General features: G+C 36.9%; 9 protein-coding genes and 1 long non-coding RNA gene across 19 annotated transcripts in view; 8 read left to right on the forward strand and 2 right to left on the reverse strand.

The window, feature by feature from the left end:
- The first annotated feature begins 4,973 nt into the window (after positions 1-4,973).
- On the forward strand, positions 4,974-6,050 carry LOC113776016 (CLAVATA3/ESR (CLE)-related protein TDIF). Its single transcript, XM_027321084.1, has one exon. It carries the CDS (start codon positions 5,164-5,166, stop codon positions 5,554-5,556), a length of 393 nt encoding a protein of 130 aa, XP_027176885.1. The 5' UTR covers positions 4,974-5,163; the 3' UTR covers positions 5,557-6,050.
- A 2,709-nt stretch (positions 6,051-8,759) lies between these two features.
- Positions 8,760-16,847, forward strand: LOC113779217. 2 transcript variants are annotated; one of them, XM_027324752.1, is made up of 17 exons: positions 8,760-8,982; positions 9,085-9,214; positions 9,502-9,600; positions 10,344-10,503; positions 10,612-10,750; positions 11,538-11,631; positions 12,519-12,659; positions 13,296-13,396; positions 13,585-13,698; positions 13,892-14,115; positions 14,780-14,838; positions 14,914-15,099; positions 15,175-15,298; positions 15,373-15,431; positions 15,694-15,839; positions 15,986-16,150; positions 16,355-16,847. In XM_027324752.1, the coding sequence occupies exons 2-17, from the start codon at positions 9,172-9,174 to the stop codon at positions 16,646-16,648; spliced, it is 2,148 nt and encodes a 715-aa protein (XP_027180553.1). In that variant the 5' UTR covers positions 8,760-8,982; positions 9,085-9,171; the 3' UTR covers positions 16,649-16,847. The 2 variants fall into 2 exon arrangements, with proteins under 2 accessions (XP_027180553.1, XP_027180544.1); XM_027324743.1 differs by having other exon boundaries at positions 9,512-9,600.
- Positions 16,848-17,530: 683 nt separating this feature from the next.
- Positions 17,531-19,913, forward strand: LOC113783180 (pentatricopeptide repeat-containing protein At4g15720-like). Its single transcript, XM_027329281.1, has 2 exons — positions 17,531-18,147; positions 18,253-19,913. Exons 1-2 carry the CDS (start codon positions 17,623-17,625, stop codon positions 19,714-19,716), a joined length of 1,989 nt encoding a protein of 662 aa, XP_027185082.1. The 5' UTR covers positions 17,531-17,622; the 3' UTR covers positions 19,717-19,913.
- A 3,685-nt stretch (positions 19,914-23,598) lies between these two features.
- On the forward strand, positions 23,599-26,885 carry LOC113774125 (probable serine/threonine-protein kinase PBL25). The gene is made up of 5 exons (XM_027318691.1): positions 23,599-23,688; positions 23,812-24,159; positions 24,244-24,433; positions 25,312-25,703; positions 26,514-26,885. Exons 1-5 carry the CDS (start codon positions 23,599-23,601, stop codon positions 26,883-26,885), a joined length of 1,392 nt encoding a protein of 463 aa, XP_027174492.1.
- Positions 26,886-28,492: 1,607 nt separating this feature from the next.
- On the forward strand, positions 28,493-32,271 carry LOC113750510 (thiamine-repressible mitochondrial transport protein THI74). Of its 3 annotated transcripts, XM_027294488.1 has the most exons (5): positions 28,493-28,708; positions 28,869-28,998; positions 29,079-29,739; positions 29,892-30,315; positions 31,640-32,271. In XM_027294488.1, exons 3-5 carry the CDS (start codon positions 29,224-29,226, stop codon positions 31,930-31,932), a joined length of 1,233 nt encoding a protein of 410 aa, XP_027150289.1. In that variant the 5' UTR covers positions 28,493-28,708; positions 28,869-28,998; positions 29,079-29,223; the 3' UTR covers positions 31,933-32,271. The 3 variants fall into 3 exon arrangements, with proteins under 3 accessions (XP_027150289.1, XP_027150285.1, XP_027150280.1); XM_027294484.1 differs by having other exon boundaries at positions 28,869-29,739; XM_027294479.1 differs by lacking the exon at positions 28,869-28,998.
- A 439-nt stretch (positions 32,272-32,710) lies between these two features.
- On the reverse strand, positions 32,711-35,827 carry LOC113750526 (desumoylating isopeptidase 1). Its single transcript, XM_027294494.1, has 5 exons — positions 35,721-35,827; positions 35,031-35,099; positions 34,805-34,902; positions 33,970-34,286; positions 32,711-33,360 (listed from the first exon to the last, which is right to left on the reverse strand). The coding sequence occupies exons 2-5, from the start codon at positions 35,037-35,039 to the stop codon at positions 32,948-32,950; spliced, it is 837 nt and encodes a 278-aa protein (XP_027150295.1). The 5' UTR covers positions 35,040-35,099; positions 35,721-35,827; the 3' UTR covers positions 32,711-32,947.
- A 5,154-nt stretch (positions 35,828-40,981) lies between these two features.
- LOC113750189 lies at positions 40,982-43,674 on the reverse strand. Its single transcript, XR_003464643.1, has 3 exons — positions 43,514-43,674; positions 42,962-43,197; positions 40,982-41,288 (listed from the first exon to the last, which is right to left on the reverse strand). It is a non-coding gene; the product is annotated as an uncharacterized LOC113750189 (long non-coding RNA).
- Positions 43,675-44,607: 933 nt separating this feature from the next.
- Positions 44,608-52,266, forward strand: LOC113753904 (transcriptional corepressor LEUNIG_HOMOLOG). 6 transcript variants are annotated; one of them, XR_003465152.1, is made up of 19 exons: positions 44,608-45,252; positions 45,357-45,461; positions 45,942-46,039; positions 46,254-46,363; positions 46,484-46,779; positions 46,887-46,962; positions 47,051-47,162; positions 47,477-47,526; positions 47,625-47,873; positions 48,485-48,565; positions 48,705-48,923; positions 49,144-49,282; positions 49,365-49,471; positions 49,644-49,793; positions 49,997-50,152; positions 50,261-50,380; positions 50,521-50,718; positions 51,725-51,979; positions 52,070-52,266. XR_003465152.1 is itself a non-coding variant. In XM_027298287.1 (19 exons), the coding sequence occupies exons 3-19, from the start codon at positions 45,430-45,432 to the stop codon at positions 51,866-51,868; spliced, it is 2,337 nt and encodes a 778-aa protein (XP_027154088.1). In that variant the 5' UTR covers positions 44,608-45,055; positions 45,163-45,252; positions 45,357-45,429; the 3' UTR covers positions 51,869-52,266. The 6 variants fall into 6 exon arrangements, 5 of the variants coding, with proteins under 5 accessions (XP_027154088.1, XP_027154165.1, XP_027154013.1 ...); XM_027298287.1 differs by having other exon boundaries at positions 44,608-45,055; positions 45,163-45,252; positions 51,725-52,266; XM_027298364.1 differs by having other exon boundaries at positions 44,608-45,055; positions 45,173-45,252; positions 51,725-52,266.
- Positions 52,267-55,105: 2,839 nt separating this feature from the next.
- Positions 55,106-59,270, forward strand: LOC113780408 (E3 ubiquitin-protein ligase PRT1). Its single transcript, XM_027326213.1, has 7 exons — positions 55,106-55,377; positions 56,161-56,189; positions 56,263-56,442; positions 56,533-56,913; positions 57,074-57,277; positions 57,903-58,018; positions 58,481-59,270. The coding sequence occupies exons 1-7, from the start codon at positions 55,274-55,276 to the stop codon at positions 58,832-58,834; spliced, it is 1,368 nt and encodes a 455-aa protein (XP_027182014.1). The 5' UTR covers positions 55,106-55,273; the 3' UTR covers positions 58,835-59,270.
- A 7,438-nt stretch (positions 59,271-66,708) lies between these two features.
- Positions 66,709-67,775, forward strand: part of LOC113779262 (cyclin-dependent kinase inhibitor 3-like) — a 2,611-nt gene continuing 1,544 nt past the window's right edge. For both annotated transcript variants that reach the window (XM_027324803.1, XM_027324810.1), the window contains exon 1: positions 66,709-67,316. In XM_027324803.1, coding sequence (XP_027180604.1) covers positions 66,856-67,316 — 461 coding nt within the window. In that variant the 5' untranslated portion in view covers positions 66,709-66,855. The remainder of the gene's footprint in view (positions 67,317-67,775) is intronic.

The raw sequence follows: 67,775 nt of genomic DNA on the forward strand, positions 1-67,775 counted from the left end.
TGGGCGTGGGAGGTTGGATATAAATTGGATTAGCCACAAAAATAAAAGCAATAATTAAGAATTACGAAATGGGCAAAGTTGCAGGCAGGACTGAGCTGACGGGGCTGTTGCAGAAAATGGAAACAATATTCATCCCCTAGCCCATGCGTGCATAAACCGCCAATATTGAACATCATCATATGATCATATATAGCTGTGTGTGTGTGTGACTTTCTTGCTCTCCATTACGTGCATGGCTTGAATTATGTCAGCAAAGATGTTGCCTGTCTTCGCATTTTTTTAATTTCATCTTGTTTTGTATATTAAATTAAGGTTGTCATTAATACTTTATTCGCGCTTGATATCTCAAGGAAGCGCCCCCACCTCTGGTGCGGGTTGAGTGGAAAAAGAAGAAAAACAAGAAGGGGTGGAAGAATTACTAATGTCTGAAATATTTGCAATTCACGCAGGCAGCAGTAAAAACTGGATTGGACTCATTAATCTGTGCATTAATCAGCAATCAATTGATGATCAGTGGTTGGCTGCTGCTGATCAGTTGCAGGAAAAAACCTGTTTACTTTTTTGGTATGTGAAGTTGTGAACACGTGCGGTCATGAGTGCTCTTATCAAGTAGGAATGAATTGAGGAATCAAGAATATGACGAATGAAGAGGACAAGTAATGGCAATACTCTTTCCAAAAACTGCTTTGTCTGCGGTTCTTTTGTGGCCTGTAAATGGGGGGAACAAGGCCTTCTTTTATCGGTTCTAAAGATAAGACGATGAAGGGAGGTTTCCTGGGTTGATATGTTCAACGTGAAAGGGGACATCATTTGTTTGACTAATTATATACGTACTGTCTGGCTCAAGCTGTTACTTCTATAAGCTAAACCACTCGCAATCTGCTGCTCGAATTGCGTTGCCATTGAATTCCTCTATAGGCATGAATTGATTGAGCTGGTGAAACACACAGTTCAAAGTGGAATTTCACATTGAATCATGATCAGCTGCATATATATATATATATATATATATATATAAAACTTTGGGTAAATCCTTTATATACTATCTATCTATGAATGTGTATACATCAAATCAAAGGGTTTAGATGCATACCATATTATATCAGTTTAAACGCTCATAAACTGATGGTATAGAAAAGATTAATTCTAAAAATTTACTGCAACATAATTTATGCATCAATATTTAAATCGATTTTCTTAGTGGGATGGCTATACATCCATCCTTCTTTTAAGTTTTAACTGCAGCACTTTCTATCATTTTCTTCGTCAAGCTTGTACCTAAGCATCATAATTAGAGGTAGATTAGCTATAAAAGGTGAACCATAGTCCACAGAGGCTGGACATGGACTATATATGGTACGTAATGGCTAATGGCAGTGAGAGCGATCGAGGTGATTTGCTTATCTAAATTCGTTGACATTTTGGGTCGAAACAGTCAGGACTTGGTGCTGCCGCTAGCCAACTAGTGGCTCATAACAGGTGAGGTAAGGCCAAAGACGTAGAGAGAGGCTGTCTGCCTCCTTGTCTTCAAAAAGTTGAAAATCATCATTCCAGATTTCTTTTTGGTGGTTAACACTAAAACACAAACAATCATCAACTCATTCATTCATTCAATAATCTTTGTCATAGTCCGCTCCATTGACTTTTTAAAGTTTTAACGCCAAATTTCACGGAAATATGGGATGCATAACGTGATGGTTGGTTTCAATTCTCAACTATATATGGGCACTGAGCAGGCAAGTGATGACTTCAGGCCGGGGAAAGGGTCTGCGTCTATATATATATACATATATATATATAATGTGTGTGCCCGTGTCTGTGTTGGTGTGGTGGGGGGGGGGGGGGTGGTAGAAGAAAAGCTCACTCATTTGTGTGTGCAAACCATATATGAGGAACTTAGCACTGTTAACATAGCATTGAGAGTTCGATTTTTCAACAGCGCATTGGAACTAATCTCATCCTCGTTACTAACTGTAATTACTGAATTGTTATTACTAAACCCCATTTGACTTATGATTATGTGATGATGCCACTCACTCTAATAAAATCAAGGACAACAAAGCCCTCTCGTTCTCATCTTTCCCTACGACATTATTAATTGTGATATCATATGACCCTACAACTACATGGGGATTTTTCATGCTTCGTCTTAATTTTCACACCAGTATTAGTATGATGCTTTCAATGCAATGGAGAGGATAGAAAAGGACAAAAAGCATCCTGAATTCAATAACAAGCACAAAATGAAAAAAAATTCCCGAGCACTAAACTGTTTAAAAAAGAAAAAGACTTGAAAAGCATGATTGATGAATGAAGAGCCATTTCCTGCGCGTTTGTCCTTTGATGTATTTGGATTGAAAAATAATATAAAAAAATGTAAATATGATGTAATTAAATTGAAAAATATTATGATAAAATGTGAAATTATCAATTTACCTTGAAATAGAGTAAAATACTAACTCGTCAGACTCCACCCTAGACCCAATAAAGGAGGTTCCAATGGTCTGGATGGTAAATTATTTTGCACAAATTGATTTGCTTGAATTATCAATATATTTTTTAATCACATTTTTATCTCACATACTTCACATAAATTTCTTGATCCTTTTTCTTTTCTGTCGGGCAGGGATTTCTGCGTATAATCACGACGTGCAATGTCGAACGATAATTTAGCTTAATTTATGTTCCAACTATTTTGATGTCACGATTGGCCTATGTAAAGTTGATAAAACCACAGTTAAAGTTTTCTTCAAATGAAGATAAATGTCAAAGTCAGATATCAAACATTTCATTTTTGTATAACATTCACATTATACTTAGTTGATTTGATGGCCAACTAGCATAGCGTGCTTTGAAATTTGCCTTTCGTAATATTCTAGTTTTCAAATGTCAATTAGCCTCCGGGGATAAAGCTGGAAAGTAACTAGTACAAATTTATGTTTCTTTAACAAAATCAAATCTGTTTTAGAGAAACTCTTTCCAGTAAGACAGTCCAATTTTTCTTTGAAATTATATCGTCGCCAGAAATGGATGGATCGCTTACACCTGTTTTCCATTCTGCGCTCTTATACTCATCTTCTCACGTTAACGCATTTTGGCATGTTTTCATAAAAAAAAACTTGCAATAGTAACAGGAAAAGAAATGGAGAAAATTAAGCAGCTGCATTTTTTTTTTATTAGCTTGCTTTGCGTGTAACTACGTACTATTTTACATGGGCAAGTTTCTTTTGGAAGCCAGGAAATTATTACTGAAGCTGCAGTGTGCGTGCCCACATAGTTACGCAAAAACACAGAGAGGGATTCTTCATCCTCTTCTATTTCTCTCTCTCTCTCTCTCTCTCTTTTTTTTTAGCACAAAGAGATTCTTATTCTCATACTTTAATACTGACACACAAATCATCATATGTTAAAGAAATCTATGAATTCTTACGATTGATCAATATTTTACTAACCATCATCAGTTTTTAGAATATATATATATATATATATATGAAGAAAAGGATCTTTAATTGGAGGGGTAGCTGTTTCTTACTGCAAGTCTTTTATGACAGGGGAAACATCTCGAAAGAGTCCACCAAAGAACCCAATATGTAAGTCAGGTGCGCGACGTAGGTCGGGTCCGGATTAGTCGGGGCAAAGCTTCGGATACTGGGCGGGCAACCAAAAAAAAAGAATCCAATATGTAAGTCAGGAATCCAACTCTGACCCAAAGACTTCAGCCATTGGGACTTGAACCCTTACTTACATATTAACCGCTCTTTCTTCATCTCTTGGACCAATATGGGACATGACCCTTTACTCGTGAACCTAAGCAATCAAAGGAAAGGATATATACTAATACAAATTGGTTCGGCCAATCAGATAATGAAGGTAAGTAAGTTGAAAGCTCGTCTGACAAATACCCCACGCATATATGCCATTTTTGTGAAGCGTTCTCTTTTATAAATTATATGGGGAATAAACATTTCCAATGCACGTAGATGATGGAGAATAAAGAACTCATTCGACAGGATATAATATGATCAGCCACTTTAAGATGGAATATTAAATTAAATCAGCGATAAAGAAGAGCATCAAGCGAAGAACAACTCCACCAATTTCAAAGCTTAATGTTCGCAAGTCAAAGCAAGCTTTCTTCTGGGCTACCGTCCAAGCAAGAAAAAGCCACCGTGATGATCATAATTCATAATCTACGTGTATCTTCTTCCCTTCTCCTGCCTTTTTCTTTCTTTCTTTCTGGTGCCCGGCTCTTTTCCTCGCAACTAGATTCTTTATTAACGAAGAACAAATGGCCCCATAGAATAGCACAGTAAACACTAGTACAGCAAATTCAAGAGTGACTGAAGATCTTGAATAACATGACTGTTATGCCCCCCTCCCATACATCTTCTACGTGACATAACATAATAATCTTTATTGCATCAATTCTCCAGCTAGATAGATACCTTAATCATCTCCTCTAGAATTTTTACGGGTGTAAAAAGCATCAGGGACAATTGGCATCTGCTCTCAGCTGTGAATATTTGACTCTCAACATCTGGAAATGACACGCCAGGACCCGTTGATGAATTATACAGCTAGCATACATGGTAGGAAGAATCCGTGTTCTGTGACATGTTTATCCCTTCTCGCTAATTTTCCTTTCTAGCATAGTCGCCAAATTTTTATATGATCGATCAAGTTAAAAAACGCAAGCACATTCCTGTCCATACTACTATTTTCTATACGACTTTGTGCTTCAAGAGCTGAATTATAAATAATTCTTAGAAATAGTTACAGTAATTCTCTCAACGTTAACAAGTCTTCGTGCTTAAACCTTTTTGTTCTCCAAAAAAAAAAAGAAAAAAGATAATACTATAAAAGACAAAAGAAGGGGCACTTTGGTCAACTTATGCACCGGTCGAGGATTTTGAACCTCAAAATAAATATTACGTCGATGCTGAGGTGGTTCTTTAATTCCTCCCCAACAAATGTGTACCGAATTTCAAAAACTTCTTTCCCATGTTTACTTTTGGTGAAGCTTCTCTCCTCCCATCTTTCCATCTTTCTTCCTTTCCTTCTATTCTTTGTCTCCCTCTTTCTCTTTCTTCTCTGTCTTCTGCCCTCCGCGACTCTGGATCTCTAGCTACTTAGCTAGCAGTTGGGGAGGTGTATAAGTGGTTCATGGATATTGATCTCTTGTGGGCCGTCGGGGGGTGGCTTCTTATTCCTGATTGCATGGCAACATTGAAAACCTCATCGAAAATCTCCGAAAGCTCTTCAAAATCCCAAAACCCTTTCCTTCTCTTTCTTGGCCTCATTTTCATCTTCCTCGTTCTCGTACACTCCTCTGATCCCTCCATTAGTCCATCTCTGGAATCAACTCAAACTCTTGTCCCTCATTCTTCACCATCATCAGCCTCATCGCCATCACCACCATCATCTGCTATGAAACTGCACTCCAGAAGGAGCAAAACTATGCACACGCCATCATCATCATCATCATCTTCTGCTTCTAGGGAGTTTGAAGCTGGTGAACATGAAGTTCCAAGCGGACCAAACCCCATATCAAATTGAAAAGGTAAGCTCGTTGAATTACACAATTTGAAGTCTACTCACGAACCGGGAAGGATGCTAGCTAGCTAGCTTGAGTCGTTGCTATCATCTCTGGTAATCCTCGTATCAGTCGCCGCCAAATATTAGTTGTCCTCAGCGAGAGGATTAAGTTAATTGGCTTTGTTGTCTTGGCCATTGTTATTAGCATCACTTTTTGCCCTTAATTCTCTATCATATCCTCTTTTGTAGAATTGTATAGCAAAAGAACCTATTTATAATATATCCTTGTATGTAAGGATCTACATATTTCGGATATAGATCATAAACTATCCATGATAATTATTATGGTATTGTACTAGATTGCTGTTGTTAGTGTTACATATAGTTTTGAGACATAGGAAGAGAGAGAGAGAGAGAGAGAGCATCTTTAGTTTGCTTGTGTAATTCGTTGATTGGTTGAAATATTTATGTATATTTTCTTTCTTTCTTTCTACTTTGCTTCAAGCATTTATTCCTTTCAAATTTCTCGAACGAGCAAGCTTTTATCACTCCCTCCTTTGTCTTGGTGCAGTCTTTTCGTCAATAAGTTTTTTCCATTTTATGATACCTGTCTGAAGGATGGATAGCAGGACATAACAAATAACAAGATGAACTGCATGTTCATAAGTTTTCTACTCCTCCAGATTTTATTTATTTTATTTTCTGAACCGATCAAGCTGGTCGAAGTTAATTGATTACGAAGCCGTGATGCCTGTAATATCTCTGAATCTGTTTCATGGTTCCATTAGGGTTTCCTTCGTTTTTCATGAGGAGGGGTAAAGGGAAGAAGAACACGGGATCTTGAACAAAGGTTGGTTCAGTGGTGTCAGATCCGTGGTGGAAGTACCTTTTGTTATTTCCTGCAACATTATTTCAGTAGCTTTGGACTTTTACTTTTGTCTTCTCAAAACACAAAATCCAATAAAGCTGATACCAAACAGACATGATGAGCCCATGATTTCATAATGATAACAGTCTCATTTCCTGTAATTGAGCAATCATATGCGCCCAGTGGCAGTTCTATTCAGCAAAACTAATAAAGAAAGAAAGAAGTTTTGGCGTACGGATGTGAGAAGAAAAGTTTAGTGCAATGTCTCATCATCCTTTGACACAAACATATGGTCTTGTTGACGATGGATGCTTCTTGTTAATTGTACGATTTGGTGCTGTGTTGGGGAACTATTTGTATTGGAAAAAGAAAACCACTTTAATGTTATGGTTAGCTATTGTTTGATTATGAATGAATGCATGCCAGCTGATGACAAAGAAAGTACTCCCATTACTGATTACTGGTAACAGTTTGTACTAGTAGCAGTAGTATATATTGTACATTTGTGCAGGCAACATAAGTGCCCTGTATTATTTACTAGTGACGCTTCGGTACGCTTTGATCATATCCAACTTAATTACAATGTTTACGAGAGAAAGAGGAGGGTCATAAATTGGTTGAGAATAATAGATCTCTTCTTTAAAGACTAAATAAACAAAAAGTATTCGTAACTACGAGAGCCCATATTCGATCATCAACATAAACATACGCTTAATTACTAGTTCCACCAAAAAAAAAAGAGAGAGAGAGAGAAAGAAAAAAAGATTTGATGGGAGTTAAAATGGTTAAGTTTGCTTACAACTTTGTAGTAGTTAAAGAGATGTTACACTACAATACAATAGTTGATGTTTCCAAGGTCCTGGCGTCAATAAACTTGTATTTATTAACATAATATGCACATGGGAAATGAGTCCTAATACAAAATTTTATCACGTCTAGGATTAGTCTTATGTCATATAATTAAGAAATTAACTATTTTTCTCTACTCTAAGAGACATAATTCGTGGTAAGATAGGCATAATTCCTCCCAATTTTTGGTAAATTTTGTACGATAGAAATTTTCAAAACAATTGTGGTTGACGAAAAAAGCATTCTAGGAAGGCAAAGAGACAAGCTCAACCGGAAGAAGCAATTGACATTACATACACGAAGGTGAAATGGTACTCTGCTTACCTCATACAAGGAAATTGGCCGGACCTCTTCTGGAAAGCTGAACTGCAATCAAGAATGTCAAGGCGGTTTGCTTTTGCTTTTTTTTTTTTTTTTTTCTTTCACGCCATCACTGAAAAAGTTGATTAGAAAAAAGGCAAAAAAAAGTCAGTCCCTTGGGTCATGGTAGCAGGGATACAAGACCGCAAGGCATGGTCAAGAAGCTACAATGCCATCTTTAGCATGCAGGCCCAAAATGCAAAGCGTTCCCCTTTTGCGAAAGTAAAAATCTGCTCTCTGCCTCTGTCTTGGTACTCAAGCTGCCATGGCTCACGAATACTACTAGTTGGATTACTACTTCGTCACAATCAAATCAACACAGTGCAAAGTAGGATTAGTAACAAATTGGCTCCTCCAAAGCATACGTTTTCATAGTTGCGTCCCAAATTCGGTATGATTTATGGTGTGTTCGATAGATAGATGGAACTGAAGTATGAAAACTAAACTCTAAAATTTGAATCCATTAAGTTACTAAATTGAATTATTAAGCACAAAATTTGATACATTTGAGCTACTAAGTACTACATCTGATACATTTGAGTGTATATTATATTAAATGATAAGTGAATAGCTTAACACTTTGTTAAGTAGTACTAAATCTGATACCTTTAAATGCATATCACATTAAATGATAAGTGAATAGTTTATCACTTATTTTGAAGGCAAGTTTTGTTTAAAAAATTCAGTGTCATTTAATTAATTCAATTAATTCAGATGTTTTATTTTTTACCATTAAATGCATCTGAACATATTAAAATCTGAGCCTATTAAGTATAACTTTAAGCATTGAATTAGGTTAAAGTCACATGAGTTGCAAGTGTGGCATGGCAGAAAAAAAAATGGAAAAAGGAAAAGCCCAATCTAATGCTTTTGTCTTATTTTCAGCAAAACTTTAAGAAAATAGAAAAGGACAAAGGCCCAACAAGAAGCTCGAAAAAAATGAAGGCTTCAAGTATGCGGTGCCCAGTTAATCTAAGTTGGGTAAGCATTAAGCATGCATCTCTAGGGCCTGGCAGTGGATGCGCTTTCTTGTCAGCCCAATATGGGATTCCCCGTTCGTACTCCAAGCAAAGCTGTACTACAAAATAGTAGTAACAGCTAAGCCTGGATCCAAATTCCAAACCTGCTTTCGTCGAAACTATTTCGAAGCAGTTGTAGTCCAGCAGACTCGAGACTTTGGAAATTCATTCTCCCGCCGTCCTCTCCTCGCCGAGTAATCTCAGGGAGAAGAACGAAAAGCAAAAAAGAGGAAAAGGGTAGCGAAGCAAATAGTAAAAGGTGGATAGATTTCTCTGGGATGGTAATAAAGATGGCAGTCAGAGTTAGGAGCTTTAAGGAAATCCCAAGACTCGTTCCCAAGTTTTACTCTGGTATAAATTTTACTCCTACAACCTACCTACTCATCATTTCTATTGAACTCAATTAATTTCTGTTCTTTTAATTAGCTCTTTTGCTTTCTTATTTCTTGTTAGTTTGTTATGGAAGTTACCAATCATCTAGGGGAGGCATTGATAATTTGTGGCTGCGTTGGTTATCTTCGAGTCATGAGTGCTTGAGAAATGACAAGAAGCTCGAATGGAGCAGAAGCCTTCATTCCCAGAGGTAGTAATAATTTCAATTTCTATTTTTTCATTGAGGATTCTGGTAGAAATAATCTTAATTGAAACGGTAACAGCAGTGATTTGCTAGTACTGTCATTTAGGATTTTGTATAGTTTTTAATTGTCCAAGCAAAATTGAGAATCATTACTTGTTTAAATCTTAATTCTTGATTAAATTATTGAGGGCTTGATTTGACTGAGGAGGTTACTGGTCAATTCCTAATGTGGGACCTTTGCTATTATGATCAATGTTTGCCAGCTCCCAAAAGTTCTTACTTTTCAATGACAGTTATTTTCAGGTACTCAACATCGCGAGAGGTATCACTTGAACCTCTATCTGAAGCTGATTTCCTTTCTTTTATGCAATCTACTCTCGATGAACACCAAGGTGAGGCAGACCCACATGTTTAATTTCTAAGAACTATGTTTATTTTGTAGAAGTTTGCTTCTTTCTGCAATCAACATCACCCGTGTACTTTTGATCATAATGACACTTCTAATTTGATCGTATTTTAGATGCTATAATGGACATAAAATTGACTATTTGGCGTTTCTTTGGGTGCAAAGAGTGAAGGTTGAGATTGTTGGTTGGCACAGAATACCGTGCCTATAATACCATGTCTATGATGCGTTTAATATTTGATAGTGGAAATCCATTTTAAAACTAATCTGCTAGATTAGATAATGAAGATGAACTATTTTACAATGTTTTGGCTATTAGAACTCGATGTTCTGTGTTTATATTAGCTGTTTGGTGCTTGCCAACTTGTATTATAATTATTTACTGATAAAAAATGTGCTCTTTTTAAGTGGATATTCTAGACCACTTTCTGGTTGTGCATGTTGGAACATCAAGTAAATGGTTGGTTGACTTTTAAAATGGGAAGATAAAGAGACAATGCCGTTCTGGGACACCCAGACTGCGATTTCTGTTTCCATTTGTACCTTGAAAGAGTGAAGGTAGTGGTTGAAGAAGGTTTATAAGTGGTACAGAACTCATGGTTATAAAAGTCTTATATTGCATATAATCTATTACATTTACATTACTATTTAAGTCATTTACCCTTCTACCGGGTGTCAAGTCTCGGAGTAGCAAGCTCATCTTTCTGAAAGTTCATGTTGTAACCACAGGCTATTCCTATAGGTGGTTAAACAAACATGAGGGGTGCAAGAGTTTCTTTAAGAAAGATGGAATCTTCTTAATTGTTGCTGGTGAAGATATTGGAGATTTTGTGCTATCTGGCTGTAATCCCTTGAGCATGTTTGAGAAGGTTAAATCACTTCAGCAAAGGTAGAGTAAACACCTACTGTCAGCTACTTAAGCTTGTTGAATCTGACTGTAGAAGTATGTGACTATATCAGTTAGATCACTCAGTGCTTCTTATTATTGTGGTTGCAGGTATCCTTCTCTACAGGTGATGGGATTCCAATATAGTCCATCAATTTCTTTAAATGCTGTTCCAACAAATTTACTCTGGAGGATCATGGCTGAGTACATTTTGTTTCCCGTTTTATTGTCTAACAAGTGTTATCCTCAGGTGTGTCACTATTTTTTGTTTTAGGGGCCAAGGGAAGAATTCGTATGGATTGGTTACTCAAAGTAGTTAAACTAACCTCCTATGAGAATTTGTTCAACGTGGTCTTCCAAATTATCTTGCAAAAAGTCTGCCAAACCTTACATTGAAGAAATACTTAGCTTCCTACTTTAGATCCAAAAGTAATATTGCTTTGCTTGTAGTTTCACTTTGACCTTTTTTTGGGAAAAAGTTGAGCAATTGTGCTCTATCTCAATCTGAATGATGCTGTTCTCTGAATCATGTTGATATGCCTACAATCTTGTTGCATGATTATGAAAAGAGTACCATCTTATATATATGCACACATTTGTACACACATAGACAAATCTATCTTGTTTCAAATCTATTCAGTTGGTTGAACTTGAGGTGCTTTTTCCAATTTTTTCATCAGGTCATTGTGGCTAGATCAGTTGCATCGCCATTTTCATTGTCCTATATCCCATGTATGGTTGTACTACAATATAGAGAAATTGTTGTTATATTTGATGCTCATCTTTTATTTGTTTTGCTTTGTTTAAATCTGAAAGCACCAACTGTGTTTGGGAATGTTACTTGTTAGTTGTGGTATTAAGTTTCAATTTTTTATCACGTGATCATTCTTGTGTCTCTGACAATGTAATTGGAATGCAGATTCATTATCTTTGGAGCTGATGCCTTCAAATACAAATCTTGTGTGTTCTTTGTCTCACTTTGCTTGAAGGCCATTTATTTTCATATACATGTAACTTTTTTTTTTTCATTTGATTAGAAAAAAGATGGTCCCTGCTACATAATGTTTAAGGGGTTTGAGAGTCCTTTGATCTATCACGAGAAGGATGTTGATCTTGCAACTCTTGATAAAGGTATACAGCTTCCTTGTCGTGTATCTGTTGGCCTATTACAACACCTATTTAGACGTCAGTGTATCAAATTTTCTTTTTTCTGTCATCATTCAAATATAAATACTGGTACTCGTGCATTTGACATGCATACACTTAGTGCATGAACTTGATTTTTGATGGTGGTGATCTTACTCGTGAAGTTTTTAGATCCCTAACCGAATTGATTCTGAAGTACCAACTAAAGGATCTTGCTACCAGAAAGAGTTTTTACTAGCTTTACTTATGATGACTGCTTATTTCACCTGTTATAAATTAGGGTATCACAGGGCTTTTGAATTTATCTTCTTGTTTAATCTCACAATATTTCAAACATGCATTTCCGTTGCACTTCTCTTTATTTTATGTTGTCTAAAATTTTCTTGTTTTCTATGTGCATTTTTGTACCTTTGTTAGAGACAAATTAACTTGTTACTGAAAAGCTTGCATGTTCTGGATTAGAATCACCTTTTGAATTTCTTTCATATTGAAGTAAAAACACGAATCCTCATTTCCTACTAGATTTATGCTGTATACATGATGTTTAGCGGGAACCCTATTTAAGTGCGGAATATTTTTATGTGGTCCTGAAACTTCCTTTGTTGTCTTGGCCTTACTTTATGCTGCACAGAAGTCTTTCTATAGGCTGTCTTGGGGGCTGTGACACCATAAGTTTACATGAAATAGTCCTCTTTCTAGACCTCTAAAGCTTGTGGGGCTCAATGAAGATTGAAATGATTGGTAGTGGCTTTTTCATGGTTCTTTCTATTATAGTCATGGATTGTTTATTGCAGAATCTATCAGAGATTGCAGTTGTTGTTCACATTGTTTTATTCATTCTTAGGTTCTTTCTTTGGTTATCTTAATTGCAGCTGTCAAAATCTTAACTGCGGATCATGGTCAGATCTCTAGGTTGGTAAATAAGCTGGAAAGCAGTTGGGCAAATCGAATTCAGATTGTCAAGGAACCACATCACTACTCATCCTTGCGGAATTTGTTTCTTTGCTTCCCAGGTGAATATTTCTAAATATATTGGTTAAATAAATCTATCGCCTGATGCTGCAATGGGAATCTTTCTGGCATATGTGACTAGAATAGTTGTAAATAAACAAGTAGGTAAGTTTGATGGCCTGCAACATAATGGAATTCTTCTCAACAGAACAGTTAGGATGGTCTCTTTTACTTCTAGTTGAATTGTAGAACTTAGAATTCTTGTGTTCATTCATGACTTGTCTGAAGAGTTGGCCCGGGTTACTGCTGTTCCATGAATAGCTTGTGCAACCTTCCATACATGATTAAATGAGACGTGCTACCCATGGAAAATGTTAAAAAGCTATATAATCTTTTGTATACATGATGAATGCCCTTTTCTGTTCTCTTGTATTCTTGTCTTTGTTTTTATTTTTGGCCCCTTTTTGCTTGGTATAGGAGCTCAGAGAGAGATTATTGTGCAATCAAGTTCAGTTAAATCCTGATGGTTGAGCCATTAGCAAGGAGCATTATTGCATCTTTCAACATTAATTGTCTGGGTCATATTAGATTTGTCCCAGTGTTTCTTGGCTCTAAACCTAGTACCTGTACAGCTATTATAAGATGTTGGATTATTTCAGTTGAAAATGAGAATTGTAATTGTTCCTTATTTTTGGCAGGTTGTATTTCTGTAGATGAAGATGGAAATCGCTTGTTCCTTTCTGATTCTAACCATCATCGCATCATCATCTTTGATATCAATGCAAAGATTTTGGACTCTGTATGTGGGTGTGGGTGTGTGTGTGTGTGTATATATATATTTTTTGATTTTTGACTTTAGTTCTTACGAAATTCAACTGTCAAATTGTGAATTCCTTGAAATTAACCCTGAAAACTAGAAGTATTTAATAGTATTATCATTGTGGAGAAAGCAGAAGTTTTATGGTATTCATTATTATCTGAATTCAGATAGGTTCTGTTCCTGGTTTTGAGGATGCAGAGTTTGAGAATGCCAAGTTGATGCGCCCTGCTGCCTCTTTTTATCATGCTCCTGAGGATTGTTTGTATTTTGTCGACTCGGAGGTATATTTTTTCTCTTTATATTTTCTTATGTAATATGGTGTATCTATTATTGATGCATGATGTTGATTGTAGTCTTATATATGAATTTTCTATTTTCTGATTCTTCTCTTGCTGTACTTGCTTTCTTTCTTTTTGGCTTTATCTTCTTGTAGCTCGCCGGCAAATTTAACTGACTCTGTTTTCCTCATTGAAGAACCATGCCATAAGGAGAGCTGATATGCAGAGAAGGGTCGTTGAGACAATTTATCCGACAAACACTAGTAAAAAGACTACTAGTTTATGGAGCTGGGTCCTGGATAAGCTTGGGAAGAAGAGAGAAGTAGACACTCCATCTGAGGCGTTTCATTCTGATTCATTGTTGTTTCCTTGGCATCTATTAAAGTCAACCAGCAATGATCTCTTTGTTCTCAATCGCAGGTATAAAACTTTAATTGCCTCATTTACAAATAAACCTGCTTCAAGCTCTAGTTGTATAGCTGAAGGTCTAATTCAATAATGGTGATTGTGAGAAAGTTTATCTGAATTATTAAGAGCCTCTGTATGGTTAAGGAGGCACAAAGCTCAAATCTTCAGAGACAGAATGCCTTGACATGTCTTTTCCAGTAATGTTGCTGTTCTTTGCTGTTATTCTTGTTTGTGCGGAAGAGGGGTATTCTGAAAGTGTCTGCATAGCTAATTTTTGAACAGAAAAAGCACCAGATTGCCACTTCTCACCTAAGACCATGGTTTCTTTCTTTTCGTTTTATCCTGTCGATTGCTTCTAAGGCTTCTAAAAGTGGGTCTGAGGGTCAACTGAGACTGATCAATTCTTCTTGGTCCCTTCCCATTTTCTGGACCAAGCTTATCTTTGCTTACAGAGATAGCATTTGCGATTTGATAATTGCAGATACTGTATCCCATTATCTGTTGTTTGTCCTTGGCTGATGTAGTAATGCTTCCTATTCTTGCTTTAGCAAAGGCTGTCTGTAGGAAAGTTATGCTATCTTAAATGACGAGATCATCTTTTTTTTCCCCTCAGTGTGGTTGGGTGGGATTGGTGTTGAGGTGTGGGATGGTGTGATTGATTTACTTCCTTGTTCAGCTTTGGAACTCTATGGATTGTGGATCTGGCTTGTGGGGTTATTAAAGAAGTGGTAAAAGGTCAGTAATTTGTGATTGTTTTTTATTTTCTCTCATTTGTAAGGTTCATAGTATTGATTTGTCAATATTTAAAAGGTCTTCCGAAGGTTTTGGAAATCTGTGGAGAGATGATTATGGAGAAATCATCTGTTTTGAAGCATATACCTAGTGATTGGTTGCAGCAACATTTAGGCATGACTTCCTCATTGGATGGAATTCCTCATTCTGGCTTGTTGTCCTCTGTAGCAAATTTTAAGGATGATTTAGTCCTCTGTGATGCAGGTACAATATTTACCCATCTCTCTTCCTTATTAAGTGGCTTGTGCGATTCATGTTGTGATTAATGTTTCTGTGAAGTGGGTCAGATGGTATTCAAACTTAATGGAAAATCAGGGTCAATATCAAGCTTTCAATTCTCAAATTTTGGTGTCCTTGGGCTTCCTTATTGGTTCTCATTCCCATTGGAACGAGTTTGTGCAGCGTAAGTAAATTGGCTTTCTATGGTAGTTACTTTTTCAGTTACCTTATTGACATATTTTTCTTCTCTTGATGTAGGGGTGATGTATTATCCGAAATGCACATTGATCATATAGAAGGTTTCAGCTTGTTGCCAGGTATTGACTGCTTTGACAAAGTGAATTTCATTGACAGTAACTTTCTGGTAGTCGTTGCAGGGGCCGCTTGGACAGCCCCAGGAAGCTTTTCTATTTAAGTTCATTGCTTCAGCCACTATGATTATAGTATATGAGTTCATCAGTCAATTGACTAAATCTGAGCATGAGATGAATAACCTTTTTCTGTGTGGTATCTTCCTCTGATTCTGATTAATCATCTTGTTGGAACTCTCAATCCTTCTCTGGCTATTGTTGTGTACAGGTAGAGTAAACATATTGATGAAGATACTGATTCCCGAAGAGATGGATCTTGTAGAACCATTGGATAAAAGTTGTATATGGTGCCAGGCAAGAGGAACGGCAATGGAAGTCTCTGGAGCTGAGAGCAAGGCTGATTCTTCTGAAAAGGTTCTATTATGCCTTTCCAATATGTTCCAGTTTTTAACCTTGGGTTGGATAGCTTAAGCTTCCTCCAACAATGCAGTTTAAAGTGGAAAAGAAAAAGAAACGTCCAGTAGATGCAGAGTTCATCATAGTTTTGGACGTGTATGCAGGTTGGTGTTGCCCAACAGTGGTATGATGAAATTGACCACCTAACATTCACGACATCAGAAGGGGAATCAACAACAGCAGCGGAGACCACAGGTGAAAACAGGGTAGTTCAAGAAGGCAGAGTTTGCATTGATTGCACCGTTTCAACAAGTCCTGGAACAAGTGAGGTACGACTGTATTCACTTTGTTGCTTTCCTGTAATCTTCTTGTCAGAAGCACATAATTGTACTGCTCGTAGTCAGGTCGGGGAACATTTCCATTTGCCGTCGATCTTTAGAATGGTTACCTCACCTAATCTTAGTTTGCTTCCTCTTTGAATTATAGAACTCATTTTGTTCCATAACTTGCACCTCATCTTCATTATTGTCCAGGTCATCATATATGCACCACTATATTTAAGGCTAAAAAGGAGTTCAAGTTCAAGCACTGACAATCGAGTCGAAGATGCAGCCAGGATAGCAGATATCATCGACCCACTGAGAAAGCCTGCTAGAGATTCAGTCATTCAATTCCTGTTGAGTTCGAAAAGGGATCTAAAAGATCTCATATTTGTTAAGCCCTTGCACGTGAGGCTGAAATTTGATTGTGGTGACCACCCAAAAGCCGATAATTCTAAAAGTGTAGTTCTGACAGCCACCTCTATAGAAGTGAATGTTGCTCTTTGAGATTGCTCTCATTTCTTCACCAACCAAATATGTTTGTTCATAATTATTATTATGTCAGTCATCTCAAGTTCAGTGAACGTTTTTCTGGTTTCTATCATACGCCAGGAGTCCTGAAATAACTGCTACCATGAATCAAGGAGTTTTTTCAATTTGGTACCGAGGAAGCTGTAATAATATAGCGTCGTCATTCCTTCCGTAACTGCAGAAAGTTTGTGAAATGAGTTTTTTTTTTGGACCGGAAGAAATTTCCCATAGTCTCCTCCAGGAAGTGAGTCCTGAATGTATTATTATGTTCACCATTGCTCTGCCCGCGTCCGATGAATGAATGTAGGTGCACACTTTCCCAGTTAGCGTCGTTCAAGGCAAAACAACCGCGTCCGCCTGCACCAAATAAATATGTTGAGGCCGGCCTTCTGAGAATGGCTTATGAGATTCAAATTACTCAGGCGAACCACTCCCTTGTGTGTGTGTGTGTGTGTGTGTGTTTTTTTTTTTTTTTTTGGGTTTTAAAATATCAAAACTTTCTCTTTCTACAATTGAGGTGTATGAGTGTATTTGAATACAGTATTATTTAAAATAATTATTTTTTATGATGTGATACATATAATATTAACGAAGAGTGATTGGAAATATAAATTTTTTTTTTATGAAAAAGAAAAAGGCGACCTGAATGTAATAAATTAGTTTTAAAAAATATGTTTATAATTCAAGAAAATATGTTTGAAAAAAAAAATTGTATCCAATCGAGAAACCATTCATTGTTTGCCCGCTAGCGGTGGGCCTGGGCCCAACATTTCTCTTGCTTTCTTCATCTCCCGTCCAGAAAAGATTGAAAACATTCATCGGTGTTCGTCCGCTGCGTGCGTCCGGCGTCGCCGACGACGGCGACTCAATTGCAACAGATCATTACACATCATCTTGAAGTTTCTGAGAGTTAAATGATCTAATTAGTTAAGAGTTATCCCGTGACATGAATGAACAGACATGCTGGGCTAATCAAACTTGGCCTTGACAGCAATCCTATACACGCCTCCAAACTCATTGCCGAGTACGCACGTTTCCCATCGCCCAGCTCACTGAGTCATGCACACCGAGTCTTCGATCAAGTGCCTTTCTACCTCCAAGACACCCCTCTATGGGCCTCTCTCATCTCCCTCTATTCCCGCTCCCACCAACCCCACAATGCCCTCCATCTCTTCTTCCATATGCTGCGCCCGCCCCAGGCCGTCTCTAATGCCCTGCCCAATACTTACGTCTTTGCTTCCGTTGCTCGGGCCATCGCTTCAGCCCCGGAGCAGCTTTCTCTAGGTCAAACCCTTCATGCCCACGTCATCAAGGCTGGGTTTCTACCGCAGGACGTCGTTGTTGAGACAGCTTTGGTGGATATGTATGCAAAATGCCGGGTTGTAACATGTGCGTACAAGCTGTTTGATGAAATGCCTCGCAGAAACTTGGTGACTTGGAATGCGATGATTTCTGGATATATTCAAAACGGAATGGTAATGGATGGGTTCGAATTGTTTTCAAACATGAAATGCTCGGAGTTTTATGCGCCAGATCGGTTCACTGTGGCGACTATCTTATCTGGCTGTGCTGGTGTGCAGGACTTGATGTTGGGAGAGCAAATGCATGGGTTTGCAATTGTTAGTGGGTTCGAGTTGAATTGTTTGAATGCGATAGCTACCATGTACTTTCATTGTGGTGAAGTTGGTTCGGCTGAGAAAGTTTTGGATGGAATAGGTGGGGATTTTTTTGTAACGCTGACAAAGATTAGAGGGTATGTTTCTAACGCCAAGTATCGTGATGCTTTAAATTGTATATCTTCTGCCAACAACGGCATTATGATTTTGCGTCAGGACCATAAAGTGATTGTTCCTCTTTTAACTGCGTGTGCAAGGCTTTGTTTGCTCAGAGTGGGAAAGCAGCTTCATGGACTTTTCAGTACTTTGGTCGAGTCATGTTTCCAATTTAACTTGTCATATGAAGATGGAGCAATCATTGGATGTGCTTTGATTGATATGTATAGCAAGTGTGGGGATGTTTGTGAAGCTCGGAAAGTTTTTGATCACTTGCTGCCTCAAAATGTTTCCCATGGAAATTCAATGATGTCTGGTTATATATATAATGAATTAATTGGAGATGCTAGGGCTTTGTTGGAGATTTTGCCGGAAAAAAACGTTGTTTCTTGGACCACCATGATGACAGGGTATGTGCAGAGCGGTAAGCCAAAAGAATGTTTAAGTTTACTGGCAGAGATGTATTGTAGCAAAGAAGGGTTGATAGGTAACTGCTTGACTTTTGTGGTTAGTCTTGAGGCATGTAGTTATTTAACAGATCTGGAAAATGGAAAGCAGATTCATGCAAAAGTTGTTCGGACATTAGTGAGTGCGGCCACTAATAATGTAGTCATTGGAACAGCTCTGATAGATATGTATTCCAAGTCCGGAAAATTGAATTATGCGCGGACAGTTTTTGATTTGATGGTGGAGAAAAATGTTGTGGCATGGACATCTATCATCATGGGCCATGCAGTTCACGGTAACGGATTTGATGCCCTAAAACTTTTTCACCAGATGATTGGAATGGGCGTTGAACCAAATGAAGTAACATTTGTTGCTGTGTTAACGGCTTGTAGTCATTGTGGTTTGATGGACAATGGATTGCAGTACTTCAAGATGATGAAGAAGTATGGTTTAGTTCCAAGGGAAGACCATCAAACGTGTCTGATTGATATGTTGGGACGCTTTGGCAGGCTCGATGAAGCATTTCATCTGCTTGAGGAAATTGAAGATACAGATTCCAATTGCGAGTCCTCTTATGGTACTGCATGGGCTGCATTACTTGGGGCTAGTCAGTTACATGGGAACATAAAACTAGGGGAAAGGATAGCTAAAAGAATGGTGAACAGAAACCAAACTTCTACAGCCCACGTTACTCTTTCTAATGTTTATGCAGCAGCTGGATTGTGGGATGAAGCATATGGGGTGAGAGAGAGCTGGAGAAGAGAAGGGGACGTTAATGGTGAGCCTGGTTTTAGTAGCATCAGCACGCACCTTCAGAACTCGTGATCTTGACTTGTTAATTAGAGAAAGCTGTGTCACTGGCATAGAGATGCTATTTTTTGTTGCTTGTGGACAGCACTTTCTATCTGAAAAAAAGTTCGTACATTGATGAGCTGATTGGCAAAAATTTGTATGCAACTCAACTCTGCTTTGGCTGTCAAATGTAATCTTTAGTGTTAATGATAAAAATCTCATCATCCAAATAGAGATGAAAACGATGCCTAAGCTTTTTCAGTTCTCTAGGTCACATGAAAAGGATAGTTTGAATAACAGGCTTCTTCTGAGGCTTAAAAGTAAGATTCTTGATCTTCAGAAGGGGTTCAAGTTGTTTAGACACAACAAATGCTTGAGCTTGGTCTTGGTCTGAGAGGGGCTCGTGATTACCAAGTATTTATCATCTGTTTTGTGCGGCTTCAGGTAGTGGAAATAAGAGTTCCCCGCTATCGACCATGAATTTCCTAGGTATTTATGATGCTTGTTGCTGGAAAAGTCAGCTAGGGGTAGTTTCCGTAAAACTTTAATTCTTCTCTCGGGTAATCTAAAATTTCCCCTTAAACCAGCGTCCAAAAGAATGTAATTTTTTTTTTCCCACGATAGATGATTTTATTGATAAAAACTTACAGTATTTGAGCAACGGTCGAAAGAACTGTACAACATGTACCTTGATACTTAAGGAGTAGCAAAAGTTCTCTCCTCATCTCTGAAAATGCCTAGTGTATATTGGCTAAAATTATTACAATGATCCATATTATCGAGTTTTCTTACACAAAAGGAGTACAATTGAAACAAGTTAACTAAACTCTTGATGACCTCCACAAGCGTGCATGTATGTATGTCTGCCCTTGCGCCTGCCTTTATCATGGATATAAGATGCCTGTTCTCGCATGCTATTTGGATTCTTTACCAACGCTTTTCTTTTGCTTTCATTAAGGCCAATCTTACAGCTTCGGCCTCATCCTGGACTTTCTGATTTGAACTTCTCTCCACCAGTGCCCATTCTGCTTTGGTTTGGGCTCCATTCAGCTTGGCTATGATCCCAATTCCCAGTTTGTGTTCCTCCAAAAGAATGTAACTGCATATTTTATTTTTGTTGATTTGTGGCGCTGTGGATTAAAATCATTTGATTCTGTATCTCAGACCACCGTTAAAAGCAAGCAGAGAATATCTGCAGTGCATTGGACCCGTGACCAATGCGTCAGTTCAAGCTGAATGTTTCTTGCCCGTGAACTATATATGTTTGAATTTCTTGCCACCAACTCACCAACCGTGGAATACCGACCAAAACTGCTTATTTCATCATAAGCAGCTCCTGTCCCTAGCGCTTTGAAATCTATAAGACTATATATCATGATAATAAATATCTTTAAGTTTAGATGCCCTTCAACCACCGGTTGAACATCATGGATGAATATTCCCTTGAACTAATGTGACCTTTGCTGAATGCCCAAGGACAAAAAGGTCTGCCCAACTCCCATGGGAGGACTTATATAAGACGAGCTAGCTTTTACGTGATCCTAGCAAATTCTCTCGAGCATTTTAGTTACCCATCTTTCTTGTCATTCTTGCATAGGAAATTTGCAGAATGTATGTCCAGGGAAGAAGCAGTGCAAGGCAAGCTACTGCTTTTGCGGTTCTGATGATTCTGCTTTCTCTGTTTTCCCGCCTCCGGGCCACTCAAGCAACCACCTACGCCGTTGGGGATTCTTCAGGCTGGAATTTCAACATGGGGAATTGGACAGAAGGGAAGAGATTCAAGGCTGGCGACATACTAAGTAACATCATTTTTTTTAAGTTTCTTTGCAGTAACTAGGACACAATTAGGGTAGTTAATTATGATCGAGGTTTCATATGCTCAGCCGTCGTTTCTCCTCTTTTTCTGCTTTCTTGCAGCTTTCAACTATGATTCTTCTCTACACAATGTTGTGATGGTTGATGCGAAGGGATACGAAAATTGCACTGCTTCATCCAAAGCCAAAATTTACAACAGTGGAAATGATAAGATAAAGCTATCAAGGGGAAAGTACTATTTCATTTGTACCTTTCCGGGCCACTGTGATGGAGGCTTGAAGATTCAACTTGCTGCTTACTAGAAACTAAAATATATAATACATGTCCCGTGTCTAAATAAAGGGTGATATACCATTACCATCCCATTAGTCATCGTAGTTTGTAGGTTATGATGGGTGCTTTGTATGTGGGTTGTTCCATCATCCTCGGTGGGGATCTGGACCTGGAATTTTTAAGTTTGCATGTGTGTTTGTTGTATATGATTCTGAGAACGAGTTATTAGAGTGGGCATCACCATTCACCATTTGCTGATTAGTGTAGCATATACAGGATATGTGCTTTGATTACTATCGGGTAGGTTATTGCCTTCTGGAGTTTGAACGCTAGAATTGCTCATTGAGAAGAGGTTTGTCTCGAGAGGTTTTTCTGCTGATTACTGCAAGAAAGTAGGTTAGGGGCAGGGGCTGTCGGAGTTAATAGTTCAATGAGAGATGAACTTCACAAGCCTGCTGATTTACCTATAAAATCAAGAGCTTTAGAGCAAAACATTGAATTATAAATGATTCACTGGTAATTTTGCATTTAGTATGATCAAGCTTGGGATGCAGGAAAAAAAATAGTAAAAATTAAGTTGGGAAAGAAAAAGTAAAGCCATGTTTGATAATCCAGTTCAACACTTAAATTAATTGATTCAGATTTTAACATATTCAGATCGTTTGATAATAAAAAAAAAATTGAACATTTGAATTAATTAAGTCGCGCTGAATTTTCTAGACAAAACTTGTTCCTAAAATTAAGTGATAAGTTATTCACTTATCACTGAATGTGATATGCACTCAAATGTATTAGATTTAATACTTAACAGTTCAATAATTTAATGGATTCAGACTTCAAATTTCAATATTCAAATTTCAATTTTATCAGGCATCCTAAGGCTTGCTTTGATATCCTGAAATACAGAAATAAAAAAAAATAAAAAAAAGACCTTGTGAAACCAATCTATCAAAACTCATACTTATATTAATTATTAATGTCTCTCTCTGAAAATCATTTGATATTTTTTTTTTTTAAAAAAAAAGGAAAGTCATCCATATGACCATTAAGACACTGATGCAATCTTTCAAAAGAAATAGGGCAATGGAGTGAGTTGTGTTGTGTGTTCCCATCAAAAAGCTTATAGGTAATAAATTTGTCCCTGGCTACGATACAATGGCCAACAATGGCATTGCTGGTGCCAGCTTCCCCGTCAAAGTCTCTCTCCCTTTCCTTTTCTCATTTTCTGCGGGAAATTCAAAATCAAAGTCAACACTCATTCATCTCTCCCTTTTGTCTTTCCCTCGCCTAAATCATCTTTATCGCCATCTCATTTCTGTTGCATGCATTAAAATTCCTACCTTAGATGACATTCATGAGCTGCCTACCTACATAGATTATTAGATCCTTCCGGCGTGTGGAAATATTAGCCCATTGCTTGGATTTAAATTACCCTTTCTTTTGAATTTTTAATCAATTCCCATGTGGTTTTACCATCTGCATTGGTGAATTTAGGTGAAATCTTTCTATTATTCCTTTTCATGCCCAAGTTCTGAAGGATCAAATATAGCAATCATCATCTCTTCCGCTTAATCCCTTGATAAAAGCAAACCTCTGCTAAAGTTGTGGTGTCCAAATTACCAATTCATTTTTGGTTTCTTGATATTTATAAGGTAGAGATCAACAGCCCTTGTTGCTGATTGATTCATATAATTCAGCTAAGTCATCAAGACGATCAGTGTATTATTATCGGGCAACATTTTCTTGGTTGCGATATCATTTTGTAAGGATTGAAAATGAGTTGTTTTTCATGTTTCTCATCCCATGAGAAGAAAGCATCCAAGAAATATGAGAGAGGACCGCACCTTGTGGTTCGTCCTCCGACGGAGCCCCCTCAACAGCAACCTCGGCCCGCTCAATATCAACAGCCACGGCCTGGTAAGTTTGTTAACGTGGCGGCTTTCGCAAACTTTTTGATCATTGAGGACTCGTCTTCTCAGGATGGCTCATTTACAAGTCCAGTTTTCTTTGCCTATAGCATGGCTCTATTGGAGTCTGCAGCACCTTTTCATGAATACTAAGATCATTGATGTTTTAACCATATTTTGTCAACCTGATCTTATGTGGATAAACCTGTTGAGTACAGAGGGAAGGGCTGTAGGATCATTCCTTGGATATGTGATTTCATCTGAAATGCTCGAATTTTGTTGGGCAGATAATCCAAGGAAATTTCCTGGTGAAGCCACAAACCACAAGGCTGACCACAAAGACGGAGCCAATAACATTGCCGCCCAGACATTCACTTTCAGAGAGCTTGCAACGGCGACGAAGAATTTCCGACAGGAATGTTTATTGGGCGAAGGTGGATTTGGACGAGTCTACAAGGGTCGGCTGGAAAAAACTGGCCAGGTAATTCTACATCGTCAAGACTTGTACAACTGGTATTCATCTTGGAACTTGCTTTGGTTTCACTTAAATGTGCTGTTGATACAGGAAATAGCTGTGAAGCAACTAGACCGAAATGGATTACAAGGAAACAGAGAATTTCTTGTAGAGGTTCTGATGCTGAGCCTTCTTCACCATCAAAATCTGGTTAGTCTAATCGGTTACTGTGCTGATGGAGAGCAGAGACTTCTGGTGTACGAGTATATGCCACTGGGATCTCTTGAGGACCATCTACTAGGTACTACTAAATCTCTCTCCCCTGTACTATTAAAATTGGCACCGTTGAAAGATATAATTTATTTCCGTGGACAAAAAAAAAATTCTGAACGTGGCCATCAAATCATGCAAATTCCTTAAAAACAAGCTAATATCAACATTCATACAAGGGAAAATTGTTCAAAACCTACCTCACGCTTCATCAACTGAATTTTTTCGTTCATCACTTTTAAAATATTAACTTGATTTTTGTTATAAATTCAAATTAATTAAATTTGATCATCATCTAAGTTTTCGACCACTTTTTAACCTAAAATCGCCACGTGACATACATGCAGTTATTTTTTATATACAAAAATATCAAATCCCACTTTTCTTTTTTAGTGGTAGAAAAGAATATAAATTAAATCATATCCCGCTTTCTTAGGAGAAAAACTAAATATGGTCTAGGTCAGATCCTATATTTTTAGAGACAAAAGTAAATATGAATCAGATCATTTGTTTAACTACAAATGAGATAAGGTAAAAACTGATTAAAAATTTAGATTGCAACCAAATTTTATCCACTTGATTTTATAAAGGACATTAATTTACTATTTTAAAAGTAAAGAACAAAAAAAATTATTTGACGAAATATGAGAGACGTTTTTGAACGATTTTACTCCGTACAATTAACATTTTGAGTTGAGGTCATTGAGAAGGGAAACCTATCAGCGCCTCGGAATAAATGCCAATAGATAGAACTTTGATTGAAAACAGCAAGAACTTCGTGAGCTGACTGACTCAAATCTGCCTTAAGCTGGATTACTTATGATTGCATACTTACTATTCATTCTCATTGAGAGTACCTTTGCTTAAATCCGAGTGACAGAAAACTCGCTAATTCGAATTTTTCTTCAGAGGTTCGACCGGGTCAACCTCCGCTGGATTGGTTTACAAGGATGAAGATAGCATTACATGCGGCCAAAGGTCTAGAGTATTTGCACGACAAGGCAAATCCCCCAGTAATTTACCGCGACCTAAAGTCGTCTAACATCTTGTTGGACAGGGAGTTCAATGCAAAACTCTCTGACTTTGGATTAGCAAAGCTAGGACCTGTCGGAGATAAATCACATGTGTCTTCCAGGGTAATGGGGACATATGGTTATTGCGCTCCCGAGTACCAAAGAACTGGTCAGCTAACTGTCAAGTCAGATGTATATAGCTTTGGTGTTGTTTTCTTGGAGTTAATTACAGGACGAAGAGCCATTGACACCACAAGGAGTCCCCAGGAGCAGAACCTGGTTTCCTGGGTAAGTTCATCATTGACTTGATTTTGCACCTCAAACTATGGCTACAAACGAATCGAGCCGCTCGCGCGAGCAGTTTTAGTCCATCTTGAGTTGGTCAAATCAAACTCGAGTTCGAGCTCGAACTCGAGTTTTAAATTGACAACTCGTCGATCTTGAGTTTGAATTTGAGTTTGATAAAACTAAATCAAGACTCGATTCGATTAGGGCAAAGCTAAGTTCGACTCAACTCTGCTCATTTGCAACCCTATCACAAACTACTGAGTCATCCTTATCTTTCTTTCCATCTTCCATCTCTTAAGATTTATTCTTAAGAATCCCAAGACTAGAGTGGACAAAAACCCGGCCACCGAGGGCAACGTGAGAGTCATGCATGATTTACATTTGTAGTTATTACTTGGATAACCTCTATTCAATCTGCTCTGTGTCAAATCGTATCTCATAAGCAAATTATGTAATAGTACCATGCAGTTTCTGTAGTTTCGAGCCTGAAAATAAGAGGGTTGGAATTGCTGTCGTGTTGTACGGATGATATAGAATTCCAGATGCATAATATTCCTCCCAAGTCCCAATAGACTGTATTTAACACTCATCCACACTAGGTACAAAAGACAGGACTTTTGAGAAGCAATACCTCTAACATGAATCGTCACAACCTAAGATGAGTATAGACATTATAAGAAAAGCTGAAAATTGGGCTACTGACCATAGCTATCCTTGCAATTCATCTTTGTCTTGTTCTTTTCTGGGAACTGTCCAAGGTTGCACCACTTTCCTGACAGGCCAGCGTTTGTTTTGTTTGATCAATGCCAGGCGGAACCCATGTTCAGGGAACCAAGTAGATTCTCAGAGCTGGTTGATCCACTTCTCCAAGGAAACCTCCCAAGAAAGAGTTTAAACCAAGCAGTGGCGGTTGCTGCAATGTGTCTAAACGAAGATGCCTCGGTTCGACCATTTATCAGTGATGTGGTCACCGCTCTCAGTTATCTCTGGGTAGGACCAGATTCTCCAGGATTGACTGCAAATTCTCCCCCTTTCACGTCGACAGATACAGTGGAAAACAATCGCGAAGTCGATGATATTTCAGCAAATGAACGTCAGAAAGCAGTTGCAGAAGCCATTGAATGGGGTTCCAACTCCAGGACTCAAAACATCCGATCAGTCTCCAATGGTTCTTCAGTGTGACATCAATCTTCATTCATGGTAGTTTCTCCAAGTAGAAAGCTGTATTTTGTTTTAGATAAAAGAGATGAAATTAGATCCTAAAGTAGACCTCAAAACATGGGATTCTGTCATTCTGAATACGTTACACTATCCCACCTGGTTACAGCAACACAAGTACACGCGGTATTTCAATTGCCGTCCTACTTTCTTCATATACCAAGGAAATAGGGGAGTATCTAGGATCATCCTATGCTGCAAAATAACTCAAAGGTTGCTTGCCATGGGTAAATGTAGAATTTCAGCTCGTTCTTAACTTGAATTTTTTTCTACCATGGCTGAACTATTTTCTCTTGTATAAACAGAACGATCACTCACAGATCTCTGGATTTCTTTCAGAATTTACATGAATCCCCCTCGAAGTTTAGAATCATTGAATTCTACTCCTACCACAAACATGCTAATCCCACACTATACAATGGGAAATGAAAACAATTCCATGAATTGTTACTTAAAAAGGGGGCCGGGGGGGGGGGGGGGGATTCTATAAGCAAACCTCCGTGAGGTTAAACAAAAAACTTCCGCAATATAAAACAGTTATATCACATCTATAGCTGTTAAGTCAATCGAGTAGCTCGAAAGCTCGTAAGAGCTCGACTCGTTAAGGCTCGAGCTCGGCTCGTTAATTTTGGTTAACGAGTCGAGCTCGAGCTCGAAACATGCTCGTTTAGTTAACGAGCCGAGTAAGCTCGGCTCGTTTGATACTCGAGTAGCTCGTTAGAGCTCGTTAATGAAGGGCATATTTGTCATTTTAAAAATCAAAATTATAAAAATTAAAAATTATAGATTTTTATTAAGGTTAATTTGCACGAGTTCGAGCTCGAGCTCGTGAAGCTCGACTCGTTTGTGATAAACGAGTCAAGCTCGAGCTCGAGCTCGAGCCACATGTACATTTAACGAGCCGAGTTCGAACACATTTTAAAGTTCGTTTTCCTAACGAGCTCGGCAGCCAAATACTCGGCTCGACTAACAGCTCTAATCACATCATTAGTTGACAACCAAGAGATTAAGTCTGCATTTGATCAAATTGAAATTTGAAATTTAAATCCGTTTAAGTTATTGAATTGTTAAATGTTTAAATCTTAATATTTGAGCGTATTCTGCATTTAAATGATAATAAATAAATAACGTTTCACCAATTTTTTTGGAGTAAATTTTGCATTGATGATGCAAATTCATTTAATTAATTAAGATGTCATATATTTTAATAATCAAATGCGTTTTAACATGTTAAAATTTAATTTTATTAAATTTAAATACTGAATTATATTATTAAACACGGCCATACGTTACATTGATCAATCGCTAAACACAAGTTCACTCATCCAAAAATAAATAAACCAAAATCTAATCATCAGAGTATACAATTTGTAAGAACCTTAAAATTATAAACCAAACTCGGTCGAAGTAGTAATCGGTTCGTTTAAATTGGTTTATACTTTTTTACGCCCCCGTTCGTATTATGAATTGGAAATTCACAATAAATTTCTTGTTTTGGGGTGCTTTTACGATTTACTAACGTAATATCAACTCATTCTGCAATTTACTTATTAAAAGGACATAATTTGGCCGTGACCGCGGCGAAACAAAGGAGAAAACGGGGCACTCGTAATCCCAGGTCGCTTCATCTGGCGGAGGCGAAGATCTACCTGCAACAGTGTAACTGGTACTCTTAAAAGAGACATTATTATAAACTCTTTCCCGACAGAAGGAAAACCGCCAAAGGTCGTTAATCTGATTCTAACCACCACCCTTCAATCCCCAAAATCAACGGAGACTTTTCTCAGGTACGCTTATTTTCTAACTGGTCGACTTTCCTTACCATCTATTTTTTTTGGTCTTTTTCTTTTTCCTTTTCCTTTTTGGGTTGTTTTTCCTGCCTCATTTTATTGCTGTTTCGTTGTATATGATGTTCTTTAATTATGCCGAATTCGACGAATGTTACAGGTAACGGATTGGATGTACTTCTCCGTGGATTTTTCATCAAATGGGGTTTTTAATACTAGGATTGCTACGTACTTAGCTTTGAGATTCTTGGATTGACTTTATCGTGTTGGGTCATTGCTAATAACTTCTAGTAATTTCATTGATCCTTTAGTCAAAGTTCGGATTTTTGTCTTAGGACAGCTTTGTTATTCAGCTGACTTTCTTTTCCAGATTGCTGGTGTGGTACTTGGTTTTCTGATGACAGCAAGAGACGGACTTTCTTGTTGGTGTACTAAAGTACAAATTGGGGCTTTAGCTTTTAGAATGTTCTGGTAGAACAAAGGTCTGATGTTTGATTTGGACTTGGTTTAAAGGAATGAAAAAGCAAATTTGGAGATGGCTTTTGGGCTTATTATATATATTTGCAGTTGCAACTATCTGGATTGCTGCTAGCTTTGTGGTTCAATCAGTTGTGGATGGTGGTGTTTCGCCATTTTTAGTGACATACATTTGTAATTCATTGTTTTTGGTATATATTCCCTTGGTCGAAATTGGCCGGATTTTGGAGGATAAGTATGGTAGCATTCTATTCTGGTGGAAAAAGAAAGAAATTAGTAGTTTGGAACATTTAGCAGACTCAGAGGAGGTGATTCTTCTTGAAAACAATGAGCCTGGCATTCAAGCCGATACTATAGCATTGGATGTGGTTCCTGAAGAACACACTGTCAAAAACCATAGAAGAGGAGTCATTGTTCAAGATGCTAATATTGGATTAGATGCAAAGGGGCGTTGGACACGCACTAGAGTAGCAAAAGTTAGCTTGTTAGTATGCCCGTTTTGGTTTCTTGCACAACTCACATTCAACCTTTCACTGAAGTATACAACCGTAACGGTAAGCTTTTATCCTTATCTTGCCTTCTTCCTTTTACTTTGAGTAAATGGTTGTGTATGTGATCTATGTCCTGTTTCTTTTTTGTTAGCAGTCTAATTGTGCATTCTTGTAGATCTGATTTAATTCTAAATATCTGTTTTGCTTGTGAACAGTCAAATACCATTTTAAGTAGTGCCTCCAGCTTGTTCACCTTTTTGGTTGCTCTTGTGTTTTTGGGAGAGATGTTCACATGGGTGAAGCTATTTAGTGTTCTTCTGTGCATGGGGGGCACCATAATTGTCAGCATGGGTGACTCAGAAGCAGGATCCAGCTCTGTTGCTCCAAACCCTGCTCTTGGAGATATTCTCTCTGTTCTATCTGCAGCCCTCTATGCTGTCTATATTACCCTTATTCGTAAAAAGCTACCAGATGAAGAAGATGGAAAAAGTGGCCAGGCCAGTATGGCACAGTTTCTTGGATTTTTAGGTTTGTTCAACCTCCTCATATTCCTACCAGTTGCCCTAGTACTCAACTTTACCAATCTGGAGCCTTTTAAGATTCTTACGTGGAAGCAACTAGGTCTAATCATTGGTAAAGGTATGTTTAGATCAATTTAAGATCTTCTTCGCACTGCCCATTTCCTTTTAAAATGAGTTTGTGATGTGAACAAAAGATTCATGATTTCTTTTACTTCTCTCTGCTATTCTCTTGTTTTTCTAGAGTGTTTGTTTCACATGATAGCTAAAAACCTAAATATGCTTCATGCGACCTTTATACTGCATTTTAATTTCATTTTGAATTGTAAAGCTCTTATTAGTTCTCCTTTGGTACTCCAGGCTTTTGTTAAGTAAACATTTTGTTGTGCAGTTAATGCTGATATTCTTTTGTTCTTAAGAATAGATTTTAGATACAGCCGAAGACATTAATTCACCCCATTGTGTGTTTTTTCTTCTCTAAAAGATTTTTTAGTTTTCAGCAAAATATGATATCTGGTTTTGCCTGGTATGGAAAATATTTAGAAGCTTTAGAAGACTTTGTTTTATCAATAGTACCTAAACTTGAAGTCAAAAAGAAGTCATTTATCTTCCTTTGCCCACCTCATTACTTGAGAATCATGACAAAAGAAATCAGGAGGAAAAAATTAAACAAGACTAATAACTGATAACTGCTTTTTGTGATAGAGAATCCGCTGTTAAAGATTTAAAATCATTTCAAAGTTAAAAGAAAGATAGCGGGTGCAGTTGCCTCGACTATCCTCTGCTAAATCAGCCATTCTAATTGAGCGAAAATCTTAGAGCTGCCTCAAGGTATTCATCCTTTTAAGCCAATTTCATAAAACCGAGCAAAGGCTTTCTATCAAACAAGTCGTTTATGGCTGATGGAGGTTTACTTTGTCTCACCATACTGGTCATCTTTAAAATTAGTTCTATTTATTTTGAACACTTGAAACCTTAAAAATGATCTTCTCCAACCATGGTTGATTCGAGAGTTCAATATCTAGCATCTGGCCAAATTTCTATCTTGAGGAAGAAGCCAAGGATGTGAGGTAGCAGGGAGTGGTAAGCTTTTGAAGGTTATTAATGTGGTGAGGGAGCAGGGAGTGGTAAGCTTTTGATGTGAGGAAGAAGCCAAATTTCATGTTATTAATGTGGTGAGGGAGCAGGGAGTGGTAAGCTTTTGAAGGTTATTCTCATTGTGACCTAACTCTGGCATGCACAAAGTCACATTAATAAGGTGGTTCTTTGATCCTGGGAACAGCCTTATTCTTTGAATTGCTTTGTGCAGAATAGGTTCCAACTTCCAAATTATATCCAAATCTTTAGCTTTTCTTGGCAGGATGATGAGCCTATCAATTGCTTCCTTATATTGCTCTTTTTTACATGTTTGTCAATCTGTCTAAATGTCTTACAAATATGACTAGGTTTGCTGGATAATGTCTTGAGTGATTATTTGTGGGCAAAAGCAGTTCTTCTCACTAGTACAACGGTAGCAACAGCTGGACTTACCATACAAGTTCCATTGGCTGCAGTTGTGGATTCAATTACCGGAAACACACCCCACCTCTTAGATTACATTGGCGCAGCTGCTGTTATGGTTGGTTTTGCAGGCATTAACATCCCTCCAAATAGCTGCTCAGGATCAGAACAAGGATCTTTGGAACTCGAGAAGGGTAGTCTCAGTTCAGCTGGGCAGGATCACCAATCATCAAGATGACCTGCTGTATCTTTTCTGTATTTCTCGTCTCATGTCCTGGAGCTGTGAAATTTTTGTCCACTTGTCTTTTAACATTCATTTCAGGGGAGTGATGCGATGGCCGATGTTTACTGCTGCTTAGGGCCCAGAGGAGGAAAAAAACCGGGATTGGCACTTCAGCCCTCGTTAAATTGTAAATCTTTGAGAAATATACAAAGAGTCAAAGATCCAAAATCCAGCAGAGAATCTTCCTTAAAACTCATCTTGGAACGAGGTTCGGTGTTCTTGGCCGGTTATTGTGCGCGTCCTATTGCTTAGAATTCTCGTCTTCTTCAATACAAAAAGCCAAAAAAAAAAAAAGGAAGAGCAAGAGTGAAGCTTACGGTCATTTTATTGATTACAATACTGCAAAAATATTCCGAGATCTAGCAGGATTTGTTTTGTTTTACCGAAGGACTGAAAAAATGAAAATTATGTAGGATGCAAGTACTGCATGTTATATTCTGGGTTTTTTTAAGTTTTAATTTTAGCCAGTCGGAGACTTGCCCGCAAGTTTGTGCTTTCATCAAACAAACTAGCCCTCTGTTTTCTCCCGTCAGTCAACTTAAAGCGCCACCAATTTGGTTTATACAACCGTTAAATTTTTCACTTACAAAAAATTGCATATATTACAATATGCCGCCCTACAGAAGCATCACCCGCTGGGATTGGCAACTTTAAAATTCCAGACGGCAGCCTACCATCTCAATGCATTCCACATATGCCCGAGATAACCAAAATGTAACATTAACAGGTCAAATATGAATATCAACCCTGTGGTTGCATAAGCATCTTTAGATAAAGACAGAGATATGTCCATAATTCAAAACGTCGTTGACAACATATTGCTGCTACGAGGCTGATATGGAAAATAAGTTTCATCCAAGTCCTGTTTCGTCATTTGACCAATAAAAACAATTGGACAGACAGCTGCGATCTGTAATCCACAAATAGAATCGGATTTTAGTAGAAAGAATAAAATGTGTTATTTCCATTTCTAACTCTGTGCCACATTCATGTCATATCTTTGCATAACTCTCCTTGTCGCTAGTGCTGCAGCCTCGCTTGCTCGCAAGGTTCCAGTTGCCATAATTGCAGCAAATTCACGGCCTATCTCATCTTGTACTTTGCTGCGTGCGTCACCAAGAGAGTCTCCTGCTATACCATTACCTGACGGCTTCTCTTGTCCACCTGTGGGTTTAACAGCAACAGGCACAGTCTCAGCGGTTGACGTTTTCTGCTCTCCAGCAGTGGCTGCTTCCGCTTCTGATCTCGACTTCCCATCAACTTCTTTGTTACTAAGACTGCTTGCTTTCTGGGTTGCAGGCGCTGTGGTAGCAGGCTTGAACTGGGGAGCCTGTGGCACTGCACCTGCTCTTAATGTCGTCTCCAGCTGCTGTATCATTGGCACTGGATAGAGAAAATATTGTTCATAAGAATGACAGATTTGTTTCCAAGACAGAGTTTCAAAGTAACAGCCTCTCAAGGCACATTACTGTTTGACATGGCAGCTATTTTCACAAATTTCAGAACATAAGGAATCTCAAACTTGGCACTGTCTCCAAATCAATTAGAAGCCCTGATTTCTCTGATTGATATAATGATGATCTCATTTCGCAACCCTCGATGGTGATTGCTTTGATCTATTCCAACTTGTTAATTTTTCCCTCTCGACATCTTCTCTATCAATATATGAGAAAGTCGTAGAATGCTAGTGATTGGTCAAGGATGATGCAAGTGTTCTATCTACTGACTAGCAAAGTACCTGGAGAGCAAATCCCTTACATAAACTTTTAGCATCTCTTCTTTCAAGTCTTAAGTCATCATTTACTGTCTCTCTGTCTTACCTTTGTAACCAGAACAAGACCCAAGTCATAGCAAGTCATTTTATACATCTTAAGCACTAAAAAGCATACCATGCCATACTTATTCAAAGGGAACAAAGGACATTACTGATACACACACTTTCCAAGTAAAATATCACATTATCAACAGATTTTATAGGGATGGAAAACTCACAAAATACGGCTCCCATTGGGCTGTTGAGCACTTCATTTGGCAGGTTTAAAATGTAGTCAGGGATGGTTGCACTGACTAAAAACTGAGCAACCTCATTACTGAAATTGTTGCAATTATGAGTCAGAAGACTGTAAGTTTGTTCTGTGTAGCGGGGACTAATCTCTTGCAAGTAAATTTCAAATACATCCTTAGGCACATGCGAGATACCAAGATCTACAACTCGAATTGGAGTACCAAAAGGAGTCCGGCCAGCAGGTGTCTGTTGAATGCCACCTCCAAAATAGTACTCAGTACCATAAACCACTATTCCTGTGTGCCTGAATACAAGCGGAAAGAAGCTAAGAGACCAAAGTCCAACACGCAACAAGACACCAAATAAAAGCTAAGGCCTTTAAAAGCTATCCGACTCAGAATAATATATTATCCTCTAGCTACAAATGAATCTCAAAAGAAGTGAAAATATTTTGAAAATAACTTTTCTGAAAATTGTATGTCCTAGTATTTATTAAGTAGTTTTGACATAAATTATTCCGCATGATAGTTATCACCCTTTAGAAGCAGACCAAAGTCAAGCATGACTAGGAACAAAAATCTCATATATCACTTGTAACTTGTAGGTATTCCCAATAATTTGCAGGAGAAAAATTACAATATCATTGTAATCAAGTTGACAACCATACATAAACAAACAATAGTGCTAGTACACTTGCCAACATAGATTTAATCATAGATTTGGTCAGATTATACCATGGTAAATCTACATAACAAGTTAACAACAAGTAGCCATTTATAAAAATGAAATAGGCATCCACAATAGTTTTGAGTTAAAACATACCATACACCTTCAATAGCTTTCCCCAAAAATGTGGTAGATAATTGCCGGGCTAAGCCTTGGCTTAAATCATAAACGTTCAAGGAGACTTTGTGACCATCCTGCAGTGATCCAAAATAAATTCAGACATATAGTTACACGTAGATTTAGGTTTGATAATAAAGATACATGACAAGAACAGATAAACAACTGCTTTGATAAACCCCGACATCGAAGAAGGCTAACATACCTCAGCCATCTCAGATATACAAAACTATAGCCAAAAATGCAAGTTAAAAGCCTGCGGAGCTGGGATAGCCTACAAATGGCAGAAAAAATCATGAATGACTTTACCATAAGGTATAAAACGCAGCATGATAAAACCCATTACCAACCATGTAAGTAGATCAAAAAAATAATGTGTGTGTGTGTGTGTGTGTGTATTTGGGGGGAAAAATACAGAGATAGAGGGAACCATGAAGCAAACAGCAAAGTCAGGGTCAATAACTGTAATCACAACCTAAGAATCTACTCATTGCTGTCCATAACATAACTGGGAAGTTAATAAGAGGAAAAACAAAAGTGTGTGGATTCTACGAAGGTAATATCTTCCGCATAATGCCCCTTATTTAATTAAAAACAAAACTAAGAGCATTATCAAAATATTATCTTTAGAACCCAGATAATAAATACATTCCCCGCAATTATACACAAAAATCATCCCAACACTATCGTGAACATGATACGTGAATTTTTGCAGATCCGGACATAGATCTAATCTTTCCTCCTTAATTGTTTTGAACAATTCAAACACCCAAGCAACTGGGCCGATTTTCTGAAACATTATTGTTTACTCCGAAAAGGTAAAAACTGGGAAATTTTGCAGCGCATAAGGTATGTAATTTCGCATCACATGTATCCAGGTAGAAGAGACACGTACCTTCGAAGAAAAAAAATGCGTAGCCTGCGAGAGGACTAAGGAGAGGCCTAGACCAAGTTTTGATGCCAAACACAAAAACGACGACAACAGAAGTTTCAACTTTCAAGGGAGAGAATATATGGGAGAGTTTTATAGGCCAATGGAAAGTCCAAGATTCTCTGCGACGACCCGTTTTCCATTACTTTCTAGAATGTACGCGCCACTAGTTTTTTGACACGTGTTCAACTTGATTACTTGGAGTTTCGGTTTGGTGTCTAACGCGAGACTTTGTGACTTTGTCTTCGCTGTTCCGTTTTGTTTATTGATTCTTTTGCCTCCTATTCCCTCTAGTACTTGACTTTATACATATTAATTTCTTTTTCCCTTTTTTTTTTTTTGGTTGGATTCTCCTTGGACTTTTATTTGTGTTGAACAGTTTTTGAGTCTTTTGACATGAGTTTGGCGTGAATGTGAACATACGGCAAAGCTAAATCCGGTTTTTGAACGGTTTTGACATGACTTTCGCATGAGTATGGACATAATAGGGCGAGCAAAGGACAACATGGATTATTAATGGTCTACTTGGACTCTGAGTTTTCTCAATAACTGTGGCTCCTTACGAATTTATATACTGTAATAGTTTTTACGGATAATTTTACCAAAAAACACACAATAATATATCACTTCCACCATCCCATCACCCAACCCGTCCTTCTCTAACAACCAGCTTCAGCTCTCTCTCGATGCGCTATTTCCACCACCTCCCCCGCTTAGTCTTCTCTTTTTCTTTGCCTTTTTCTTGCCATCACTTGTTTCGACTTAATTGAATGAAAGAATGAGGTTGGAGACAATCATTATCTTGTTTGGATATTTCATTATTTCAAATAATATTTCATAAATAATATTTCACTTGTATCATACACATATTTTTTAATCTATTTTTTATATTTTCAATCACCTTTTTTATTTCACATATATCACGTGAGTTTTTTACCAAAATAACACTCTTTCTAAAAAATATTCCTAATATGATTCGCTTTCAAATTTTATTCCCAAATCGATGTTATTGTTGCCACCTAATTACTCTGATTGTCGTATAGGATAATAAAAAAGGGAAGCTTTAATCTAGTCTATAGTTTCCAACAAAAACAAAAAATTTAAATTTTTTTATTATAGAGGCACAAGAAGATTGCATAACTTTAATATTTTTCTTATAATTATTTAAAATAAATTCTACCATTATTGACCTTACTATTATTGCTCTCTGTAATTTTTTAAAATGTATTAAACTTATTGCATATATTTTAAAAAAAAAATTGCAAAATACAAAAATTGCAATGAAAATTGTAAGCAATAACAAGAAAAAGTTACAAAAACTTCAAGGTTATTATATTTGTTTTATGTTATACTTCATACTCCTTGAAAGGAACTTTTATAAAAAGTAATCAAACTATTGCAATTGAGACAATGCTAAAGTTTCTTGAAAGTAACACAAGCCATTAATTGATGTTGAATAAATGTGCAAAAGTACTTAAAGTATACAAGATTATTTGATCATGTGATAGAGAGGCACTGCAAAATGAACATGCTTATATATGTGGCGGAAATCAAACATATTGAGTATGAATCTATGTTGTTACGTAGTTTTCCTCTCAACATTTTATCAAACACACAGTGTGATAAATCATTTGTTAAAACAATTAGTATTCAAAAGTTTTTGAAGGCCATAGGAATGTTCCAAAAAACTGCACAATAAAAAAAGATAAGAGAATAATATTCGTTTACCTTGAGATTATCAATTTGAGGAGAATATTTTCATCAACAGATACAATATTAGGGATGACAATGAAGTTTTAGATATTGTTAATATAAATATTGGCTTCTCGCAATTACATTTGACAAGGAAAAATAATGAAAGAACAAAAATTAACGAAAGGGAAAAAAAAGTGAGAAGGTTGAGAGAGAGAGAGAGAATCGAGAAACGCATGCTTTTCTACAAAATTTATGAATAAACGTATGCTTTTTATAGAATGATCGAGTCAACTTTATATTTATATAGCCAAAGATTATCCTTGACGATATATATTATATTTATATGGCCAAAGATTACCCTTAAGTGAACGAGCCATTTTGCCAAAGTGTTTCGATCACGAGTAGTTTTGTTATGTATTTTCGAATAATTGTATGTATAGTGGATGTGTGATGTATAGACAATATTATGTCATATATAGTAAATATCTTGCTTTCATCAATTAAATTTCTCTCTCTCTCTTTCTCTGTACACATAAGTGTACGTACATACACACACATATGTATCCTTATACTATATAAGAATGAGTTTATGACTTTAGATTTCAACCGCAAGGGTAGGGTTATTTTGGGAATGTGAGAGTGTTTGAAGTGTAATTGGAGCATTAAGTACAAGTCATTACAGCTTTAATTTCACTATAATTACTTATATAACCTTTCAGATATTTAAGATTAGGGGCAGGTTTGGTATGTTACAATATTTGATGCCAAATAGAGTATCAAGTACAACTGAATTAAACTTGTGTTTTGATAGAATTACATAAAAGCCATTTTAATCATTTATTATACTAACATCAAAGCCTTCCAATTTCCTGAAACCTTTCTCATCCGTTAAGGAATTAATTGGATGTTTGCATAATTAGATTTTAATTACAATTAATTAACTTAATTATTATCTGAACAATTATTATCATATTTATGCCCCCATGTTTAGCTAATACCCTTTCTTCTTTTTCGGTTTCACCCCTTTGGTTTTATTATGGCTATTAAATATTTGGTGGAAGGCGTAACTTTTCCTTTAAATTGAGGTGAGTTCTTTGGGTTTGTCTTCTTCGATTGTAGTTTTTTTTTTTCTGATGATTGATTTATTCAATAACTCCATATAGTTTGCTTTTTGATACTTCTAATTTCAAAACTAAAAAAGATAGTACTAATCATGCTACAAAGTACTAAGATGTCATTTGCACTCTATTTGCTTTCCATGTTATGATCTCGTTCTTGTATTCTATTGTTTATATAGTTTCAAATACAAAAAATTTACTTTTTATGCTATCTAAAAGAATTTGTAGTGGAACTTGATGAGTTTAAATGCTTTAGCTACAGCACCATTTTGATTGCATTGTATTAATTCATTTACTTACAATTGTATGTTGTACAATGATAAATAATGTTTTTTGATTTGGTTGAAGCAACTATTATCCATAATTCAAACAAGTCAATTAAGTAGAGATGCTACATTGGATACTTATACAAGTAAACATTGGAAAATATCATTAAGCAGTTTCTACCTATAGTCTGCAATTTGAATTTATATGAGGAATTTCTTCTGATTTTAGTTACCATTTTCTACAATTTCAAATTTAGAAAATATTATTTGCACCAATTTTTTATAATCAAGATAGTTTCAATTCAGATGTTTAACAATTATGCAGATTTGAACTTATTTATGAGATTATAAAGAAATGCCCCTAGCAAAAAACACCAAATCTGTATAATTTCTACGAAACTTTGAAAAAAACCACTTAAGTTTCTTATCTATCTATCATTTTTGGGCATTATTATCTCTGTAAGAAACATGTGATTAAGTCGTATTATACCCACCAAATTATATAAATAGTTAGTCAAAAATAAAATTGTTTTAGATTAGATTGGACGCAAAGTGATTGATGGATAAACTTGACTTGATAATTCAGGTTGAGTTTAAGTCGAGGGAGAAATCAGAAACATTGCTTGAGGGATCTTTTACGAACATATATAGATTCGAGAGACGAATGGTCCAATTGATACTTTAAAATGTTTTATCATCATGGATAATTTTTAGAAGAGACTTTTGGATACTTTTCAATTGCACTTCAAATATTTTTACATTTTCAAACTACCCTCATATTTGCAGTTGAAATTCAAACATAATCTTTGATTACAACGGATTCTTATATAGGTATAACGATAAGGATGTTTCATTATATATTAGTTTTATTGACTCACTATATAATTTATGATTTTTCTATTAAAATCACATGATAAATCATCATACGTTAGTTCCTATACTACAAAATATTAAACAATAATTATTAATTATCTTGAATCACAAGCATCAAATTCCCGCGCGTCGCGCGGGCTGTCCCTCCCTAGTATATATATACTAGGAGGGGAACACCGCGCGATGCGCGGTGTAATTTTCAAGTTTGCCCAGAAACGTTCAATTATTCAAACTGGGATATTCAATATAAAAAGTTACATGAAGGTGCATCCAAATGTTTGTGATTATTTTTTATAATTTTATTATGCAATGAAGAGAGCCACAATTTCAGTCTAGTTGCTAAATGACAGTCATTTTTGGTATGCTGACTAATTGGACAGCAATGGCAATGTCATTAGTTTGAAAATAATATAACACTGTGTAATGCTGCCTTATATTTTTTATGTACACCAAAATCTGTGACTTTGTAGCTCAAAAAAAAAAAAGAGAGAGCAGTGTAGTATTGCAGCAAGGCTTAGCCTTATTTTTAGACTCTGATACAACCAATCCACTATTTTCGTAATTGCATCAAATTAACCCAAAGACTGAAAGAAAGACCCATTACTTTGTAGTACAATAACCAAAATGGCTTCATTAGCTTGTAACTTCAAGAAATCTACGGAAAGCAAAAGAATTGTGCTCACATATCAACCGTAGTGAGATAAACTGCATTTGACCAAAAACGGAGGAGGATTACCTAATGCAGGTGTATCTTCTCAATACATCAATAGCATAGGGGATGGTCAACTACTTAATACACAAAAAAAAAAAGAAAAAAGGAAGTTTCACAGGCCTCGATGCAATTCTACCCTTGATCATTTGATGCATGTCAACAACCAGAATCCCGTAAAAGGAAAGACAAGTACATGAGATAATGTAAAAGCCTGCATTTATGAAACTTACGACCAGTAGACTGCATTCCAGAGGTTCTCATTACACATCAAAGCTGTTCCAGCTCAAAAAGGAATATAAGAAAAAGAAGAAAAAAGAAATGCACAGTGTGCATCAAGCCTTTTCCTTGTTATTAGAATCATACACTTCAAAATAACCGAAAGACCGAAAAATGCATTACTTTGTAGTACAATAACTAAAAAGGTTTTCATTAGCATATAACTTCAAGAAATCTAATGAAAAGAGACTGTGTTTACGTATCAACCTTAGTGGGATAAATTGCATTTGATCAAAAAAGGATGAGGATTATTAATATAGGCCATACTTCTATCCTCTCAATACATCAGTAGCAAAAGGGATGGTCAAACTCTTGGCACAAAATAACTCATCCAGTTACACAAGATTTTAAACCAAATAAAAATATTATGATAACACCATCCGCGTGAGATATAATGCATCAAGAGCTGACATACATATACAGCAGGTAATGCAAAGATCAGATAGCTACAGTTAGTGCAAAATCTAGTATCCAGGGTCATACGCTTCAAGGCTTTGATCTTGATAAAGCTTCAAGGGTGGCCGATTCTGCTTCCCACATAAATAAACACGTAGTTTTGTTAATCAAATGGCAGAGGCATTCTTGAGTGGTACTGCAAAAATCCACTTCGTATAGTTAAATATTAGTAACAATTACCATATTCTCCAAAAATATATCATAGATTTTTTTCTTTTATCATTGTCACTTCCATTTTAATCTAACTTTTTTCACTTACAGGAACATCATCATTAGCGCCTATCTATGCAATTACCTATATGGCAGACAAGTTTTTTCCATATAATTATCCCTGAAGGCAAAAGTATGGGGCAAAGGATTTTGTACAATTCATAGGTCGGGGCATACTGCACCAGTGTGGCCAAAGAATAAACGAACAATCTTCAATTACAATATAAAACATGCAATAACTACAAATGAACAATTTTCCATTACATTATTATATACACACTGTTGTAAAAAAAAATTCCATTCATAGAGATGGTTACATTAAACTGAAAGGTGAAAGAAAAAAGGTTAGAATCAGCACCTTAAAAGTAGTAGAAGGCCATTATTTGCTTTATTATATGCCGATAATTTTAATACCTAATTCCATCATGAAGAGCCAGGTAGCCATCTAATTTAACGCCAAATAAGGACACAAAGAAATGGTTCGCAAGCTAAATAGCAGAAAAGACAATTAACAGAAACTTAATCATTTTCTCATAATTAACAGAAACATAATCAACAAAGACATCTACTAATTATTAGTATACAAGCACATCTATTTGACTAAGATATTTTTTTAAATAAAGTGTAAACAGCTTTACTTGTCTAAAGCTGAACTATGCTAAAAGGCCAAAGCTTGGGCTTAGACTGACTGGTACTAAACGAAGCATTACCCCTATAAAATTCAACCCAAAAGTTAACAAAAATAAACAGGAGCAAAAATAAATTGTTCATATGCAAAATGGAAACAAGTAGCAAAAAAGAAGGCTGTAAAATGTTACACAAAGATAATCACCAAGTTTGTAGCCAAAGACATTGTGCTAAGATTTAAACAACCCATGAATCCAAAACTATATGGTCAAAGAAGGAAAAGAGATCTAGGGATTTTTTCTTCTAAATAATAGGTTTTTTGGTAAACATACACCTTTCATAACAGCATTTGTGGCCAAAGTGTTATCTACCAACCAATCTAACAAATTTTGCCACTTTAACCTCCTTTCCCACAATTAGTTGAAAATTATTCAAAACTATAATTAAAAACTTCAAACTAAAGTCATCAAAAGATGAAATAAGTTCAATTCCATTGGAAATTGACAATGGCGGAGACATGAAAAAGAAACAAAGAAAATTGACAATTTAAGTTATTTCGAAAATCCCAAGCAACAACTAAACAAGAGCTGGGAAATTTGAGCATATAACATCTCGAGTGATAACCAATGCAATCTTGATTTTGAGCTCCAAGACTCCAAATGATCAAGTAGTATAGTACAGCATAAACTGAAAAGCATGAAACTTTTGCACTAAAAACCAAAGCCAACAGATGAGATAACTTATTTATGGCTTGGTTCCTAAGCTTAAATGACACCACAAATACAGCAATAATAAAAAATCAACTTTAATGTGCTCAAACTTCAAAGCTTGCGACGTCTGTGCAATCACTCAGTTGAAATTTTAGCTCAAAACACTATACAACGGAAAAGGAATAAGCAAAAGCACAAAAACACATAAAATCCGACATTTTAAAAGCAAAAAAAAATAATCCATGGAATTAATGTTTGGAACCTTTTTTACGGCATGCAGTGCAGCTCCATGACCACTGACGCCAGCGCCAATAATGATGAGATCGTAATCAAAGGATTTGGGAGGGCTTCCATTATCATCCGAAGATGCAGAAACCTTCGTTGGACTCGCCTGCGCTTTTCTCGGAAAAATTAGCCTCTTTGCTCGAATAAACTGGCCGCGCTTCAGCTGCGAGGGAACTGAAAACCCAGAGATTTCTAATATTTCACCTGCAAGATCTAAGCAGAAGAAAATAAAAAACATACTACGGGTAGGAAAGCAGATTTCTAATATTTCACCTACAAACTCAAAAGCATACTCAACAAGAAAATAAAAAACAGCAGATCTCTGGGTTTATAAATACTTCTGACTTTCGCTGCTTTTGGATGAAGATTTTACTACAGCTTTCTTTGTTTGCTCAAAGAAGGAGATGAAAAAATAGTATTTCAGACCTCTGGGTTATTAATCGAAAGATTAACAAATCTTAGCAGGAAAAATGTCTTTCTTTCTTGAATAAAGGAAACTGTAAAACTTTGGGGAAATATTGGAGCTTACCAATTAAGATGATTTCTGTGTCTCATGCGTTTAGTAGCTTCATATCCAGACCAATTCTAACAAGGGAAAAAAATCAGTTAGAATCATATAATTGAAAAAAAAGGAAAGAGAAGAAAGGAAAAAGGGGGGAGGGGGGAAACGGGAAGGAAAAACAGAGAAAAAAGGACCAAATAAAAACAACAAAAAGGAACAAAGGAACAAAGAAAAGAAAAGAAAAGAAAAATGGAAGGGGAGAGGAGAGGAGCTCTGGAGAGCAACGAAGCGGCGGACATGAATGAGGGGAAAGAAAACAAGGGAAGCCCTAAAACAAAATTTTTGGCACGCGAGTCCCACGTGATTGACGACCAAATTCCAGCCAATAAAACCCAGCCACGTCAGCAAAACAACCACCACCCTGAACAATCCCATTCGCGCTTTTACTATATAGGTTGATAAGGATGATCAATTTTTGTGAGCTCATAGTCTCGTACTAGAAAACCAAACAAAATAAAGAAATACATGGAATTGCCAAAACTAATCATGTACATGGACAACAACATACAAAAGAGAGAGAAAAAAAAAAAAGAAATATCCACGTCATTATCACAACCGAAAACCATCAAGTGCACGTGAGATTAGTGCTAGAACGCTTTTAGTTTATGTCGGATGCCCACTAAAACCGAGTTTGGATAAACGTTCGGTGTGTGGCGTAAACGGTCGCTAAGCATGAATCCAGTACGTGTTAGTCCATCACCTTAAAAAGACTGGAGTTGCAGCAGAGGGTCAGAATCCACAGCTAAGAGTATTGAAGTTCGGCAACCACTGATACGGATACACAAGCTCGTAATGAATGATCTTAGCCCCAATCAAACACGTTAAAGATCGAACACGTCGCATCACAGCTCCGTCCCACGTAAGCCATCAGTCACCAGACACAAGCGTCGGGTCGCGTTACTTTAACACCGCTTCGCTGACGTAAAGCGGTTCGACATCTAACGTCCCTCGGAACGGAATCACCGAACCAGTAGAAACTCTAACCCACGCCCGATTAACCATCCAAGCCTTCCCTCCCGAACCTTACTCCGAACCAGAGCCCTACATATACCTGGCATACGATTCCCCACCTCCGAACCTCAGGCTCAAATCCCTACGTAACAAACTCCAGCTATGTTTCGGCTTTCTCCTCCGATATTTACTCTCCCTCTCTCTCAGTCTGGTATTGCTCCAGTCATCAAGTTGACAGCTTCACTGAAACAACACACCTTCCTTCTTTTTCATTCCCCTCTTTTTAAAATTTAATTTTCTTGAATTTTCTTCGGAAGTTTGAATGATTTACCACTCTGTAATCTTCTTGTAACTTCAGTTAATAAAAGGCAATTAATTCTCGCTACCGATCGTTTTACGAACTTGCTAGAGAGGACAGTTGCATTGGAGTTTTTTACTTCTGAAGCTGCAGTTGCTAGCTGATTTTTTTTTTTAAGATTCTCTGAGCTCTTTAATAATTGTAATATCGTGAATCGAAGGACTGTTTGCATAGTGCGGTGAATTGAAGTTTTCTGAATTGTACGTTTTTAGATGCTTGGATGATATGCAAAGCTAAATTTTGAGATCTTTTGTGTGAGTTTTGTTTTAAATTTGATGAAAATTGGTGGCTTCCCATGTTGATTTAGCTTGAATTAGGGTTTGTATCCGGGAGATCTTGCTCGGATCGGCAATGCTGGGCGTGATCCATCAGATTGGTGTGGTTTTGACTTGTTCTGGTAAAGCAAGTGTGATCTCCCTGTGTTATAGCGAGTAAGCTTTTCCATTTACTTACTGTTTCAGTGTTTACCAATTGAATTATGCTGTTTCTCTGATTGTTTAGGGCTTGACTGCCAGTGAAGACAGTGATTAACTGCTATATCGTTTTGTGGAGCGGTTAGTTGATGTTTTAAGTCATGGCGCAGAGTAATTGGGAAGCAGATAAGATGTATGTAGTCCTTTTCTTTATCTACTGCTTTATTGTATTAGTTCTCTTTCCTTTCCTAGTCTTCACTCTTTTTATTGGTTCTTCTGTCGCTTATTTTTATCCCCGAGGAAGCAAAAAGAAAGGATGAGTCGGATATTTATCTAATTTGCTGGTGTTAGTTCTCGAAATTAAGAAATTTAGTAAGATTATGTTAATGAAAACCAACGGGAAAGGAAAATGCTGGAGTTCTCCAAGGGACTTCAATATTTCATATATGGTAATCGTTCATTTAGGATATGGAAATTATGGAGTGTAAAGGATTAATATATTAGTGTTTTCAAGTTGAAGAGAGCGTGCCTGCGTTCCAGTTTTGATGTTCTATAGACAAATACATATTATGCTTTTTTTGCTCTGTTGTATAAAGAGAGTAAGTTAAGATGCTGTTGTAACTCCCATTCGTTTCCTTTTTTTCTTATTATTATTATTTGTTCATTTCCCCAGGCTTGATGTCTATATACATGACTATTTATTGAAGAGAAAGCTACACAACTCCGCCAAAGCTTTCATGACGGAAGGGAAGGTTGCCACAGATCCTGTAGGTAATGATGATAAAAGAACTTTTGGCATGCTCATGTTGCTCTTCGAGTTTCAATAATAGCTTATGCCTGATCAACTATCACTGGTTTGCTTGGTATGTGGAATGATCACATTCTGGTATTTATTGACCTGCATGTAATTAGGGTATTTCTGAGTTTTTTCCCTTTTGTTTTGGTATCCAACTGTTTGATATCTATCTTATCGTATTAATTGCAGCCATTGATGCACCGGGAGGTTTCTTATTTGAATGGTGGTCTGTCTTTTGGGACATTTTCATTGCAAGGACAAATGAGAAACATTCTGAGGCAGCTGCTGCTTATATAGAGGTTTGTCACGCTTATAGAGATAGAAGATTGCATTTTTCCAATGATGCTCTTCTTTGTTGTTACTGTCTGTCCTTTTAAGTATATTTTTTCCAAAAGTGTCTTCTTGGAATTTATTGTTAGACACAACAAATGAAAGCAAGGGAGCACCAGCAGCAACTACAATTGCAGCAGCTGCAACTCATGCAGCAGCGCAATGCCCAACTACAACGAAGAGATCCTAATCATCCTCCCCTAGGTGGTTCTATTAATGCACTCAATTCTGAAGGAATTATGGGGCAGCCATCAGCCAGTGTATTGGCAATGAAAATGTATGAAGAACGCATGAAACACCCTCATTCAATGGATTCAGACACATCTCCAGCTCTTATTGATGCTAATAGGATGGCCCTTCTCAAGTCAGCAACAAATCATCAGGGGTAAGGATGCTAGAAACTTTTTCATTTATCTCATCTACTTTGGGTCTTACTTGGAAATTTGAGTGGCTTGTGCATCTTATTTTTTCTTCTTCTTGTGGTTGATTCAGCCAGTTGGTACAAGGCAATTCTGGGGGCATGTCTGCAGCTTTGCAGCAAATGCAAGGACGGCCTCAACTGACTGCTGTAACTACTTGGAACCATTTATTAGCATCTACTACATGATTTCATCTTTCTTTTACCATGCTTAGGGCTGCGCTTTTCGAATTTTCAGGACATCAAAACAGAAGGGAGCATGGGTGCAACTCAGAAATCTTTACCTATGGATCCTTCATCAATTTATGGACAGGCAATTCTTCAGTCAAAATCTGGACTCGGTAGTGCAGGTAGTTTGCTTCCAAATGAACTAGTTTTATTGCTTAATGCAATAGGCTGAGAATTTAAGTTTGATCAGTTGTTTCACTATATTAAATATTTTTAGGAGGAAGTCTAAGATTTTATGCATTAAAAATGATAGTTTCCATATTGTTTCATGATGCAGTATTCTATCAAAATCTTCTTTTAACTTACCTGCATATCCATATGTGGAAGGTTGTTAATCATGTCTTGCTAACTTTTACATGTCATAGAATTAGCTTTGGCAGACCATCTTAAAATTTCTAGCAACACAGACCTGAACTAATTGTTGTGTCATTCTTAGGGTTGAACCAAGGTGTGACTGGCCTTCCACTTAAGGGCTGGCCTCTAACTGTGAGTTACTGAGGACTTATCCAGCTGCATGATATCTGTTGATGATGTAGGATTTTGAAATCTAGAAGTGATTGACTTGGTTGCCTCCCCTCTGACAGGGAATTGAACAATTGCGACCAAGTTTGGGTTTACAAGTACAAAAACCTAATTTGCAGAACCAAAATCAGTTTTTGTTGGCATCTCAACAGCAGCAGGTACTTGCCCAGGCTCCGTCACAAGGCAGCCTTGGAAGTTCACCCAATTTTGGGTTTGGTGGATTGCCGAGGGGCAATTTTAATCCCAAGGATGGGCAACCACCAAGAAATGATGGATCAATTTGTTCACCAGTGCAATCAAATTCACCAAAGGTGAGATATGTAGTGTCCACTAATGACCAATTGTTGCTGTCCTAGGAATGCTTTCACGTATAGTGGTATGTGAACCCTGAGCCAATATCCATTTTCCAAGGTGACGCTCAAGTGTTTATGCAATTGCTCATGAGACATGCAGACATCCTAAGCTTTAAGTATTTGTTTCATTTTCTTGTATGTGACTGCATAGCATTCAGACATCCTAATCCACTTATTGCTGCGATAGGAATGCTTTCATGTATAGCAGTATGTGAAGCTTGAGTTAATTTCCGTTTTCCAAAGTGACGCTCGCGTGTTCATGCATTTGCTGACGAGACATGCAGACATCCTAATCTTTAAGTATTTGTCTCCATTTTCTTGTATCTGACTGCATACCATGTCAATTGAGTTTCCTGCTTTTATGTCTAAGCCTTGCAAAGTCTCATCTTGGGTTTGGATAAACTGAAGATCTTACCTTTTTCGTACTCTTGCTTATTTTTTTTTAATATTCCTATTTTTTTTATTTAGATGCCTATATTTGTACTTCATGCACAAATTTCTGAAAAAGTGTTCTTCTCTGTCTTTTTACTTTTGAAGTGCTAGGTTCTAACATGTTCTTGGTTTAACAGATGAAGATGACCCAAATGCAGCAATCCTCCTCTCAACAACAGGAGCAGTTGCAGCAGCAACAGCAACAACAATTGCAACAGGTTGGTCTGGCTTCCATAGCATGTTATAGCTGAATGTAAATCTGTTTGAACAAAAGTCTCTTATATCTTCATTGGACACTATTTTGTCCTATGCTTGTCTCTTTCTTTCTGGAAACTGAACTCACTCATTCATGTGCAGAGCAATAGAAAAAGGAAACAACATTCTTCGTCTGGACCTGGCAATAGTACAGGTACTGGAAATACAGTGGGTCCTTCTCCTAACTCACCACCTTCCACTCACACCCCTGGTGATGGAATGACTACTTCTAGCAGCATGCAACATGTCAATAGTGTGCCAAAAAGCTTCATGTATGGTGCAGATGGAGCAGGTGGAATTGCATCATCTACAAATCAGTTGGTATGTCTAAATTAGCTTTCCTCACATAGTGTGATGTGCATGCTAACTGTCTCATTCTGTTCACAGAAAACTTTATTTACATTCTTCATACAGAACCGGGTAGTGGAACAATAATTTTTTAAAATAAATCATCACAAGTATCATGTTTGTGTTAAAGAAAGCATATTTTGCAAATGTATGCTGTATTCTATGGTTGAGGATGTCATATTTCTTTCTGTAGGATGATTTAGAGAATTTTGGAGATGTTGGCCCCCTGGAAGATAATGTTGAGTCCTTTTTGTCACATGATGGAGGAGATGCAAATATCTATGGCACATTGAAGCAAACTCTTACCGAGCACAAAACAGAGTCTTCTAAAAGTATCAAGTTGTCTCAGTTTATGCTTATTTTGAAGCTTTTATTCTCAATGAGACTGCATTCATGCAATGTTCTTTATTTCAGGTTTTTCCTTCGGTGAAGTTGGTTGCATTCGGACAAGAAATAAAGTGCTTTGTTGTCACTTCTCCTCAGATGGGAAGCTGCTGGCTAGTGCTGGACATGACAAGAAGGTAGCACAGTGCAAGCAGAATATCTTTGCCATATAGAGAGGATCATTAACCTTAAAGTTTCACTCAAATGATACGGTGTCGTACTTCTGTAATTCAGCTTTTAGAGTAGGAAACTTTTTATCTTTGGGAAGTTATAGGCATTAATGAATATTTTTCCAATTGCATGAGTCAGGCTGTACTTTGGAACATGCATACCCTGCAAACAGAGAGCACTAAAGAAGAGCACCAATATCTAATTACAGATGTCCGGTTCAGACCTAATTCAACTCAACTAGCAACAGCTTCATTTGACAAGTCTGTCAGGCTATGGGATGCAGCTAATGTAATGAACTTTTTGCTGAATCTTTTTTGTAATTCATGTTTCAATATTGAGTAATAGATTCAGGTTGATGAATGCATGGTATTTTATGCTTGTTGTAGACACTGAAACATCTCGATAATCAGTTTTTGTTATTTTGTTTTAAGTTTTGTACATTTATTATTTGCTCTGCCAAAATTATGAATCAATTCTATTTTGTTTTGCAGCCCAGCTACTGTCTGCAAGCATACACGGGACACGCTTCTCACATTTTATCTCTGGATTTCCATCCCAAGAAGAATGATCTTTTCTGTTTCTGTGATAGTAACAATGAAATCCGATTCTGGAATACAAGTCCATTCTCCTGTGCTCAGATTTCCAAGGTTAACCTTTTAAGACATTTTCTTAAATGCTTTTGCTTTTATTTTCTCGTGCAATTTTTGATACTACATGATTGAGATTGAGCTTCATTTGTGTGTTACTCGTTGCAGCAAGGAGGAAGTGCACAAGTGAGATTTCAACCAATAACTGGACACCTACTTGCAGCTGCCTCAGATAAAGTGGTCACCATCTATGATGTAGAAAATGATAGGCAAACCCATTCTTTCCAGGTTTGCTTGGATATATTTGATTGCCGTGAATCTGTTTTATGATTAATTTCTTGTTGCACTTCTCTGTTTGTGCTGGGCATTTGGATGTTCTGATCAGGATTGAGTCATTCCCATGTTGATATCCTTTGACTTGTTCTTAGGGACATTCTGGTGTGGTAAACTACTTGTGCTGGGATCTAAATGGTGACTATCTTGCATCTCTAAGTGAAGATTCTGTTAAAGTGTGGTCACTAGCATCAGGGGAGTGCATTCATGAGCTGAGCTCCAACGGGAACCAATTTCATTCTTGTGTTTTCCATCCGAATTATTCTGCTCTTTTGGTGATTGGAGGATTGCGGGTAATAACTTCTCTCTTTGGTGATTAGTGTATTCTTGTTGCATGTTGACTAACTTTTCATTTTCGCAATCATCCCCATTTGTGATTTCAACTCTCTCTCTCTCTCTCTCTCTCTCTCTCTCTCTCTAGTGTGTTGAAAGAGGCGGCTGCAGCTAACTGTGTTTTTTGTGTTGAATATGGATTGTAAATTCTCTATCTTAATCGTATCCAAATTATGGGCAAATTGTAGTTTTAGCCTAATTTTATAAGCTGTCCTAATTTAGTTCTGTGGAGATTGGACTTGGGATTTGGTTTGAGTCCTGAAGCCGGCTAAAACATCTCATATCAAGACGATATCTATTGACTTTTTAAGAACGTAAGTAACCTCTGTAGGCACCATTTGTGCAAAGTTAAAACATTTTGCTAATTCCCATACTACTGAGACTCTTATCTAGAGTCCTTGTGATGCTGTCAATGTGGTAATTTGTCCTGAACTTTCAATTTGAATACCAGCACTAAATTGGCAATTTGTAAATAAATTGTCATTTCAAGAATCTCAATTGCACTAAATTGCTGAACGGTAAATGAGGAAATGGCTCTACAAAGTTAAGGAACTAAAACTGCAATTTATGGAACATTTTGAAGAAAATTCCTTATGAAACATGCATTTGGTTTTCACCTTTTTTTGTTTTGGATGAGTGGTTTTTATGGTTTGGTAGATCGTACTTCAATTGAGCTAAGGGAGGGGATATAGGGAAATGGGATGTTAGGCTTGGATATATTTAAGCTAATATAATCCCGTGAACACATCCTACTCTGATCCAAAGCTATTATTTGATTGGTCAAAACCTGTCAAGTTACTGCCAAAAAGTAGTAACCCTTCCCTGTGAAATGTTGCATCGTCCTCTGGGTATTCAATTAAATCAATAGGTTGTGATGAAGTTCTCTGAGTACTGCTTGGCTTGTGATATATGATGACTCTATGTAGAATGTAACTGCCAATACCTCCTTTGATCTTCTCGTTGCAGTCCTTGGAATTGTGGAACATGGTTGAGAATAAAAGCATGACTGTCCCTGCACACGAGAACATTATTGCTGCTTTGGCACAGTCACCTGTCACGGGAATGGTTGCTTCTGCAAGTCATGATAGTTCTGTAAAGTTATGGAAATAACAAGGGTTCTCCATTGTTGAAGATGATGGGGGAATTGAGCTATTCCGTTGCTGCATTCGCAAGTTCAAGAGGATCAGAGCAGGACATGGAGGAGTTTTTCTTTACCAAATTGTAAGGAATCTCGTAGTATTTGCTAATGTAATCTAGAACTTCAATAGAAGGGAGAGAATTGACGAGTAATAATAGCTGATTGTTTGACAGGTGAGGTGAAAGACGCTTGCAACTGTTTTACGATATTTGGTCACTAATAACATGTGATTAGTTTCAGTAGGATGTAGGGTAACTATTAGCTTTTTCTGTTTATTGTTTGGAGATTTTCCTGGACGTTTTCGTGGATTGTTGTTCTATTGTCATTGCGGTTGGACAAATTGCAAGCGTATTGGCTTCACTTTGTAAAACTTTCTCGAGTCCGGTGATAAGATCAGCGATGATGACACTGCAAGGGGGAAACAAAACCCCCAGTACCAGAGAGTATAGTAGGCTTTAGAAACAGAAGCCCAGTTTCGGATGGTGACCCACTTGAGACTTGGTGACCATGAAGTGTGAGCAGGACTAAAACTATCGGGGGATTGACATTGGTCCTCTTCAGTAATCTTAATTGCACCGTGCGCAACATCCGATTCCTACTGGACAGCCACCCTCAGTCACAACGCCGCCTTAGATGGAAAGGATTAGGCCAAATTCTCGGGATCAATTCGGGCTTCTGGAGCGTGTTTGTGGCTTTATGGTAACGGTGGATTTATGCTTTTTATGGTAAAGGTGCATTTATGGCATTGCAGTTTTAGAGTATCAGAAAATTTTTTATTCGTCTGTATCGCAAAGAGATCAACTGAGCTCTTTAATTTGCCTTGAAAAAGAAATGACAATACATGGTCATATTATTACAGACTGCAGAAGAGTAGCCAGCCCTTCAAATTCCTTTGCCGTTTTCTCCTTTCCAGTTTCCACTAGAGTGTATACTCATCGTGCTCGGACCCACTGAAACCCTATTGTCGTAGGAAGATTGGACTCCCCAGTTTCTGACAAGACTGATTCCATTACTATCACCTTCCCCGTTTTTGGTATGGCTTTCCAACAGTTCTTCAATAATCCACTGTAACAAGTTTTAGTTTTACCAGGTTTCTTAGTAGAATTTGGCATCATTACTTTTGTACAATATCCAAGGATCATTGCTTACCTCGAGGAGAATAACCTCCCCTTCAGGATCACTTTCAACTATATCTCCGCCAACATGCTCCCCGAACATGACGCCTCCTGTGATCAATTTTTGTAGGAAAATGGCTTTCAGTTTTCACTATGCAAAGGATGATGATTTGCCTGGGTGAATATTGGAGATTTTCAAAAGAAATTAAAGATTATAATGTGACCGTTCATTCAAGTGTGAAGTGCTACAATCATTCTAGTGCTCTCACAATAGAAGTAATTACTTTACAAGTGAAAGGTCATCACTTGGATAATTGTAATCAATGTGTGGTATTCCCAAGTCTATAAAGAGATCAACTTACAATGGATTTGCTGCAAAATATATATATATATATATATATAATATATATATATATATATATATATTATCCTATCAATACTAATCACTAGATATTCTGTAAAGTATACCAAACATTTCGGGATTTTGAACACTAGTATAAAATTTTATTAAGACATGTTTCGTTTTATCGTGAACAGAAAATTTGTCTATGGTATTGCACTAAATAGAGGATGAATTTAGCCTAAAGGAAAGTGAATCTAATTGACAACTTTACATCACAAGTTTTACTTCTTGTTATTCATCACAAGTTTTACATTCCTCTAATTTACATCAACAGTGAGCAGGTACATTTTTGATAACATGAGGTAGATCAAAATTCAAACACTGGCTAGTGTAGCACCATATCCACAGCCCACATCCACGATCCTTTCCACTCCCTCAAATCCGCTATAGACTTGGAGAATGCTTAAACTTGTATGGTTGTACATTCCCTTTGTTGAAAGCCTCCTCGTTGAACTTACTGCCTTTGCCTGCAAGGTCAAAAGCATGCATCCCATTTGCTCTAGCCAGTGTACATATCAATATCAAATTCTAACGGATTACCCATCTAATCAGATTAAACCATCAGATTGAATATCCACCGTCATCGAATTTTATTCTACCCATTATTATCCCTAAAACCAAACACCTACCATATTCATCGAATTTTCAAACTGATAAAGGCGTGTAAGCAAAATATTTGTATTAATTACCAAATCGATTCTGCACAGGATAATTGTTTTAAGTTTAAGATGTATTAGAAATTTAGAATAGCTGCACATTTATGCGCCTAGAACGTACGTGCTATATATATATTCTCGAATTCCATCTTAGGGATAAGGTCAATAAGTTTTAGGGCAAAAGCTTCTAATGGAGTTATTGTGCTATTATCTATTTACCTTTTTTTCTTTCATAAATAACAAATGTATTTAAGTGTTCCATTTTTTGGGCTTTTCTAAAATATCAAGCTCATTAGACGTCTGAAGCTCTGTTTTGAAACTCGGACCGGACCGGCGGTCGAACCGGAACCGGTCAAGTGTCCGGTCGAGTCATGGTAAAAAAACCGGAAATTTAAAGTCCGGTCAAAGCCGGTCAAAAACCGGTTTTTCCGGTTTAATGGGCATTTTTAAAAAAAAAAAACTCAATCTTTTCAATATTATGTTTTGGCCCCCTAACTTGTTAAAACTTATTAATATACCTCAAATATTTCATACTTTATAAATATTGTCCTAAAATTTGATGTTATTTTTCAATTAAATTCATAATTTTAATTCTAAACTTGTTAATATTTATTAAATAACATAAATTGCTACTTGATTGTTCTAATTTCTTTGTATTTTCTTGTTAAATATATTTGAAACATCAAATATATATGAGTATACCTTTATTAATATTAACATATTATTAGATATTTTATATAGAATATTTTAATTTTTAAATAATTTTTATTTATGACGTCATCCGGTCGAACTTATTGACCTTTGACCCCTGACTTCGGCCGAGTCGATTCCCGGTCCAGTTCTGAAAACATAGGTCTGAAGTTCATAAAAGAGATATCGCTTTCAAAGTTCTTTTTCTTTTTGGTGCGTTTCAAAAGTTCATTTTCGCTTCTCCGAATGGCGAGACTTCTGGAACTTCAGTTTCCCAGTCAGGGAATGTCAAAATATTCGAGTTTGGATATGGACTGCAAATGGTCCACCAATGCAAGTTCATTGGGCCAGTGACTGTAGAAATTGGGCCTCCTAACCAGCACCGCCTCGCCATTGCGGAAACCCACCATTCACCGCTGTCTGCCTTTCTCCTTTGGGCGTCCGCTCTATGTCTCGCTCTCGCTCCATCCCTCCCGGACATCGAAAATAGGTCTCCGATTTTCTGGTGAAGAAATGGAAATTTCAGACAAGGTTAAGAAGTTACTAGAGGACGGATTAGACGATCACGATGATTCATCTGAGAAGATTTCCGAATCTTTTATCTGCTGCGTTTGCTTGTAATTCTTCTCTGACTCAACATTCTGATATTTATCTGTTGCCTGCATTTTGTTTCGTGCAATTATGAGCTGGACTGTTTTCTATGAAAAGAATTATTACTGGAAATCTTTTTTTCTTGGCGAGGATTATTAATTACTCGAATTTGCGGCGGAATTGGTTATCTCAGGATTTATATGCTGTTATCTGATGTTTACAAAGAGAGGGAAATGTCGGCCAAATTTCATCCTTGCTGTGTCTTTGTTTTTCCTTTTCCTTTTCTCCCCCTCTTTTGGTAGGTTAGTTTGGTAATGAAACTGAAACATTCAAATTAAATATTATAAGCAGGAATTATTGTACAGCATAATAATGGACGATGTATTTGGACTGGATTATTGTCAAAAGACTAATTTTTCTTAAAAAAAAAAGGAAAAAGGCTTCTATTTTTCTTGTGGTTGGTATGAATTAGTTGTTTCAGAAATTCATCATGGTTGCATTTAGAACAGTGAGCCCGTATTAAGTCTTGCTAATTTTCAGTCATCTGATTCTGCATTTCTCAAACGGAAACTTACAATTTAAGCCTCTCAAATGTCAATTTGTCTTCTGATTATCGTCGAGAGAGAAATATGGTACTTGGAATATAATGCTAGTGACTGCCACTGGCGAAGTTCCAGTAGAAGATCGCATTAGAAAATGTGTATTCTATAGTGCACGCTAGACTATATTGTTTGACAGACCTTACTTACATTTTTTTTTTTTGGGTTGCCACCGCCTTTCTTATGATTTGACATTAATTCTTTGTGCAGGGAGCTTCTCTACAAGCCTGTTGTTCTGGGTGAGATGTTGCTCTCATGGTGCAATTGCTGTTATCCTTTGTCCTGTCTTATGGTTCTTTTCTCTATTTGCAGCGTGTGGCCACATTTCCTGTTTCTGGTGTGTTCACAAGTCCATGAGTGGTCTACGCGAGTCTCATTGTCCTCTCTGCAGACAACCTTATCATCATTTTCCCACTATTTGCCAAATGCTGCACTTCTTACTCTTCAAGATGTCTCCTGTTGCATATCAGAGAAGGGAGATTCAAATCCGAGGTCAAGTTTGTTGTGGCTGGCTTTAATTGGGGTTGTTATTATTATTCAAGTAATGTGGTTTAACAAAATTAATGATTTTGCATATTCCAGAATATGAAAAGGAACATGACTGCTTCTCACCACAGTTTAATGGTCCTGTACGCGTGCCACAAACTGAACAAGAATTAAATCACACAGATAGTTCTCAAAGATCTGAAATTTCTTCATTGGACTTGTCAAAAGATCCAAGTTGTAGCGGCAACAGCAAAGTTATGTTTAATATGGAGCAACCAGAATCACGATTAATTGATCAAGAAAATCTAAAAATGGCTGTGGGAGATATTGAAGCAACTAGTTCCATTGTTGACCACGGTGACAAACTGCACCAAGGGATTGCCAATGGAACCCGCCAACCAATTTCAGTTGATGACACACTGTGCACTTTGTGCAATCAATTCCTCTATCGTCCTGTTGTTCTTAATTGTGGCCATGGTATGTATCATCATTATTTCCTCATATAGGTGCAGTGATGGTAGGATGGAATAGAATCTGTGCCCATTTAAGTTTTCCCATTTGTAACATGTGCCTCAACTCCTGCTCCATTATCTACTTACCTCAGTTTGTTGTTTCTGTCTCCTCTGAATTTTGTCAGCTTATTGTGAAAGTTGCATTGTTACCCAAACCAATGAGACAGTCAAGTGCCAAAAGTGTGAAAGCAGACATCCAGGACAAACTCCAAAAGTCTGTTTGGAATTTGATAATTTTCTCAAGGAACAATTTCCGGCGGACTATGCACTAAGAAGAAGTATTATTCAGCTTAAGCAGTCCTGTTCTCAGCTAGAAAGTCTAAGCACATGTATGCTCCTGATAAATTTTTTTTTTCCTAGTTTTATGTCCTGATCATAAACACACTGTTGACTAGTTTTATCCCGATCATTTGGCTCTATGTACTTCGTCTAATCTCCCTATCCAAAAAACTCCATAAGCTCTAAGCTGTTAAAGTGCTCCTGGCTTGTTTGATTTGCTGTCAGTGGAAATGAGAGGTGAGGATTAAAGAGAAAGTAAAGGAGAAGGGTTGTTTCTCGTTTACTAACTGGATATGATTAGATAGTGCCTGGTGATCTATTTCTGAAGATGCGGATTTGTCAGTTATTGTTTTTTCCAACGTAACTAGTTTTACAATCCTGAAGTTGAAAAAGTGCTGCTGAATGGCCAAAAAGCTTCTGATCTGTTTTATTTGGGGCAAAATTCTCCAAAACTCTCTGTTTAGCATTCCATTTTCTTTCTATGTTGCTGTTTCTGTCTGTGCTTTTTATACTTCTTTAGTAATTATCAGTGGCATTCATTGCCTAATGTATTTGTGCTGCACCGAGTATTTTGATAATTTACCCACAAAGCTTGAAATTTCTAAGGTCTTTGTGCTGCACTGAGTATTTTGGTATGTTGTCTGCAAATTTTGATAATATCAGCATGCATTTCAGGTTCATCAGAACCTGCTAAAGGGAATTCTGACTTGTTAACTTCATCGGGGGAGAATGCATTCTCATGGTGGGGTGACCATAAAGTCCACATTGGAGCAGGTTGTGATTCCTGTGGGGTATGTACCTATCTGGCCATTTATAATTGTACAATTGTCAGTCCTGGCCTATGTTAGCAACCTAGGGACTCCATTATTGTAAAGATACATTTTCTTAAAATATATTGCTCTTTTTGCAGAAGTAATCTTCTTTCTTCCTCACCTAAAGAAACTAATAGTTCTTGCCTTTGATACACATTAGTTGTTAATTTTCTTGTTGAATACACAAAAGTAGTTGGAAGTGCCTCTACGAATTTAACAAAAAATGCAAAACTATGCCAAATAGCAGTTGCCTCTCAATTTCGATAGAGCTTTATTTTGATGAGAGAAGCACGATGCAGTAGTTATAGGGCTGTTCTGAGAATCACCCGACATGTCTTTGATGCTAAATCCATAGTGCATTGGCCTCGAATATTATGGCAATTTGGAGCTCTGTGACTGACAAAATATGGATTATGTTGATGCTTGAACTTATCCTTTCAGATGTACCCAATAATTGGGGACAGATACAGATGCAAAGACTGCATGGAATTAATAGGATATGACCTATGTGGAGATTGTTATAATACCTGCTCGAAGCTTCCTGGTCGCTTTAATCAACAGCACACCCCAGAACACAAGTTTGAGGTCATGAGACCAAATTCTATGCGCAATATCATGTTGAGGCTGCTGAGGGGTCAGCTGGGAGATGGTTCTGCTGGTCCTAATGCTATCAGTGATGTATCGGGAAATTCAGAAAGTGTGGTTTTCGCCTTGTCTGATGATGCCCAGGAAACTGCAGAAAGCGGTTTTGCTACCCCTAATGAGACCGAAGAGGATCAGAATAACCACCAGTAGTTCACGTGGAACTCAAAACGGTTTTAGTCTTTAAGTTCTTATACTCTAAAATTGGCACTAACGGAAGGCGCTTCCAGTTCTACAAAATATTATTGCCAATCCCTCTCTTGGAGCAAAGTACAAATTTCTGCACTTCATGGCCTCCGCTTCCACAATCTATGATCCCTTAAGAATAGACTTGAAGCTGTTTTCTCACTGAGATTATGATACTTGCAGGACTATCGTCGACCATACCTCTACGATTAGATCTTTGCTTCGGGCTCTGTACAGAAATAAATCAATTTTATGATGTCCTTTTTCGTCGTACATGTTATGTATCATCTGAAAAATGACGACGCATATAAACTTGTACCAAGTAGCATGGTACCAAAATAGTAACTCATTGAGCTCTGTTAATAGATTTTCTTGTTCATGAGCTGGTTATTATCTCAGCGTTTTTTTTGCTCCGTTTGGCCTATATGCCCCCGATTGCCAACGTTTTCTGCTGCTTCTGCTCCACGCAGCAGTGGATGCTGATAATTGCATTAAGCATCTCATTATTAATTGTCATATTATTGTCTCTGTCTTGCTTGTGCAGTAGTATCTGGACATACTCGTATGCTTATTTTCCGAGTTTGCCAGCGTGAAATCAAGATTTTTTTTGTCCGTCCCTATTTTTCGCTATTCTCAAGTTTGAGTTCATTTTTTTTTTTAATGTATATATACATATATATGTTTTGATGTTTTCTTGTGCTTTTGTTTCCGTTAGGGCTTCGGATTCCACATGCTAGTAGGAGTAGGCTGTTTATATGTTTTGCAAGTCGCCGCTGATTGCCTTTTTTAAGGACTTGGTAGGCTGGTAGTATGTGGAGGAAAGGGGCTGAGCGGCGGGAGGACGTCAAAATATTATAAGGGGAATGGTTAAATGTGGTGGGGAGAGTCCGGCGTGTGGCCGCCCGTGGATATCTGAGCAGAGTCATGATTGGCTGAGTATAGAAATCTCTATCAAGTTGGCATCTGTACGGCTGTTTTACTTTTACCTTTTCTTCGTATCCCAAAAGCCTAATAAATGTCACTTACGAGGTAAAAGTGTGAAAATCTAGTCGGTAAATTGCGTCACTATCCCACTCACCGGTCGCTCTTTTACCAGTAATTGTTTGCTGCCTACAAGGTGCGTGTGACTTGTCATCAATAGCCAAATTGTTTGGATTGCTTCATATTTTCCCAATTTTATTTGCTTACATCATCTTTACAATTTTCAATACACCTTTTTATCTTTTCAATATCTTTTTATCTCACATACATCACATCACAAAAAGTGATACAGTAAAAATATCCTAAATAATCCCAAATAACTTACAATCCAAACAGACCCGAAAATTTCAACTTGAAATCTCTAACTTATACTCTATTCTCTGAATCATCCAATCCGTTTCACTCCTCCATACTGTTCTATCTATATATTATATGGCTTCCTGGAGATTCCTCTAAGAATTTTTTTGGGGAGGATTAGAAAAAGGGACAGGTAGGAAAAAAAAAAAAAAGAAAAGGTATGGAGATGAGCTTAGTGGCTAGAAAGAAGGATAATCTTAAAGCCAATTTTTGTGATAGAGTATCTTTGTGAATCCTTCCCTATACCTTCTTTAATTCATCCCCCCCCCCCCAAAAAAAATCCCAGCAAATCTAAGCTTGAGGGACTTACCCCCCAAAAAAAAATCTAAGTTTGAGGGCGGACGATAAAGAAAAGACTAGGTGTGAACATTTTTTAAATATTACGTTACTTATAAATTATAAGTATATTGCATCACAAAATATGTTACAATGATTACTTTAAATAATATTTAAAAAACAAAAAAAAACTCTATCCAAACACTTGCATAATATGTCACATAAGCAGGCAAGAAATACACTGTAATGTCAATTAGATTTAGCTTAAACATAAATACATACGCAGGATTGAAAACCTCAAGCCACAGAATGTGTAGCGGTGCTAGTAGTAGACCAGAGGATTAGTATTAATTAAGGTCAAGTGCGAGATTCGGCTGTGATAGAATTCAGCTTAGGTTCTGGTTCTGCAGCGGCGATAGGGTGACATGGATGGATGGCTGGCTGGCTTATTCCAGTTATTTATACGAATGATGTAGGGTGGTCATAAGCCAAGACTTTGCTAGATTTTTGGCGGGAATCTATTGCGAGGGGAAGATGAGAAAGATTCTCTTACATACATTGGGCTTTGCAGCCATGCATAAAAGGATTAATTATACTAGTACTACTATTCCCATACTAAAGTATTCTATACTTTTAGCAGGCGGATGGTCTGCAGGTGACGAGAAGGATCACCAATTGAATTTGAAAGGGTTGATGTAGTGATTAACTTGAGCTGATTTTGTGCTTTGCTGCGTAAACTCCAAGTGTACGGCAAAGCCAGAATTTAAGGAGAGGGGATGATGATAGGCAGCTGAGGGAACCAACAACAAAGGCAAACAAAGGAAAAGAATACTTATTAGTAAGCTTTAATTCTCTGGATTTGGACCCAAGTGTCATCTAGTTTTTGAGTATTTGGAGTCGAAGATGCTCCCATGCAATTTGGTTATGTTTGCTTCCAGGTGTTAAAACCTACGAATCCTTCACTAAAAAGCAGCTAAGAAGAATATCATGCAAAAGCGTATGAGAAATTGTACATGTATTTTTTTACAATTGAAGTGCAACCCATTTTTTTTATCAAAGTTTGCTAGCTATTTTTCCTAGAAACCAAAAAAAAATATCCATAAATGGTTGAATAATTCTAAGTAAAACTCGTCTCTTGGAGAGTGAGAACTACAACCCCAATGCATATATATAAAGTTTGTTTGGACAGAGCATTATTTGAAATAATTACTGTAACACTTTTTGTGATGTGATGTATATGATATAAATAAGGGATTGAACCATAAAAATATGAGTTAAAAAATGTATTTATGATACAAATAAAATATTATTTGAAATAATGAGATATCCAAACACACCATGTCATAGTGTATATGTTGGAGGCGTGAAGAGATTAGGGAATTTGAACCGAAATGCAGAAGAACGTGGAATGGAATGGAATTCATCAATTTTCACAAGGAAAAATAGTTACCCTCAATACTTAAGGAAAAAGTCCTAAAGTGCCTCTAGTATGATTTCCATTAGTTCAAGAATTCCAACACCGTGAACAATGAAAACCAAGGAAAAAAAAAAGGAAGAGAGAGAAGCTCATTAACCATTCAAAGTCAAGTATTTATTAGTCCTCAATTGGACTCGAACATTAAGGTTGAAAATAGAGAGATACAGTCAGCCATGACATGATAGAGGTTTGGGTGAAAAGAAATAAATAATTAGTCAACCAATTCTCAGATGGAAGTCGGAATCTTTAAGCTTTTACTAGTACTCCCTCCGTTCCACTTTGATAGTTTTGGTTCTTTTTTCACACAATTTAAGAAAAAGAAGTTAACTTTATTGGAAAAATAAATTTAGGTAGCTATTTTTCTAAAATACCCTCACATTAATTAGAGTACAACTTTATGAAAACTTGAATTGATGGTAAAAAAAAAAATAAACTTTCATTAAATGGGATAGGTTTATAATAACAATAACTTACATTGAATAAGGGTATTTTAGAAAAATTAACATAGAACAACATTTTTCAACTGAAAAGTGGACTACAATTTGGGACAGATGAAAAAGGAAAACATGACTATGAAAGTGGGACGGAAGGAGTATATATCAGGAGACATACATACGCCTTGTAAATTTAACGCCGGTGTGTAGATTTCGCTTCGAAAGGGTACACCTCAAAGCTCAAATAGTCCACATTGATGATTGTGGGAAATCAATCAAAGTAAAGACTAAAAGACTAATAAAGACACGCGACTGCCTTGAAAAAGTAGTACAAGTAACTGGAGGAATGATTCCTGCACGGGTTGTTCTGCACCAAGGGAAGGAAGGAATCCAATGAACAGATAGATGGACCAAGCTGTTCAGTTCAGTTCAGTTATGGCTGCCCACGCCACGCGCATATTACGTCTAGCTTGCTATTCACAAGGCTCGCTCGTTAGAGTTTTACGTGAATTTTGGGCCAATGTCATAATAATGGGATTTTGCCATCACAAAACCTTTCAAATTGCATTATTTACCCACGAAGTTAAGTTGTACACCTGTACTAGTCCTCAAGACTAGTTCAATTGCTCAGAAACATTTACCAGATAAATAGGAAACTTTTTTTTTTTTTGCTCCATTCTTGAAAGAGGTGTCCAATTTATTAATGCATGTTCCATACTATTACTAATTTTTAAAATTTGAAATAATCGATAAGGCATAAAAATTTGTAATTATACTTTAGGCTCTATTTGACAGCCTTAATTTTAGGCTTTTTTTAATAGAACAAAAAAATTTTTTTACAACTATATCTAAAAAAATCCTCTAAAAAACACCTTAAAATATCACAAAGGAGAGAGAAGGGATGTCAGTGAAAGGGGAGAGAAGGACAAAAAGGAGAGAGAATGTGGAGGGGAGAGAGAGAGAGAGAACGATGAAGGGTCGTCGGTGGCAGCTGATGGCAGGGAGATAGGGAGGAAGGGGAAGGTAGAAGATCTAGGATGGTGTGGTAAGGATGAAGAAGAGATGAAAGAAAAGGAAAAAATAACAAAATAAAATAAATTAAATTAAATTTCTCCTAACTCTCAAATACTAAGAAGTCTTTTTCCAAATTCTATTAGTAAGTTACAATAAATTTTTATACAAATTCCAAATTAAAAAGTAAGTTACACACAATTCAAACATAAACTGATTAGATAAAGACGTATTCGTAATTGTACAATTATCCAAAATATAATTATGCTCAAGTGAATCTATTTTTTAATTTAATCAGAGAATACAAATAAGACATGGTATTTATCAAACCAATATTTCCCTTTTAGATCGTATTTTTTAAGAGTTATAGGGTGTTTTTTTAAAACTAATTAAATAAGTGTCAAGGAAATTTTTTTAAAAGAAATTTCTTACAATCCAGAATTGGTACCTTTTTTGTTTCCATTTTTTATTTGTCAAACCGACAGAAACGTGGACAATTGCCCGTGCGTTTGACTTTTGTCTGACCACTTTTGTCAGGGACATTTTCACTGCTTGCGGAGTAATAAGCTGCTGCATTAATTTATCAAGTGAAGCAGGCTGCTGCCTTGGATTCTCCTCATTGAGGTGATTGAGTTATCATCCCACAGTAAATTAAATCTAAGCATAGTTATTTACAATTAATGAGAACTTGATTAAGATACAAGCATCTAGTGGAGGCCCCCACACGATTTGGCGCTGATTGAATTTGTGTCTGTGTTATTATTACATACTGCTTGGTAGGGGTGGGCGTGGATCAGGTACCCGTCCCATTTACCATTTGGCTGATCCAATCCGCACCTTGCGGGTCAGCTATTTTCTGACCCTTACCCGCCCCGCATATCAGCGGGTACCCTATAATCTAGTACCCGTTGAGATGGGGTCGGGTCAGCGGTACCTGCCCCGCCCCGCTCCATTTATCATTTAATTTATAAAAAAAATAATTTATACCAATTTAATTTTATTACACATTCATCTAAAATTTAATAATTTTTTTTTCTAAAAAAAGGTTTCCCATCAAGAAACAAGCATGTGAAGAGAATATAAGATAAAGGAAAAAAAATTAAAAGAATTCAAAATCAATAAAAGTTTGAAATAAGTAGCACAATTTTTAATATATATGTTCCACATTAATTAAACTTTTTTCTATAAAATATAAGATTATGGCCTCTACAAATGAATCTTGTAAATAAACTATAGCCTCTCATATTTGTAATGCAATTTGTTCAATAAAATTACTTATTTAGTTCTAACTTATTATTTTATAGTGTGTGTATAAAAAAAATAAAAATAAAAAATATATATGTGGGGCAGATCGGGTACCCCGCGGATTTTTAATTATGTGACTTTAACCCGCCCCGCATCTTAGCGGGTACCCTATCATCTTTTGACTGGATCAAATACTAAAAATCGGATATTCTAATTTTCGGATCGGATCGGATATGACGGGTTTTCGGGTTAGCGGATAATTTTGCCCACCTCTACTACTTTGTTTGATTAAAGCGCCAACCACCTTTCATCATACTTGTTTTTGGATTACACGTCTATTTCCATTTTATTTACATATTTTGACTTGCTTACATCATTAACACAATTTTTAATTATTTTTTTATTTTATATACATAATATCAAAAAAGTATTACTGTATTTTTTCACAAAATTATCTCAAATAATTTACTATCCAAACATACTAGTACTATTAAATTTTCTCTATTGTTATTAAGAGTCTCTGTAAATGAATAAAGCAAAATCTTTTACATATTCTTCGATCGTTACAATAATGTAAATCACAAATCCAATCAAAGTCCCAATTAGGCAATTACCAAGTTACCCTAGCTATAATTCGACTCTAAAAATTATTTTTTTTTAAAAAACAATCTTGCACGAAAATTTCCCTCCAAATGTAGAGGATCCTATAGAGCATTCGAATTAATAAGAGATTATTCTCATAACTTTTGTATAGCATTAGAGGGATATTCCAGTTCTGACAGCTTTTTAGTATATTTTTTCTTACAAACTATGGCCGCAGCAATTATCTTTGATTATAGCGTAATTATGCATTTGTCAGAATAATTGCACGATGCAATTCATAGTACAAATGCATTTTGTTAAAATTTTGATGAATGCGATTGGTTGCGAGACGCCAAATTTACAGAGTGACAGAATATATTGTGTTTTTATATATCATTGCATTAATATTATTTGTTACGTTGTTATATACATTTATTGTACTAGTGCGTAAGTTGTATGTTACAATAAAAACTACCAATTTTACAAATCCCGAATCCATCATTAACCAATAACATCCAAAAAAACATGGTTTGAAATATTGACATGGTATACTCAAGCTAGGAGGTAAAAGATTACAAATCAGATTTTGCTTCGTTATACTCAAACTAGGAGGTAAAGATTGCAAATCGAATTTTGCTTTGTTAAGGAGTTTACTTAAACCATATTTGATAATCTAATCCAATACTTCTTTTTAATGGGTTCAGATTTATAATATTCAGACATATTTGATGATAAAAAAAATATTAGTATGCTTGAATTAATTAAATGACACTTCCTAAGTAAAACTTGTTTTAAAAAATAAGTAATAAACTATTCACTTATTATTCATATATCTGATTTAGTACTTACCAATTTAGTCACTTAACGAATTCAGATTAATTTCATATTTTAAATTTTAATTTTATTAAACTCATCCTTAGATTGAAGTCAAACCAATTTGGCAATAGGTGCCATGTTATTAGTATTTGTGATTTTGTGTACATCTATCACATAAAACAACAAATTATACCGCTGAACGAGCCATTTGAAGTTATTTTTTTTTTCAAATTTAAGATGAAATTGAACATTTACCCTTTCTGCACGATTATTTTCCCAAAGATGCTGTTGAATTGTGACATTACAAACCAAAACTTTGAGCAAAAGGATGAAATGGATTTTTTACTTTTTATTTCCTTCCCTTATTGGCTCTGGAAACAAACATCGAAGAAATTAGAGGAATTAATAATAAAAAAAAATAGAAGTTAGCTATCACCATCCATTTATTTCATGTACCAAATATAAAATGAAAAAGAAAAGAAAACAAATAACGGGACGGGGCAGCGTGAACACTGTTCATTTTGTCCCATTGTACACAAACTACAAAGTCAGTGGTATTAGGAGTAAGCACCCCTCCAATTTGTCCCCCTTCTATTTTCCCTCTCTCTCTGATCTCTGCCCTCTGGCCATCACTCTCCACCCCAGCCCCACCCCACCCCACCCGCACTGCAGCCCACCCCACCTCCGTCCTTTTCTTCCTCTTCCGAACATCCTCTGGGTTTTTTTCCCCTTTTTTTTTTTCGAAATTCTCGCATGAAATTTGAGTAATTTCGTATAAACAGGCTGCCAAAGAAAAAGGAGCAAGAAAGATGGGGAAGTATATGAGGAAGGCTAAAATCTCAGCGGACGTTGCGGTAATGGAAGTCTCTCAGTCCACTCTTGGTGTCCGTACTCGTGCCAAAACCTTAGCCCTTCAACGTTTGCAATCCTCCCCCTCCTCCACCACTACCGCTCCGACTCTGTCCGGCGTCTCCGACTCGTCTTGCTACCTTCAACTCCGGTCACGGCGGCTCGAAAAGCCCTCTCCTTTAAAGCCACAATTTCAACAAAAACCCCCTTCTAGAAAAGAGACTGGCCACCCAGAATCGCAAGCAAAACCTAACTCTTGGTCCAAGTTGAACGATTCTGTCAATTCTGGCTCAGTTACTCCACCCAAGAAAGAAGAGCCCTGTCTTGAAAACCGAGTCGCTGAGCAAATAGCGCAGGAATTTGATTTGGGTGTTGAGGTCTCTTTTGGAGAAAATAATTTGGACTCTGAGCCCAGGGAAAGGTATTTTTTTGCCCTTTTTTAAAACAAAAAAAATCGTTAGCTTTTTTTTCCCCTTTTCCTTTTCGTTTTGCATGTTGATATATGGCATGAATATATGTTTTGTTTTCCATTTTGTTGAATAATTAGTGGAAAAAGATTTTTTGGGGGTTTTTTCCCCCCCGGGGGGGGGGGGGTGGTGAGGAAAAAAGGTGATGAATTGTTTTTGCTTGCGCCTTGCAGACATAGGGGTGGGACAAGGAAACGGGAATAGTGAAGAAAGGAGATGGTCCAGCATACATTTACTTTTTTATCATCTGTAATTTATTGGGCAAAAAAGGGGAAATTTTTGGGCTTTAAGATTTGTCTGTTTTGCTCTATTAAAAGAGGCCTTTGAGCAGACTTTCGCTTTCACCTCGGATAAAAGGGCTTCTTTCGGTTTTCTTTTTTTGGCACTTGTTCTTTCATTTGCCTTTTCTTTTT

This window comes from Coffea eugenioides, chromosome 1 (assembly GCF_003713205.1).
Source record: "Coffea eugenioides isolate CCC68of chromosome 1, Ceug_1.0, whole genome shotgun sequence".
NCBI lineage: Eukaryota > Viridiplantae > Streptophyta > Magnoliopsida > Gentianales > Rubiaceae > Coffea > Coffea eugenioides.

What these genes read in the sequence shown, in the direction of transcription:
- LOC113779217 (XM_027324743.1), top strand. Translation starts at nt 8,910, where the DNA reads ATGGTAATAAAGATGGCAGTCAGAGTTAGGAGCTTTAAGGAAATCCCA. An exon ending in AGAAGCCTTCATTCCCAGAG is followed by an intron (nt 9,215 to 9,511) that starts GTAGTAATAATT and finishes AGTTATTTTCAG; the next exon opens with GTACTCAACATCGCGAGAGG. An exon ending in TCTTGCAACTCTTGATAAAG is followed by an intron (nt 11,632 to 12,518) that starts GTATACAGCTTC and finishes TCTTAATTGCAG; the next exon opens with CTGTCAAAATCTTAACTGCG.
- LOC113783180 (XM_027329281.1), top strand. Translation starts at nt 17,623, where the DNA reads ATGAACAGACATGCTGGGCTAATCAAACTTGGCCTTGACAGCAATCCT. An exon ending in GATATATTCAAAACGGAATG is followed by an intron (nt 18,148 to 18,252) that starts GTAATGGATGGG and finishes GCTGGTGTGCAG; the next exon opens with GACTTGATGTTGGGAGAGCA.
- LOC113776016 (XM_027321084.1), top strand. Translation starts at nt 5,164, where the DNA reads ATGGATATTGATCTCTTGTGGGCCGTCGGGGGGTGGCTTCTTATTCCT.
- LOC113750510 (XM_027294484.1), top strand. Translation starts at nt 29,224, where the DNA reads ATGAAAAAGCAAATTTGGAGATGGCTTTTGGGCTTATTATATATATTT. An exon ending in TGAAGTATACAACCGTAACG is followed by an intron (nt 29,740 to 29,891) that starts GTAAGCTTTTAT and finishes GCTTGTGAACAG; the next exon opens with TCAAATACCATTTTAAGTAG. An exon ending in AGGTCTAATCATTGGTAAAG is followed by an intron (nt 30,316 to 31,639) that starts GTATGTTTAGAT and finishes AAATATGACTAG; the next exon opens with GTTTGCTGGATAATGTCTTG.
- LOC113750526 (XM_027294494.1), bottom strand. An exon ending in AAAGCTATTGAAGGTGTATG is followed by an intron (nt 34,287 to 34,804) that starts GTATGTTTTAAC and finishes GCTTGTATTCAG; the next exon opens with GCACACAGGAATAGTGGTTT. An exon ending in CCCAATGGGAGCCGTATTTT is followed by an intron (nt 33,361 to 33,969) that starts GTGAGTTTTCCA and finishes TTCTCTATCCAG; the next exon opens with TGCCAATGATACAGCAGCTG.
- LOC113780408 (XM_027326213.1), top strand. Translation starts at nt 55,274, where the DNA reads ATGGAAATTTCAGACAAGGTTAAGAAGTTACTAGAGGACGGATTAGAC. An exon ending in TTTATCTGCTGCGTTTGCTT is followed by an intron (nt 55,378 to 56,160) that starts GTAATTCTTCTC and finishes TTCTTTGTGCAG; the next exon opens with GGAGCTTCTCTACAAGCCTG. An exon ending in AAGGGAGATTCAAATCCGAG is followed by an intron (nt 56,443 to 56,532) that starts GTCAAGTTTGTT and finishes TGCATATTCCAG; the next exon opens with AATATGAAAAGGAACATGAC.
- LOC113753904 (XM_027298212.1), top strand. Translation starts at nt 45,430, where the DNA reads ATGGCGCAGAGTAATTGGGAAGCAGATAAGAT. An exon ending in CAGCTGCTGCTTATATAGAG is followed by an intron (nt 46,364 to 46,483) that starts GTTTGTCACGCT and finishes ATTTATTGTTAG; the next exon opens with ACACAACAAATGAAAGCAAG. An exon ending in GGCAAACCCATTCTTTCCAG is followed by an intron (nt 50,381 to 50,520) that starts GTTTGCTTGGAT and finishes ACTTGTTCTTAG; the next exon opens with GGACATTCTGGTGTGGTAAA.
- LOC113774125 (XM_027318691.1), top strand. Translation starts at nt 23,599, where the DNA reads ATGAGAGAGGACCGCACCTTGTGGTTCGTCCTCCGACGGAGCCCCCTC. An exon ending in ATATCAACAGCCACGGCCTG is followed by an intron (nt 23,689 to 23,811) that starts GTAAGTTTGTTA and finishes TGGAGTCTGCAG; the next exon opens with CACCTTTTCATGAATACTAA. An exon ending in AGCAGAACCTGGTTTCCTGG is followed by an intron (nt 25,704 to 26,513) that starts GTAAGTTCATCA and finishes GATCAATGCCAG; the next exon opens with GCGGAACCCATGTTCAGGGA.